Below are 71,541 nucleotides of genomic sequence, written 5' to 3' on the forward strand. Positions count from 1 at the left end.
CCGCAGAGAGCCTCATGGCGGGGAGGTTTCTCAGCCATTTGCTACCATCGGCCTATGGAACCTCCCTGTTCCAAGACAGGCTACCCGCATCAGTTGCTGGAAGGCGAACAGCAGAGGGGTGCGACCACTCCCTGGGGGTGTCTGGCTTGGGCCACTGTGGGAAGGAGGTTGCTGAGCTGGGGCTTCCTGGTCGCACAAGGGCTCTTCCACCCTGAGTGTCGACTCAGGATTTAAAGCGCTCTGTTGACGGACGGCCTTGATCATCCATGCATGAAGTAAAGTGACTGGTGTTATCATTATCTGCATAGCACAGATGTCAGGGAGGGAACTGTAACTAGGTGGGAGTGCAGCCAAGGCCTACCCAGACCCAATCTTAGTCCAGCTTTCCCCAGCCTGGTACCCTTCAGATAGATGTGTGTGTGGCGGGGGAGGGTGTCTCTAACATGGTGCCTCTATTAAGATTTTAAAAAAATAATTTCAAAAATTGGGAATCTGGCATGTTGCAAAGGGAAGTTGTGCCCTCCGGCACCATCTTTACTTGGGTTCCAAAGAATGGCATTGCATTGTGTTTTGGAGCGCAGACACCCCTCCCCTCCCCTAACCTCTGCCTCGTACTTCGGTTCTTGGGCAATTTCCTTTTGGTCTCACCCGTTCACCTTCTGGCAAATGAATGCTTTCTGACTGGCTGTGCCCACCCTGGCAGCCATTTTGTGAGAGTACCTACAAGTGAATTTTTCAAAGCTGCCCACTGTCCCCAAATGGTTAGGGATCCTTCTGTCAGACTGCAACCCCCAAGGATGGAAACTGCTGTCCAGCACATTAAGTTGGAGAAAGTCCTCTTATTTCTCTTAATTGCGGTCCTAGAGGGCCAGTGTGGTGTAGTGGTTAGAGCATTGGACTGGGACGAGCTGGGTTCTAGTCCCCACTTGGCCATGAAGCTCGCTGGGTGACTTTGGGCCAGTCTAACTCTCCACTTAACCTACCTTGCAGGGTTGTTGTGAGGAAGATCATGTACACCACTTCAGGCTTGATGCAAGAGGGAAAAAAAACAATGTAAATAATAAATATGTATTAGGGTCCTTTTACCAAGCAGCCACCAGTAACAGCCAGCTAGGGGGAGTGATTATTTTGGGCTCCAACTGCCAGTTTAGTAACTTCAACTCCATCCAGTTGACTAACCTCAATCTCTGTGCCTGGTTCCAGGTATTAATTTAACAAGACCACCCAGCTACCTGAAGCAAATTCTTGGCCTTCTTGACATGCATCACTGTTGTAGCCAGGTCACCTATGCTCTCTTTTTAAGCATCTGTCTAGAAACAGAATGTGTGAATGCAACCAACACGTGTTTGGAACACAGGTCACACTTGTAAGATCACCAGGAAGGGCGGCTGCTTGCTGATCCTGCCCTTCTGCTGCGTTCTGTATTGTGTGACAAGCATTTCAGAGTTTGCGGTTCTTAAAACAAATTTAATCCTGCTCTAATTCTTAATATTTCAGCCGCCTTCCAAAGGCGAGGGCAGGAAAGGAAGGCAGTGTTTTCCATGTAAAGCGAACAGGTGTTTGATGAGGAAGGCGCTGTCCCAGAATGTCCCCACTCCCCCATTTCCCCCCCTTTTGTTGAAATATATATATTTTTATTGCATTTCTGCGGGTTTTACAAAAATATGACAAAAATAACTTAAAGAAATCAATATCCCCCTTTTTTGTCTCCTTTGTTCGAGTCACAGAAATAAAACACAGCAAATTAATAAATAGAAACAATGATACTCCCTTTTTGTTTTCTCCACCCACCCCGAGAAAAAAATCCTCTTTTGTACAGTAATTTGCTCAGAAGAGTAACACATGAAATGGACAGGTGCTTATATACAGTCAGGTGTGGCCTGTTTCCTGGGTACCCCATGACCCATCAAGCAGATAAAAGGCCTGGAGGTGGTTCTGAGTGTTACATTTGCATTTGGTAGCGGTTCCCTGGAACCCCCAACATGAGGTCCAAAGAGGTGTCCATGCGACTGAAGGAGGCCATCATTAGGCCGAGGAAACAACATAAACCCATCGGAGAGAGAGCAAAAGCAGTGGGAGTGGCCAACACAGCAGTGTGGAGCATCCTGGAAAAGAAGGACTTAACTGGCAAGCTCAGCAACAGCAAAAGGCCTGGCAGACCACGGAAGACCACTAAAGGGGATGACCGCAGAACGCTGCTCATGGTGAAGAGGAGCCCTTCCACAACATCTAGCCAGGTCAAGAACACTCTCTCAGAGGCAGGCATGTCATGGTCAACACCTACAGTCAAGAGACGGCTTTATGAATGTAAATACAGAGGCTTCACAACAAGGCGCAAACCACTGGTAACACTCAAGAACAGACAGGCCAGATTAGCCTTTGCCAGCAAACACCTAAACAGGCCTGCCCAGTTCTGGAATAAGATTCTTCGGACTGCTGAGACCAAGATTAACTTGTACCAGAATGATGGGAAGAGAAAAGTATGGAGAAGGAAAGGAACAGCTCGTGATCCAAGCATGCCACATCATCTGTCAACCATGGTGGACTGGAGGCAGTGTCATGGCCTGGGCATGTATGGCTGCCAATGGAGCCGGGTCACTGGTGTTTGATGACCCGACTGCTGATAAAAGCAGCAGGATGAATTCTGAAGTGTATAGGGCTATACTTGCTGCTCAGATTCAGCCGAATGCTGCCAAACGGATAGGACGCCGCTTCATATTGCAGATGGATGGTGACCCAAAACACAGCAAAAGCTACCCAAGAGTTTCTCCAGGCAAAGAAGTGGGATGTTCTTCCATGGCCAAGTCAGTCACCTGATCTCCACCCAGTAGAGCATGCTTCTCACTTACTGAAGTCAAGACTGAAGGCAGAAAGACCCACAAACAAGCAGCAGCTGAAGGCAGCTGCAGTGAAGGCCTGGCAAAGCGTCTTGAGGGAGGAAACTCAGCATTTGGCCATGTCCATGGGTTCCAGACTTCAAGCAGTCATTGACTGCAAAGGATTTTCATCCCTGTATTAAAGGCGATCCTTAAGTTTGAAATGATGTTGGTTTGTTCCATTACTTATGAGCCCCCAACGACGGGGGTGTGTGCGTGCCACTGTCTGTCCTTCCTGAATGGTCAGTGCCCCACTTTTGCCAAACCCCTTGAATTACAGCTGAAAGTCCTGACTTTGCTCCCAGCTGGGTGTGCTTCCTTTCAACTTCAATGTGGTGGTGTACGGAGGCCAACTGCCGAAACAGTTATCCTTGTTCCAATATTTCTGGCCCTAACTGTAAATACTCAAGAGATTGAGTGATCTGTGTCTGAGTTTTGCCATGGGTGCTGCAGGGTTGGGGGTGGTGGTGGATGGAGAGCCGTCCCCCTCCAGCCGCTGAGGATTCCTGTTGCGTTCAAGCGCTGCATTTCTTGGATTCTGTCCACTGGACTTCATTAAGCTTTGGTAGGCTGTGACAACCGTTCACGGATACTGGGTCATAGCGGGAAACACCTTCCATGGTAAGGCAATGAAGAAGCAGCCCCAGCTGAATACGCATGTAATTCGCACCCATGCTCCAATCTGGTGGATTAAAAGAGGCCTGCTTTGGCGAGGGGACCGCAGGGACATGAGTCAACCAAGGCAAGCGTCCCTTCCTTGGCAATGGCTAAGGCTTGCACTTGGATTCTCTTCCACCACTTGGCAAGGGCGGAAAGGAACCCAAGAACAACTTCAACCGACCCTCTGGCCTTCCGCCCCAGCTGCCTACTGCCGAGGCGCAGGCTGCTAACATGGCGCTATTGCTGTCACAAAATAGCTCCGAGATTATGCAAGCACGGGAAGAAGCGTTGAAAGTGAAGAACAGCAGCAAGCAAAAACATGCACGCCAACTTGTTCACATCCGGGCTTGGCAGAGACGTCCCCTCGGACTGTTCCCGGACAGTGGAGCAGCACAGAGGACAGACCTCGGATGTGTCTTTCTTCTTTTCTTCTTCTCCTTCCTTGGCGGATTTAGTGGCTGAAAACAGCCCGCCAGCAATGTATGGTCAACATACATGATTATTTCAATGGCTTTGGGGAGAAAATACACTAGCAATGAACAGTGTATTGAATCTGGGGCGATCATGGCTTGGAGGACAGATGGGGCGTGAATCGAGCACAGAGGTATCCCTTCCTCTTTAGGGCAGCTGCTTTTCTTTTCTGTAGAAAAACCAACCCTTTCAGGCCATTAAAAAAGACGAAGCTATGTGGGGGTTTCCCCCCTCGGGGTCTGTTGAAACCTGAGATGCTCTCTTGGAATGGTGTCTCTAAGCTTGAGGTGTTCCATTTGCGGGGGAAAGATGGCGCTAATCCGGTCTCTTCACAAAACAAAGGGCAAGGATTTTGCAACTGGGAACCAAGTGTTAATCTTTTTTGGCAGGCTATAAAATAAAAATTGGTCCAAGCAAGCCTCACAATGGAGATGGGTGTCCTAAAACCTGCTGATGGTCCAAAGAAGGATTTTCTCCCCCCGATAGCCCAATTGTGAACAATTTCAGCAACAGTGCAAAAACAAAAATACACATATGGCTACAGCCTGCCAAATGACCCCCCGTCCCCCGTTTCCAAATTGTTAAAATTCTCGATACGACTATAGCTCTAGCTAGTGACCTATGTCCCCACTTGCAATGAATTGGATGAAAGAATCCCACCCACTTTGTAAGAACCCCGTTATTAATTCTGGATATTTTCTTTTTCAGCCCCTACTCCTCCCTTCCTCGTGAAGCAGGAGGTTCAAAAATCTCAGCCTGGGGGCAGTGGTCTCGTGTCATGATCCTTATTGCAAAGAAATAAATGATTTTTTTTTGTTTTTTTAAAATGTCCCGGTCCCTTTCAGAGGTCAGTCACTAAGATGAGGCTGTGCCTTTCCCTGCCCTTTACATGTTGTCTTCCAAGCCGCTGAAAATGTTAAAGATCACAAGAGGAGATCTTTGTTTCCAGAGCCTTCCGTTCCACCCACCCAAGTCCACATCGCAGGAGCGTTAATTGCAGTGGAGTTAGGCTCCTTGTCCCATCGGGACAGGAACGGTGAGAGACGTCTCTTTTTCATTTTTAGTGCAAGAAATGTCAACCATGCATGGAGGCTGGCTCAAGTTCCCACCCCCAACTTCCATTGCTGTGCTGCCCCGCAGGACTGTTATTCAAGCAGAAAAGGGGAGCTTTTTCAACATGATGAGTCAGATTTTACTGGAGGGGGAGGACTAGCGACGTTTTCACAGGGGAGGCTGGCTTTCTACATCCTGAACTAGAAATTCTTAAAGAAAATTGGAAAGTTGGACTTCTTTTGATTCAAAGGCTCAGCCATGACTGTCTGCACACCAACCCGCAAGTGAGAAACAGGGGCGGGGAGAAGAATCATATCAAATTTGAAAACTGGAGAAATTTCAGATGTGGCTTTTTAAAAACGCTGAACGCGTATTGTGGAGTGGGTTGTTGAGACAAAGAGACGTAGAATATCCTTCCCTTTTAAGGCAATGGTATTAAAGTATTACATTTCCCAAGTGAAATATTTTTGTTATTAAATACCACAACAGATACCTCCAATTTAACTGTGATCCCTAATTGGTATTCTTGGAAGCGGGTGTCAAAATGGAATATGTATTATAATTTTAGAAGCAAATCTGACCTAGAATTTCCCCCATCCCAAATCTGTTTTAGTCTAGGGTGGAAGTTTCGTGGCCAGAGAGGGTCAATGGCCCCTCAAAATGCAAGTTCTGGTCCTGGTAGAATTTCTCCCAGTAGAATTTCCTGCAAACACCTTTCTGGGCTTGGTTCCCCTAACTAGCCCAGAGAGAGGTTCTTGTTGCAGAGTGACCACAGGGGGGACGGGAAGAGTTCCTCCTCTGACAGACACACAGACACAGACACATGGATAGGTAAGAGCCCTTCAGATAGAGCCGGGACGTCCAGTTCTGATAAGAGACATATAATTTCAAATTATAGGCCAAGACTCAAGGCCAGACTGAGATATTTTGCTGCCTAAGGCCCAGAACAAAATGGTGTCCCCTCTGCTTCAACAAAAGCCAACTGTGTCTCCCCCACTCCTGAAGGCAACAGGAGAGTTTAGGGGGCTCAAGGCAGGCTGTGTGGCCCGCCGTTTACTCCTCCAGCACTTTGCCACCTCCCCCTCTCATCTGCCACCTAAGGCAATTGCCTCACTTTGCCTCACAGTAGGGCTGGCCCTGCCAAGACCGAGAGCCATCAGGACCTCAGCTGGGCCCTCAATCCAAGCTGTGACACACCCAGACCTCCCACCTCTCGGCAGCCATCTTGAACCTGCCCTTTCATATTAGAATGCCTGCAAGGAGCAGTCCCCAAATTGCCTCAAAGAAGGCGACAGGTTTTAGACCCCATACAAACCGCCATGAATGACAGAGCTTGAACATAGAAGCTGCCCCCATTTCTGCTTGAAGAACAAACCAGCAACTCACAGCTCCTTCATCATACTTCCCTGCTGCCCCCCCAACCTCGCCCCCAACCAAGGGGTTAGAGTTTGTGGCTTGGCCTGCCCTTGTCCTCCTCCATGGTTCGGAGCTCTGGCTCCTCAGATGCCTCCACGTCCTGCAACCTATTGAGGTGGGACCTGTTGGCCGGAGGCCTCTCGCCTGGGTCGGCCGAGGGGCTGGGCCGTGGCTGGGCCAAGGCTGCCCCGTTGCCCCCCTCCACCTTGCTGAAGTTGAACAGTTTGCTGGGGTTGAACGGCTTGGTGGGCGACTGCACCTTCTTGGTGGCAGCCTCCCATTTGGTCTCTGGGGACTTCAGGAAGTGGAAGCTGAGGAACCCTGGGAGTTTGTTGTCAGTGCTGCTGGGGGACTGCGGGGAGCAGGCTGTCCCTGCGCCCCCGGATAAAAACTTTCCCTGCAAGGGGATGATCTGCTTGAGCTTCATGACGTTGTTGGTGGCCAGCAGGGAGCTGTGCTGCTTGGGCTTCTCGGAGCCGTGGCCCGTCCTGCCCGAGCCCTTGCCTCTGGCCTGGCTCTTCTCAGGGCCAGCCTCCGCCCCCCTGGCATCCACCTTGCCTTCCTCTCGGCCGGCCTCGTGCTCCTTCCGGGCGTGGTACTCAGCGTGGCGCTGGCGGTCCTCCTCCTCCCGCTTGCGGCGCTGCTGTTGCTGGAAGTGGTGCTGAGCCTGCCGCTCGTGTTTCTGGGGAAGGGCCGAGAGAAAGGGATGACTCTTCTCCCGCCCCTGGCCTCGCTTTCTACATTGGAAGCCCCTTGGGGCAGAGACCTCTCCTCCTTTATAAGCACCATGCACATTAATGGCTCTACACTTATTATTCCATGATATACTATTATTATTAATTTTTATTAATTTGGACTGTAATCTCCTTGGGGCGGCAAATCTGTTCTCTCATTCTTTATAAGCACTATGTTTGCGGATGGCACCATATTTATTATTATGGCACAAGATTTATTGTATCGTCATCAAAGACCTTTCTTTTCTCCCAGTCATTTTAGAGACCTAGTTCTAGGTGATTATGGCTGTTTTATGGATTCCAGTGCAGTTTCGTGTTTTGCATTCCATTGTATTTTATTCTTTTAAATATTTGTATTGTATTTTATATTTTTAATTGTGTTTTGGAATGGCATTTTACTTTTTTAACTGGTTGTCAGCCACCTAGAGAACATTAGTTATGGGGCAGGTTAGAAATGCACTACATACATACATTACTAAATCTGGTTGATGAGGATGATTGTAAACTCCTTGGGGCAACAACTTATCCTTGCATTCTTTATAAACACCATGCACATTGATGGCATCATCATCATCATCATCATATAATTACTATTGCATTGTATTAATAATACTAATACTGCTAATAATAAAAACTCCTTGGGGCAGGGATCTTGTCACCTCATGCTCCGTAAAGCGCCAGATATATGGATGGCACAGAATTGATACCAGTGTTATAAAGCATGCTTCACAGTTTGCTCTCCTGAACATCTTTTTATTCTATAGCTGCTGCAAATGCTTATAACTTTTTATTATAACCGTTTTAAATATATATACATACACACACACACACACACATACACATATGTATACACACAAACACATCTATATAAAATGGAGTTGTTTTAATTGTTTATTTTTTTATGCTTTATTTTTTAAATTTCTTCCATTGATGGATGCTTTGATTTGCAACAAAGCTGCTGAAGCCGTTGGATAGAAAACACTCCTGGACAAGTGGAGTTTCCCCCCAAAGATGGAATAAATAGCAATCTTTAGCACTGACCTGGCGCTTCAGGCGCTTTCAGAGCTCTTCATATCTACGCCGACCCTGTACAGTAGGCCACCCTTGGAAACTACACTGAGATCCGATCCATGTTTACTTTGAAGTAAGTCCCACTACAGTCAGTGCGTTCAGCCTTCCCCAAATGGTGCCCTCTGGATGTTTTGTACTACAAGTCCCATCAGCCGCAGCTGGCATGGCCAATGGTTGGGGGGGACAATGCAACCTGTGGTCCAAAACATGGAGGGTGCCAGGTTGGCTTAGCCAAAAGGGAAGCGCATTGCACCCCACAAGGCTCACCTTAAAGGCCTCCCGCCGCTGGTATTCGAGTTTCACCATCTCTTCCACCACCCAGGCTGGGAGGTCTGGGATTGCCACTTGGATGACGTATTTGAGCAAAAGGGCAAAGTGCTGCAGGGAGAAGAGACGAGGGGAAAGGGAGGGATGAGCAGCAGCAGCAAAGCGAACCACAGCTCCCGCAACCCAAATCCCCAGCTAGTCGTCACACCCTCTTCTGCACGCTGAAAATAATGACAGCACTCTAGCCCAAGAGTCCAGGAAGGTCTGTACACTCCCCAGAAGACTCCATTGTGAAGTCATGACGTGCCAAAAACTGTCCTTCTGTTTCCTGACTGTTTTCTTCCCCTGTTCCTCTGCCTCATTCTCGGGGTGGTTTAGAATTTCTTTTGGTGGTGTTTTTGCACTTATCTTATCATTGCAAGGTGGCTGAGGGTAGGGAACTCAGAGAAATCCACAATGGAGTCAGATGCATTCAAATTTCAATGAACCTGACCTGGGGATTCCATAGTGGACTGGCTTTTCCTGAGTCATGTGGATTCTCCGGATTGTTTTTTACCTTTTGGGGGAGATTTGCATAAATTCGCACTCACACCGACAGTGCAAGTGGAACAGAATTCTTGTGCATTCCTAAAAAAAATCTCATTCCGCCAATGAGTGAAAGTATAAGAAACATAACATGCCCAAGAGCTATAATACAAGGCAGAGGTGGGGGAATCTAAGCTCCAAATCGGGATGTTGGAGAAATCCACAAGGGATTCAAATGAGTTTGGATTTCTATGAATCCGACCTGCAAATTCCACAGCGGATCGGCTTTTCCCAAGTTGCGTGGATTCTGCAAACTTGTGGACCTTTACTTTTGGGGAATTTGCACATATTTGCACTTTGCTAATAAGGCTTAGCGCTAATCTGCACTTGTGCTATGTGCAGTAGTGCTAACACGCACTTGTGCACATTTACATTAATGCAAACTACAGCAGCTGCGCATTTGCGCAAATGGAATAAAATTCTTGTAAGAAAAAAATCTGATTCTGTCAATGAGTGGGCGACGGAATGAAAGATGCCTGGCAATATGTGAAACAGAAATGAAATGGATTTAGCAAAATCTGTACATCCTTACCTGAGGGCCCTGTATAATAGAAAGAATAGGGAGAAAAATACATCTCTCCACTCTGCAGCCACCACAGCTGCCCACGCTTCCTGATCTGAAAAGGTCCTGTGTGGAAGCAGTTACCTCATTACATTTCCCCCCTAAGATTTAATTGACGTGTGGGAAGCTGGGGAGGCTGCAAGCTGCTGGAGAGGTGACTGTACAACAAAATACAGAACACTCACATGCACCCTTTGGCCACCTCATAACTACAGTAAATGCAAGAACCTCACACCCTACTGATGAGAATTTCACCAGGATGTTCTTCTCCTGCTTTCTTTCCCTAAGTTATATTATTTATCTAAAATAAAAATAAAAATCCCAGCTTATTTCAACTTCAAGTTCTTACTGCCAGTAACTAAATCTTAGGGGAAGCATTTCAACCTTTTAGAACGGGATTGTTGATGCAGCCATTACCTCCAGCACCACCACAGATATGATGGCCCCCTCAGGGCTCAACCACGGGAAGAGGCGCTGGAGTTGTCCACACCAGCCAATCAGGTAGCAATTCACCATGATGGCTAAGACGCCCATCGATAGGGGGGGGACAACCGTGGGACAGTCGGGGGAAGAAAGAACGCCTCTCTTGTGTCAAGATCTAGATTGGGCATGGGCCACTTGTAGGCCAAAACCTGACGTTTTGGCCTACAACTCCCATCAGCCCCAGCCAGCATAGTCAATAGTGAGGGATGAGCTCACTCATCTTCGGAGGCTCTTGTCTGGGTTCTGCTATGGTATGACAGGCAGCTACCGGAGGAAGAGCCTTCTCTGTAGTGGCCCCCCTAGTCTGTGGAAAGCTCTTCCCAAGGAGATCTGCCTGGCACCTTCATGGTGTACATTTAGCCACCAGGCTAAGACTTCCCTCTTCCGGCCAACATTTCATCATTCGTTGCCCTGATTGTTGATTTCACTGCTGGCGGTACAAGGTTTTTAAATACGCTGAAGTTTAATATTGACTTATTTTGATACTTCTATTGTCATATTTTTATTGTTGCTTATTGTTATTATTATTTATTACTAATTTTATTTTATTGGTTATTTTGTTGTTGTGCAGTTTTATGTTTGTGAACCACCCCGAGGGCATCTGCCAGTTGGGCGGTATACAAATTGAATTAAATACGTCCATCAATCAATCAACCTGTCATTCTGTCTGGCTCCTCCCTGCTGCAACTTGGCTTCTGCTGTCCAGGGTCATGCTCTCGGACATCTCTCTTCTTGACCAGTAATTCTGTGTTTGACCCTTCTGACACAGATATGCCCCATCTTCGGGCAGAAACTAGACATAAATATTAAACGAGACCAGACTTCCCCCACCTGGTGCCGTCCAGATGTTTCATCCTTCATCTCCCATCAGCCCCAGCTAACAGAGCCAATGGTCAGGAATGCTTGGAGTTGTAGTTCAAAATGTCCAGATGGCAGAGAAAACGGCATGAAGGGAATCCCTTTGTTATCTCCGACCACAGATAGGTCCCTTGGACTTAGCGGGGTCTTGCATGACTGGCTCTTGCAAGCCCTGGACAAGTCCCTTCCTCTGTGCAAAGAGAACAGCCTGGAGCTCTATGCCTCTTTCTCCACAGAGAAAAGAGAACAAAAAAGTGGGCGGGGTTGGATGATGTTACGGGTGGGGCCGGGGCTTCGAGGCAGGGGCTCATCCCCTTGATATCTTCCAGCCTGCTGGCGTGTGGTCTGCAGGGGCTACCTGGTTGCCCATGCCACACTCCCGTGCGCCATCCAAACTGGAGCGCTCACCTCGTACTTCTTCATGCAGCTCTCTACCTCAGCCTGGGTAAGGCGCGTGGTGTAGATCTCCTCTGGCAGATCGATCCAGGAGCTCTGCAAGGGCTTCTGGCCCTCCTCCTCTTCCACTTCGTCCTCCTCGCCTCCCGCAGGGTTCTTGGCAGCCCGCGTCCTCCTGGCCCGCAGGATGACCGGGGGGTCCTTGGCCTCCAGCAGGCCCCTGAGGGGGCTTCCAGCACCCCCGTCGCTCTCATCGTCGTCCTTGCACAGCTCAAAGACGGAGGCCGGGTCCACCCCTCGCTCCACCATGGTGGGACTGCCCTCTTCCAAGAAACTCACCTCCTCCAGGCTGAGCTCCCCGGCCTCGCGGTTGCCCTTCTCGATGAAGCTCATTTTCTTCAGCTTCAGCCCACAGTTGAGGACGCTCGCGTCTTCTGAGTCAGACTCCTTCTCCTCGTCCTCTTCCTCGGGCACCCCGCAGCCGCCGTTGAGGCATTTCTTCTCCTCTGCCAGAGCCTCCGGTGGATTCAGCCCGTGGCCCTCCGGTGGGCTGCCTGGCCTGCGGGGCCGAGGTTCGGGCCTGTGGCTTCTGGCCGATGTGTACTTCTGGGTCAGCAGCCGGAAGAGAGCGTGGGCCACTTCCCAGATGTTTTGCAGGCTGAGGTCGCCACGCTTGAACTTGCTGTACAGGTGGAGCTGAGAGACCTCCTTGACGTTCTGCAGGAACTGGCGAGTGATGAGGAGCATGGCCAGCATCTGGTAGAGGAAAGGTATGTGTCAGAAAAGAGTCCTGGGGGTACCCTCCTCCCTCAAGGGTCCTAGGGGTACCCTCCTCCCTTCTCCCTCCTCCTGCGTCATTTTATTCCTCTTCCCTCCTCTTCCTGTCTTCCTTTTGTGTCGTGTCTTTTTAGACTATAAACTTGTGGGCAGGAACGTTTTATTTATTTTATTATTGCATTTATACCCCGCCTTTTTTCCTCTTGCAAGGAACCCAAGGCGGCTTACATGATCCTCCTCCTCTCCATTTTATCCTCACAACAACAACCCTGTGAGGTAGGTTGGGCTGAGAGTCTGCGACTGGCCCAAAGTCACCCAGTGAGCTTCCATGGCCAATTGGGGACTAGAACCTAGATCTCCCAGCTCCCAGTCCGACACTCTCACCGCTACACCACACTGGCTCTCCAGAACATTCTTTCTTTCTTTTTTAAATGAGGATCGTGTGTAAACTGATCCAGAACCCTTTGGGGCTGAGGAGCGAGAAAAAAAATACTTTAAATAAATAAATAAAAGGAAACGATGGACTGCAGACATTGGACAAAATGTCCATTTTGGAACATGGGACTAAAGGCAGAGGTCTAGTGATCCTTTTTCTCAGAGGGCAAATCGGAGAGTAACACAGCCTTCCCCAACCTGGTGCCCTCCAGATGTTTTAGATCAGGGGTGGACAGAAGGTAGATCTCCAGATGTTTTGGACTTCAACTCCCAGAAACCCCTACTAGCCTGGCCAAATGGTCAGGAAATGCTGGGAGTTGAAGTCCCAAACATCTGGAGATCAACTTTCTGCTCACCCCTGTTTCAGACTCCAACTCTCAGCATCCCTGGCCATTGGCCAGACTGGCTGGAAGATGCTGAGAGTTGTAGTCCAACCCATCTGGAGGGCACCAGGTTGGGAAAGGCAGATACAGACTTTTAAAAATTAATTAGCAGCCCAGCTGCCGGAACTGCGAACAAGAAATAGGAACATTTCAGAGAAATAGGCAACGCTTTACAAAATCGTTAGAAAAACAGGTTTCGCCTCCCTGTTAATAATGACGGTACATTTGAACTATTAAGCCACCAGACTTCTGATGTCTTTTTTTGCTTTCTCTTTCTTTCCATTTCCCATATAACTGGATGTAAGTTTGTCCCTAACAATACATATTTGATTGTTGTGTCGAAGTTTTCATATTTGTTTTTGCTGCTCTGGGCATCATTTTGGGGAAAAGCAGGCTACAAATTTGGTTCTTCCGAAGCAAATAAATAAATCAGCAAACAAATACAATTGTTGCTTTACAAAAAAGCCGTAGGATACGGTTGTGAAAGGCTAAACTTTTTCCTAACCTCCCTCGGGCTGGTCTACTTGGGAGAAACAAAATCCTAAAGCAGGAACTCAAATTCAATTGGTTTCTTGCAAGTTTGAGATCAGTGTGCAAAAGGTTGGGGTTCTTCAAGGTGCTCACTTGGTTGAGAAGAAACTGCCCGGTCCTTTAGACGATCAGTGACCTTAAATGCTCAGGGTAAGAGAAGGCCATGAAAGTGTAAGCCTTATTTATTTATTATTTTTAATCTAAGTGGAACCTCTTTCAACTCACAACGGAAGATATGCTGTGATCAAAATCATGGCTGTAAAGCAGCGATGGGCAACTTTGGCCCATGAGCCTTAAATGGCCCGTGAGGCCTCTGCAGCTGGCCCACCAAGGAACTATCTGGCTGTATGTTTTCTGACCAGCACTCAGCCAGTGGGAGCATCCGTAGAAGATGTCATATTTTTGCTAATGCTGATGAAATGACGGAAGAGAAGCCATTACGACACTGCATCAGGTCACCTGATGTGAGATAAAAGCAGAGATTCCCATGGCCAACTTATCCCCGTCGCCCCCTGACCACCCCTTCTGTCACGGGTGCATGCTTTGGAGACGCACAGTTGCCAGCCAAAACTCAGCAAGCCCTTAAAGGAGATGAGGAGGAGGTAGAGGTGGAGAGAGATGGCGAGAAGGACCGTGTCTTTGAACTGACGCACAAGGCTTTGGAAGAGAGAAAATATCAACAGGAGCTGTGGAAGGTGTCACATACGGACAGAGGAAGACAGACAGACAGACAGACAGAGAGAGAGGAGAGAGAGAGACAGACGGGCAGAGAAAGAAAATTAAAAATTAAAATCAACCCAAATCAGACAAGGAAGAAATAAATGTGGGGACAAAATGGCGGATGCATCATTTGGGACATCCCAGCTGAATGGAGATGTGGGGTTGGACTTGGCCAGGGACGGGCCACATGCAGGCCATATGCAGCTCCCTGGCCTAGACGATGTTCCAGCTATATGATGCTGTGGGGTTTCAAGGTCAAAGCTGTCCTCTGCAGCTACGGCCACGTGTGGTGCAACCAATGATCCGTGTAAGTGAGTGTGGCTTTGCCACTAGGGCATCCCTCCCCCCGCCCACATCCCTTCCTCTGCCAGTAGCTCCAGCTGACGTTGCCCCATTAGGCCTGTCAACTCCATACCTCCTTGAGCTGTTCCATGTCCTTGAGGTAGAATCCGATGTAGAAAAGACTTAGGTATGAATTTACAAATTGAAACTGTTTGAAGGCAAGCAGAGGGAGAAAGGGGGTGAGTTGATGGAACAAGCAAGGAAAAGCCCTGTTGTTTGCCCCCAGTGTCTGGCGCTCACAGGTGGACTTCCTCTAAAGCTGGAGGTTTCATTTAAAACAAAACCACCAAGTAGGTCCCACAAGCCTGAAGGCTGCTCTCCCTCTTGAGGACCTGCCCTTCACTTCCGGGCACATTTCGAGGACAGAGGACCGGATGGCTAGCGTAGGCTCCCATTGCCTTCTCAAAAGCCCCCACAGAAGGTCTACCCACGTAGGTCACCCAAGTGTCATGGACCAGGTCTCTGAACTCTCATTCTCAGAGGATTCTGACCCTGTTTCCTCAGAGGAGGTGGCTCCGGAGTCAATGGTTCAGGGAGAAGACTTGGCTACAGAAAGGTGTTGTGAGGATTCCACCTCCCCAGGACCCGGATCTCCATAAAGACCTCAGGGGCCAGCTCCTCTGTATCCGAAGGAGGTCTCATTGCCATCCTCAGGCTCTGAGGACTCAGGCCATGAGGACACTAGCATGCCGCAGTCTCTCCCACATTGTCGCAGCCTGAGGTGGCTAAAACAGGCGAGGCCCCTTTAAGAGACCAAGTCTCAGTGAGCGCGGAGGCAGGGCCAACAGGCCTAAATCCAGCGACACTCCTATTTAAACCTCAGTCTTGCTCTGCTCATTATTGGAGCAACATGCAGGCAACCCTGTCTGGCCTCCAGCCCCAGCAGCACTCGGAGCTCTCTGTGGTGCTGATCTCTTTCTGTCTGGCTTCCTGTGAAACATGGTCTAACCTGAACCCCTGCTCCAGATCTGATCCATAGTGGAACCCTGCAACCTGCACAGCACAGAGCAGCATCAGAACCCATGGCCTGCAATGGTGCACCAAGACACATCCGCTGCGTTCACACACAACACAAAACATCCTGCTTTCACCTCCCTCATGGTATCCTGAGGGTAGCCTGCTACAGAAGTAGGCAATCTGAGCCTCTCCAGCTTCATTCCACTACAACTCCCATGATCCCTGATCACTGGCCATGTTGATGGGAATTGTAGTCCACAAGATCTGGAGAGCACCAGGTTACTTACCCCCAAGCCTGCTATGACAGCTAGATGAACCAATGGTCCAAACCAAAATAAGGAAAATTCATACTCTGGTACAGCGGTCCCAAACTGGGTGCCCTCCAAATGTGCTGGACTGCAACCCCCATCATCCCCAATGGCTATGCTGGCTGGGGATGATGGGAGTTGCAGTCTAACACGCCTGGAGGACACCAGTTTGGGGACAGCTGCTCCAAAATGTTCATTTCTGGTAAGAAGGGAAGGAAACAGACATTGACATCTAATGCGTATCTAAGTCCAAGCACCCAGCTCTGACCCCAAAGAGACCCTGCCAAAATTTTCACCGCTCAACCCACCACCACTGACCCAGAACTGCAGCCGGGGCTCTTCGATGGACTCTGGAGGGGTGTCCAAAGTCCCCCAGTTGTACGCGAATTCGGCTCCCCGACGCTTCCACTCTTCCAGGAACAGCGTGGACCAGAAGATGGCGAAGATGACGCAGCCGATGTCCTGACTGGTCTGAGGAAGGAGGAGAAGTGCCCTTAACGGACGGGGAGGAACAGAACCGAAGCACCATCCCAAGGCTGCTCCATAGGCCGCTACTTAGGGTTGCAATTTTTAAAAATAAAAATAGACGGTTTCTGGAACTCTCTGCCTTCTAGGTTTTGGAAGGCCCTTGGACAAGCCCCCCTCAAAAGGACCCCTCTCTCCATGAGTTGACCTTTTCACCACCAGTGTCACCAACTGCTCATCCTTTTTCTCATCCTTGGTCCCACTTGCTTGCCAGACAGGGAACAAGGCAGGGGGAACAAGGCGGCCTGGGCGTCTGCTGCTCCTCTTTCTCGCCACCACTGTTGTCTGGGCCGGAGTGCAAGGGAGGAGAACAAGCCGGTTTCAACAGTGAGAAGAAGGAGCAAGTCCAGGGGGTCCTGCTATAATGTGGGCCCTTGGCACGTGCCCAACCACACCGACCCTGGCTCACAACAATATATTGTTGCTGGAAGCAATCCATTGCCACCCCAGCTCCTGAGGGGATTGTAGTTAAGCTCAGAGGGACCAGGGAAGACACAGGAGGTGGCAGAAGGCATCAGCATCCCCGTTAATCAAAAAGGGGGAGCAAATCCAGGGGGCTCTGGTCAGTGGGCCGCTAGTTAGGGTTGCAATGTAGGGTTGCTGGGGGGTGGGCCATGGGCAGGTGCCCAACCATGCCAAACATTGCTCTGGAACTCCCTGCCAAGGGAAGCAAGGCCATCTTGCTTTGTGTTCTCCTTCCGCTGGCAGGCAAAGACATTTTGATTCCAGCAGGCCTGTGGCATTTATAGCTGGGTGGAAGGGTTTTTTGGTGCTGCCATTGCATTTCATTTAAGTGTATCTCATATTTATTGTGAAAATTCAAAGTGATCTTGATAGGCTGGAGCACTAGGCTGAAAACAACAGAATGAGATTTCATCAGGATCAGTGCCAAGTTCTGCACCCAGGAAAGAGAAACCAAATGCACAGTTACAATATGGGGGATACTTGGCTCAACAAGACTACAAGCGAGAAGGATCTCAGAATTGTGGTAGGTCAAAGGCTGAATATGAGCCTACGGTGTGATGTGTCTGCAAAAAAGGCAAATGCTATTTTGGGCTGCATTAATAGAAGCATACAGTCCGGGCCAGAAATATTGGAACAAGGATAACTGTTTTGGCAGTTGGCCTCTGTACACCACCACATTGAAGTTGAAAGGAAAAACACCCAGATGGGAGCGAAGTCAGGACTTTCAGCTGTAATTCAAGGGGTTTGACAAAAGTGGGGCACTAACCATTCAGGAAGGACAGCCAGTGGCATACACACACCCCCCATCATTGGTGGCTCATAAGTAATGGAACAAACCAACATCATTTCAAACTTAAGGGTTGCCTTTAATACCTGGATGAAAATCCTTTGCAGTCAATGACTGCCTGAAGCCTGGAACCCATGGACATGACCAAATGCTGAGTTTCCTCCCTCGAGATGTTCTGCCAAGCCTTGACTGCAGCTGCCTTCAGCTGCTGCTTGTTTGTGGGTCTTTCTGCCTTCAGTCTTGTCTTCAGTAAGTGAGAAGCATGCTCTTTGGGTGGAGATCAGGTGACTGACTTGGCCATGGAAGAACATCCCACTTCTTTGCCTGGAGAAACTCTTGGGTAGCTTTTGCTGTATGTTTTGGGTCATTATCCACCTGCAATATGAAGCGGCGTCCTATCAGTTTGGCAGCATTCGGCTGAATCTGAGCAGAAAGTATAGCCCTATGCACTTCGGAATTCATCCTGCTGCTTGTATCAGCAGTCAGGTCCTCAATAAACACCAGTGACCCGGCTCCATTGGCAGCCATACATGCCCAGGCCATAACGCTGCCTCCACCATGGTTGACAGATGATGTGCTATGCTTGGATCATGAGCTGTTCCTTTCCTTCTCCATACTTTTCTCTTCCCATCATTCTGGTACAAGTTAATCTTGGTCTCAGCAGTCCGAAGAATCTTATTCCAGAACTGGGCAGGCTTTTTTAGGTGTTTGCTGGCAAAGGCTAATCTGGCCTGTTTGTTCTTGAGCGTTACCAGTGGTTTGCACCTTGTTGTGAAGCCTCTGTATTTACATTCATAAAGCCGTCTCTTGACTGTAGAAGTTGACAATGACATGCCTACCTCCGCAAGAGCATTCTTGACCTGGCTAAGTGTTGTGAAAGGGCTCCTCTTCACCATGAGCAGCGTTCTGTGGTCATCCGCTTTAGTTGTCTTCCGTGGTCTGCAGACCTTTTGCTGTTGCTGAGCTTGCCAGTTAATTCCCTCTTTTCCAGGATGCTCCACACTGCTGTGTTGGCCACTCCCACTGCTTTTGCTCTCTCTCTGATGGGTTTATGTTGTTTCCTCGGCCTAATGATGGCCTCCTTCACTCGCATGGACACCTCTTTGGACTTCATATGGGGGTTCCAGTGAACAGCTACCAAATGCACATGTAACCCTCAGAACCACCTCTAGGCCTTTTATCCGCTTGCTTGGTCATGGGGCACCCAGGAGACAGGCCGCCCCTGGCCATGCAGCTGCTTGCCAGCCATTCGTTCCATTACTTATGAGCACCAAGGATGGGGGGGGGGGTGTATGCCACTGACTGTACTTCCTGAATGGTCAGTGCCCCACTTTTGTCAAACCCCTTGCATTACAGCTGAAAGTCCTGACTTCACTCCCATCTGGGTGTGTTTCCTTTCAACTTCAATGTGGTGGTGTACAGAGGCCAACTGCCCAAACAGTTATCCTTGCTCCAATATTTCTGGCCCTGATTGTAGCTTCCAAATCCTGGGAAGTACTAGTTCCCCTCTACTCAGCACTGGTTAGGCCTCATCTGGAGTACTGTGTCCAGTTCTGGGCACCACATTTTAAGAAGGATGAGGCAAACTGGAGAGGGTTCAGAGGAGGGCAACGAGGATGATCAGGGGACTGGAAACAAAGCCCTATGAGGAGAGACTGAAAGAACTGGGCATGTTTAGCCTTGAGAAGAAACGACTGAGGGGAGACAGGATAGCGCTCTTCAAGTACTTGAAAGGTTGTCACAGAGAGGAAGGCCAGGGTCTCTTCTTTGTCATCCCAAAGTGCAGGACACGGAATCATGGGCTCAAGTTACAGGAAGCCAGATTCCGGCTGAACATCAGGAGAAACGTCCTGACTGTTAGAGCAGTGCGACAATGGAACCAATTACCTAGGGAGGTGGTGGGCTCTCCCACACTGGAGGCATTCAAGATGAGGCTGGACAGCCATCTGTCAGGGATGCTCTGACTTGGATTCCTGCATTGAGCAGAGGGGTGGAGTGGATGGTCTTATAGGCCCCTTCCAACTGTACTATTCTATGATTCTATGAACCATGGAGGGATTTTATTCAATTTTATTCTATTCACCGGTAGGCAGGCGTCAGAAATAAATAATACTGCTTTTCAAGATTGTGTTTTCAATCTGGGTTTTGATGCTTTGATGGGTTTGACATTGTGAGAACTGTCCAGAGAGCTTCGGCGAAGGGGTGGTGCAGAAATGTAATAATCGTGGTGGCTGGGGATGCTAGGAGTTGTAGTCCAACACACCTGGAAGGGCTGTTAGATATAGACACAGGCACTCTATACATCTAGGCACACGCACAGACACACACAGCAGCAGTATATAGCACAATATCCAATTTATTAAGATGTGCCAAGAGTCAGAGAATAATGTGCTGGGATCTTGGACTATGGCCAGAGAAAGCTGAGATTGTGCAAGAGGAAGAGAAGGCCACACCATGACCCCAAACAACGTAAGAAAGCCTTCTTCTACCTGATGCCCTTTAGAAGGTTTGGACTACAACTCCCAACATCCCTGACCACTGGCCATACTGGCTGGGGGTGATGGACTTAGAAGTCCAAACACCCAGAAGGGCACCAGCTCAGAGAAGAATGCCATAAGATCACCATGCCAAGGTTTTCCCCGAGCTTCTTTCCCCATCACCAGGGAGGAACATTTCCTTCCGTAGTCAAAGAGTTCCAGCACTTTTCATTTCCATCAGGAGCAGGTCAAGAAACTGGGCCTTAATTCAAGACTAAGTTCAACACTAAGCCGCCCCCAATATACTTTGCATTACAGCAGGGACAGCTCACAACAATATATATTTGCTGGGAAGATCCATTTCCCCATCAGCTCCTGTGAGGACTGCAGGTAAACTCTGAAGGAATGGGGAATTCTGGGTTGGGCAGCAGGTGATGTTATCACCCCCGCTGCTCAAAAAGCCCCAGTGCCTCCACACCCCTGAATTTTTGCCTTTTTAATCAAACAGTTAACTGCCTTGGAAAGGGTACCTCTGAAAGGTAGCCTGGGAGCACAATAACATAAGCAAGCGTTAGCGGCACAGAGCCCCTGTCCATAAAAACATGGGGGAGTTGGATGTTCCCTGGGTAGAGGAATGAAAAACCTTGGCTTCCACCCATTCCCATGCTCTCCCTCTCCTGCAACAGGGGGCCGTCGCTTCTAGGGGCCAAAATGTCTCCTCCTTCCAGCTCCTCGCTGTTCCGTGACCTAATGGGATTACGAGCCCGCTGGTGAGAAGGTGACCGCCAGCGGGCTCCTTGAATCCTGGCAACATGGAAGCCCTGTGGGTGAGTGGTTCCCAAGTCCAGGAGAGAGGCTCATTGCCTGTTCCAGACGCAGTTGCACATCCTCGGAAAGATCAAGTCTGTAGTTTGGGGCTACTCCTAGATCCATAACTGTCACTGGAAGTTGAAGTGGCCATGACAGCTCCGAGTGCCTTTTACCAGTTTCAGCTGGCTCGCCAGCTACGGCCTCTCCTGGACAGGGAGAGCTTGGCCACAGTGGTCCAGGTGCTGGTAACCTCAAGGCTGGATTACTGCAATGCGCTTTCTGTGGGGCTGCCCTCGAGGCTGCTCCGGAAGCTGGAGTGAGTGCAGAATGCAACAGCTCGGCTGTTGCCGGGAGTTGCTCCTTCCCAGCATGCAACTCCTTTGCAGAGGGAACTGCACTGGCTGTCTATTCGCTACAGGGCCAGGTTTAAGGTATTAGTACTAGGGTAGGAAACCCTAAACAACTTGGGACCAGGATACTCAAGAGAGCGCCTTCTCCCTTACCAACCTGCCCGGTCACTGATGTCATTGGAGGGCTCGCTCCTGGTGGTTCCACATGGACCTATGGCCCAGTTGGAGTCCACCCGGAGAAGAGCCTTCTGCGTGGTGGCCCCCTTTCTTTGGAACTCCCTGCCTGCTCGTGGAGGTCAGGCAGGCACCAACACTGTGCTGTTTCCGGCGCGTCCTGAAAGCAAGCACTGTTCCAGGACACATTCCTTAATTGACTAGTCATGGTTTCCATTGGTATTCTGTTTTTTAAAATAGCATCATTTCAATCAGGTGTTTTAATCTTTTTATCCTGTTACTGTTTTATCTCTTGTGTTCGCCACTCCGAAATCTAGATATGGAGCGGTATGCAAATATTGTAAATAAACCAAAGCGTGAAATCTGGGGTCTGGTGGAGGAGGAAATGCCCACCATGCTGCCACGCCCTCACCTGGTCGTTCTCCATGAAGATGTAGAGGAGGGAGCCAAAGACAGCTGGGTACACCATCGCTGAGGCGTAGAAGCCCAGCCACGCAAAATACATGGCAATCTTCACGCCAAAATAGTCGCAGATTTCATCTGGGTGTGGGGGGAGAAAAGGGGGCAGCGTTAGCAGGACAGATGGACAGAGCTTGGAGGAACCAGGGCGCTGCTGAGCACGCAAGAGGCCACAAATCCGCCTCTGCTAATTTATAATGGCATATTCCAAGGTAGCAATAATCACGGGGATTTATGCACGAGAGGCAACGCCAGGACATTCACATCTCATCCAAGCAATTTCAAACATTCCCATTAATTTGCACCCTGCAAATCATCCCAAACAAATGGGAAAAGGATTTGTTCCCCTAAGGTTAATTGCCATGCAGGGGAAGTTTTTTTTTGGGGGGGGGATATTGTCGCATGTGGGGAGGGAGTTAACCCTTCTCTCCCCAGCTGCAATCTGCCTTGAAAACTGGTCCCCTGCATGGTAATTAAGGTGAGAAAAAAAATTCCATGGGCAGCAATGGACACTTGGGGCCCTGAGAAACAGATCCAGGGGCCCAGGATACAGATCTGGGGCCCCATGGCCCAAGCCTAGCAATGCTTCTGGCTGGGCCGCTGTTCTCGGAAAGGACACCACTGCAGGAAGTCATCACAGGCAGGTCAAATGGTCAGTGAATTAATTTTGTTACTGCATTTCCTCCCCCAGGGAAGGGGAGCAAGGCACCACCAGGGTCTTCTGCCTCATGGGTTGAAATATTTAGGGCCAGGCCCGCATGGATGCCGGCACTCCGGCTCCAACCACCCTCGGCCACACCAAGGTCTCCTGCTCCCTTCTGCATACATCTCTGCCCACTATTCCTCACTGCTCCTTATGACCTTGGATCTCTTTGCTGGAACACCCAGGAGCCTTTCCATTTGGGGCATGCATGTTGGGAGACAGATGTTGGGCGACAACCAGGCTCAGCCTCCTCCAATCTGCTGCCCTCCAGATGTTTCCAATTACAACCCCCAGAATTCCTGGCCACTGGCCATGCTGACTGGGGCTGAGGGCCCTCCAAAACAACTGGAGGGCGCCAGGTTGGGGGAGCCTACCATAGTGACATCCCATCTGGACTACTGTAACACATTCTTGGTGGGGCTGCCTTTGAAGACTGTTCGGAAACTTCAGCTGGCCCAGAGTGCTGCAGCCAGACCCTGGCTACAGGGATGATGTGACTCCTTTTTTTTGTTTTTGTTTTTGTTTATAATACTTTTTATTCTACTTGCATCTTTATAAATGAAATAAGGAACACCAACAACATAATCATCTTCTACAGTTTCCAACATTACAGTATTCTTAAGAGGACCCAACAATAATAAAATAGAGAAAAAAAAGAGAAGGAAAAGAAAAAATATAAAAAGGTGACAGAAGGACAAAGGGGAAAGAAACAGAAAACAAAAACAAAAGAAAACAAAGCAAAATATAAACAAAAGATTACATAACAAACTTAAATTTAAACTACATTACACATAAACTTCAAATATCACTCTACTTAGATATTATATCTATAATATTACCAATCTTACAAATCAATACAATGTAAGTATTCAATTTCAATATTGTATCTTTAGGCTTATAACAAGGAAGCAAGCTTACAATTCATTTTCATTGGCCATATAATGCCTTTTAGCTACCATATAATAATAAAGCTTAAAATCAACCCGCCAGAAATATTACTAATCCTAGTATCATAATATTGATATTAATAATAATTAAAAAGAAAAGAATTATAAAAGATAAAAAATACAACAATCACTAATGTATTTTGTACTATCTATATTTTAGATAGTATCATTTCCAAATATATAAATGAGTGTGCACATTTCTATACACCCTCATACAGTAGATTTAAGTACAGTATATCATACCCGTTAAAAAAAGAGAGAGAAAAAAGACAGATATATATATAAACGGTTATCTCTGGCCTAGCCTGGGTGTTACAGACTAAACATAGCCAATTGACAAAACATGTTTATAAATTCCAGTTCATGGGGCTGGAACAGAAGTCTCGCGTGTTTTTCCAATTAGCCACGCCTCCGCCATTTCGTGATTTAGAAATTTCTTCATCTGACCTTCAGAGGAAATGCAAAATGTTCTGATATTCTAAATGATATTGTAAGTTCATTTGTCTTGCCAGGTTTCTCGCCTTGGTAAATTTCCTTCTTTTATCAGCAACTTCTTTGATGTAATCCAGAAATAACATAACTCTATCTTGTTTTTGTCCCCCAAAGAGATTTCCCCCCTCTCTTGCCAAACGCAGGATATAATTTTTTGTGGAAATTCTTGCAAATTGAACTATAATCGTACAATCAGTCCCTTTGGCATTTGGCACACGAAATGTATGCTCAATGTCAAGTAAATAATCAGATGGCGCAGGGAGTATCTCATGCAGAAGCTTATCTACAAAAGTTAACAAATTTACATCAGTAGGTAGATCTTTGTTACCAATAATACGCACATTTGCCCTGTGTACAGAAGCCTCCAGTTGAGAAATTCTGATATAGAAATGGTTGAAAAAAGCTTGCGATGCAATCTCCTGTGCTGCAACCCGATCTTGCAGCTCGTTAACCTTCGCCTCATCTTTTGCCAAGAAGTGTTAATTAAGTCCATGGCCCCTTGCAGGGTGTATCCAGGGTGTATTTGAACTGTATCCAGCCTCTTAGCCTGTTCAGCAAATTGTGAAAACAAAGTTTTTATCAGAGCAAGCAACTCCTCTATATTTCCATCGCTTCTCGGAGCCTTTGCCACGGGAGGTGTGTGTGTGTGTGTGGGGGGGTCAGCGGAGATCCTGCTCCTTTTTTCCTCCTTGATGTTGCCATCGTTCTCTTCAAACAGATCTTGCAGGTCCTCAAATATTGTTGGTATTCCCTAGTCCATAAACACTAATAACTGCATCTGGAACTTGTCAGCCCTGTGTTCTCCTAATTAGACAGGAGTTTCAAAACAACTTTGAGCGGTGTCTTAGCTCTGGCAGACTAACCTTGGAGCCCAGCCCTTCTGCTGCTTTGCAAAATGAGCTGGTCTTCCAAGAGTTTATCCAGGTGCTGCTCTTGCTCCCCCTTTTAATTCCAGAGGGAGATGAAAAGGTTTTTCAACCTTTTAAAAGCTGTCTGAGATAGCGTCCCGCAGAGCCTCCACAGAACGCTGCCAGGGCGACATGGCTCCAGACCAGAAGTCCCGGATGACGTGACTCCTTTGTGATGACAGCTTCACTGGCTGCCAGTGTCTTTCTAGGCACCATTCAAAGCCCTGGTTATCACCTATAAAGCCCTAGCAGGGAGACCTTTCTCTTCGCCCCACATTTGGCGAGGACACAGGAGACGAGGCCTTCTCGGCGGCAGCTCCAAGGCTCTGGAACACCCTCCCTAGAAAGACCCATCTAACTCCTTCCCTCATGACCTTTCGCTGGTGGGCAAAGATGGCTTTATTCCGTCCTCATTAGCTGACTTCTCACATCCATGGAATACGTTGCATTTTGATCAACCAGCTGCCGTTTTTTAAAAAACGTTTTCGTTGATCTTCCTCCTGGTTTTTGAATCCTATCTGATTTTATGTCTTTGTCACTTCCATCTCTGCATTTTATTTTAATGCTTCGTTTTACTGTGTTTCATACACCGTCCTGGGATTTGGTAAAGAAGGGCGGTATACAAATATTTTAAATAAGAAAATATATCACAAACAAGAGGTAGAATCCAATGTTAGTCCTGCGTACAGTAGACCCATTGAAATGGATGGAACTTAAGTTAGCTGCGACTAACTCAAATCCCATTCATTCCAATGAGCCTACTCTATGTAGGACTAACATCAGATACTACCCTAAATGTTTTGAATTGTCCTTGATTTTGCTTATGTAGCGTAATAGCCTTCCCCAACCCGACACCTCCCAATTATGTTGGACCACAATGCCCATCATCTCCAGCCAGCATGATGGGAACAGTAGTCCAACAGAATTGCAGGGGCCCAGGTTGGGGAAGGCTGTATTATATATTTCAAGGCATATATTTCAAGGCATTCAATCGTTCTCTAGTTGGGTTATGGAAAACCCCAAAGAATAAAGCCATTTTACCACTTGTTGAAGTTCGTGGGGTGACATTTAAACCCCAAAATAAATCAATGCAGGTTACCCCCTTTTTATGTTGTAATTGGGGTAAGCCCCCCTCTCCACCCCCCCTTTATCAGGGTAGCAGAGAAACCAAATTGCCATTTCCGGAGACAGTCACCATCCAATCCTATTTCCCATTCACACCGATGCAAGCGGCAATTTTTGCCTCATCTCTCCAGTCAACGCCTCTCATTCCTTCCCTTCCAATCCTGCTCCAGTAATGAGTTGCTCATTGGAAAGTGCTTAATATTCGGGAATGCAACGATCCTGCTTACATAACTGTCTTGATGGAGCCATTAAGCAAAGCACCATCATCCAAGCCAAAAACGGTTCATTAAAATGTCCATAAGCCCTTGAAGCCATGTTGGAGGAAAAATGGAATGCTAAACCACTGGGGAGTGAACCAGCCCCACCCCACAAAGCCTGAGTCATTCCGATCCTGTCAGAGGAGATTCCAAAGGCATTGTGGGGGCGGGGTCCCCTGTACCGCATTTTTTCTTTGCCGCGCATGTGGAGAGGTGCTGCTGATACTAAATTATGTGCGGAGGAGACAAATACGAGGGAACACACAGGTTGTGGGAACCAGGAACCTGCTTTGTAAGTCCTGGAATGTGTAAAGTAATCCATGGGTGAGCGTGCCTCTAACCATGGGCAGAGTGCTTTTCTCTCACTTCTGGCGACCCATAGCCAAACAAGGGAAGGGCCATAGCTATTTCTATGTTCCTTTAATGCTGTCTTCCCCAACCTGGGTCCTTCCAGATGTTTGGAACTTCAACTCCTGTCAGTCCAGCCTGTATGGCCAATGCTCGGGAATGCTAGGACTTGTAGTCCAAAACATCTGGAGGGACCCAGGTTGGGAAAGGCTGAATGTTTCCCATAGTATCCCACTCCTCCTTTATTCCATTTTAACTAGGAACATTGCTAAAACTAATTCCAGAACAGGAGCATGTGCTGTTTGCTGCAGGGTTGGGGCCTCTTTCCCCACCTCTATGTTACCAATGAGCATGCGCCAAAAATGTGCATAATGCACACTGCCAAAAAAGAAGAAGCGATCTTGATGTATATGTGCAGGACTGCATCAAGATTTTTTTGGGTGCTGTGTTTTATCTGTGCACAGAGGTGTGCCCCTGGCCCTGGGTAAAACACCACACAAAAAGAATCTTGGAGTCATCACGTGAAGGCTTTTTGTTTTTTGCAGTGTTTTATTGATGCAGATATGTGCACTGGCAGGGTTGGATTTAGGATCTGCTTTCCGTGAGAGGAAAGGCTCCACTCGTGGAAGGTCCCACTTATTTGGGGGGTCCCCCCTTCCCCACCACGACAGATCACCCCATTGGGCATGGTCTCCCAACTCTCTGTGTAGCATTTTCACGGGACAGAGAAGTCCACTTCCACCAGCCCAGTTGATCTAGCCCTACTAATATAGAGGCATGGAGGATGAGGAAGGCACCGCGGAAATAAACACTGTGGCCAAGTACGCACACGCACGCATGCATGCCACAGCACTCTGTACAAAATTGGGATTTTTTTTAAATGGAAGATTCCTAATGGAAACAAGTTCATGGTGGAAACAAGAGCAGGGAATCCAAGGGCGTTTCCAGATGGGGGTTCCTAAAGACACCAAGAAGAAGACATTCTGCAGCTATTCTGTTTTTTCTGTCTGAAGGCCTTTTAAGATGACAGACAGAAAAAGTGGTGGGAAAACACGGGTGGCCTACGAAGGGAAGACCACATCTGGATCCCCCTGTCAAATTCCATGAACAAGTTAGGTAAGGGTGTATGAAGATTTCATTTTTGCTTGCAAAACATGCGCGCGTGCCCTATTCGAAGCCCCGACACCATCATGAGCATGTCTCTGCCGAAAACATTTGTAAATGGCCGGATACGTGCTCATGCTTGATTTGCGCAATCCTCCCAGTTTGATTTTGTGCAAATTTCCTAATTTGCACAAATTCCTCCCGTGTAGACTGAAAGTCCCGCTTTACTCTATGGTGGAAAGCTGAGCAAATTTGGGGGAACTGCGCAAATTTCCCATTCGATCACTGCTTGATTTGCACAAATTTCCTGTGCTGAGGAAGCTGCAATCGCAAACCTGAACAGGAATCGGGCACGGGATGACTGGTGAAATGGCATTTGGAGGATCCTAGCAATGTCAAGCATCGTTTGTTCATCCATCCCTAGATGGATAAAGCTCTGGGCAGAATTTTGGAAGCATCCCTAATCTCAGGTAGGAGGAACGGAGAAGGCTGTCATCTGCCCAAGAACTTGAAGAACTGTGAGGTTCACGCCCAACTGTCAGTAACTTCACTACCCTCCAGTTCATCTCCTCTAATTAGGGATCATAGATTAGTGGTTTAGGGGCCTGAGGCAGTCTGAGAGTTTCCTGGAATCTGCATTTGTAAAGAGGCTAGTCTCTAGCAAAATAAAGTAGTATTAGCCTGAAGCTTTGTCTCCTTGTGGTGTTGACTTTGACGGGGAAAGGACGATCCATTTCTGACAGCTTGCTGACAGTTTGGGCTTGAACCTCACGGCCAGGCTTGATTCACAGTGATTCCTCTCCCTTAGGGTGGCTCCCTCCTATGTTGGCTTCCAAGGGTGTCTATCGTGGCAGAGCGTCTAAGCCCTGCCCCTAACTTTTCCCGCTTTGCAATGCGCCCTAGCGTCTTTCAAGTCACGCCCCTCTTCCTCCTCCTCCTCAGAAACTTGAGTTCTAACAGTGGAGGGAAGGGGCAAGGACTCAGCCTGGGCCATCTGTTTGTCAAGGCCTTCGGAGGAATCTCTCCCAGCTTCTTGGCTCGCTAGGGAGGGTCCCTCACCTGGCCTCTGATCTAGCTGCTGGTCCAACTCTGATTCAGAATCGGAGCTGTCAGACATCTCAAGGCGCTTAGACTCATCCCTCACAACCGGACTCAATGCACCAGTGGTCTAATTCAGCAGAAGTCAACTTTGTGCCTCTCACCCCACTCCTCTGAGATACAGGGGGAGAAGTTTCAGTCAGAGAGCCATTAACCTTAGGGGAATACAAGGGGAGAAGGAACGACAGGAGACCATACCCAAAGGCTGAGGTTTGCAAATGGCTTGTACCCAAGATTTCATCAGCTGGTTGAGGATCCGTTGCTTGTGGTTGGGGAAGACCTGTTGCAGGATTCCACGGGCTGCTAACTGAGGGACTGAGGAAAGAGGAAGGAGAGAGTGAAGGGTAGAGCAGAGCGAGGACATGGAAACGTCATTCAATCTCCCCATGCTGACAATGGTCACCCAGGGGATGGTGAAAGTCATCCCTTGGCAATGCTGGGGCACAGTGAGTCCCCGATCCATCACCAGCTAAGGACAGATGACAAATTTACTCTGTCCAGGGTTTCATTTATGGATGTATTGTATTCGCACCTCCTGAGACTTCCAATGAGCCGAGACAGAGCTGCGTACCCAAATCCACATTTCAGGGGAGCTTTCCAATGCAGTTCGTCTCGTGGAAAAGGTGCACAAAACGCGTTCATCTGAAAGAAGCCTGAAGCTACATTTCAGCAATGCAAACATGGAAGTGCGTACATTAGGGGAAACGCACACGCAAAAAAGTACAAATTTCCATACAGGCTTAAAAAAAAAAAAATTGCAACCTTGCGTGGAAATGGGACAGAATGAGCTTGACCTCAAAAAAAATCAATCTCCACAAGAATGAGATTGACAGATCCATCTTCCCCTGTCAGCAATGTACCTTGAACACATTTAGTTTAAAATGCAGCCCAGAGCTGAGATTTAACCAAGCCTTTTCTGGACTGTACCATTTGAGATTCCAGCAGAGGGTTGGGGGGTTACTGGGGATGTCAGATAAATCCAGTTGTGGAGTGGAGCTCGATGAGCTCTCATCAGTTCACTCCCCAGACTCCATTCCGTCGTCCACTAGAAGCAAGTTGGGACTAGCAGATTTTCGGTGTTTTCTAATTTACGTACATTACGGCCATAATTTGCACAAACTGCAGCCATAATTTGTGCAAGTTATGCAAATCTGCGCAATTTGCACAACTCTCTATTTGCGCAAATTATGGCGAAGGCCCAAAAAGATTATGTGGAAAGTCCCTGGAATTTGGGGAAACCACGCAGCTCAACTTGCAAAGGAAGTCTGGCAAGTCCAAAAAGGGCTGGATTTCCCAGCGATGGACATCTTTAAGGGTTACGTAGTGAAATACTAGAACAACAAATTTCCCCTGCATAAAAAGACAGCTGTCTCCATGACATATCAAGTTTTTGTTCTGCAAGGAATTGGAGGGGGGCAGCAGCTGAGGGAGTTTTCAAGCCATGCACCTGCCCTGAAACCTGAGGTGGTACAGTCCAAGCAAACCTTTACCACTTGGTCCTTTTGAATGTAGAAATGGGGTCTTAGAACAGCTTTCTCCAAGCTGGTTCCCTCCAGATGGATCAGGACTACAACCTCCATAATCCCCAGCTAGCATGGCTGGGGAAGGCCATCTTAAAAGTTCGAGGATAGAGGCGGGTGAAGACAAGCCATCCTCAAGTAGTTTCCTTTGCTCAGCGGTGCCCACAACAATTCATATCTACATTGCCCTAATTAAACGTACATTTAATTAGAGCACTTTACACTTAATTAGAATACTTTTCAACATTCCCCATTACAAAGGTGGTTAGAATGTGCAGATGAGGGAGAAAGCCAGGAATAAAAGCATCTAAATTTGGCAAATGGATATAACTTTTTTAAAAATTGCTTTGCTAAAATTGCCTTTGAAAGGGAGATCTGATGGCACCATCCCAACCCCATCCACACCCCTCTTTTGCCTCTAGGTTGGCGATTTGGGACAGCAACCCTCCCCTCAAAGGGCTGAATATGTGGCACAGGAAATCTCACCCCTAACCCAGGGGTCCCCAACCTTTGGGGGTTGATTTTGAGAAGGTGTTGTGGGTGCTCTCTCAAAATGGCTGCTAAGGAATGGTTGGATCATTCACAAAATGGCTACCAGGGTGTCACAAAACACCCATTTCCTAGAAGGCAAACTGGGAAAGAAAAGTAACCTGCCCGAGAACTTAAGTACAAGGCAAAAGTCGGGACTGGAGCTCCAAAACACAACACTGCTCTTTGGGACCCAAGTAGCAATGGCACTGGAGGGCACAACTTCGCTTTGCGACATGCCGGCCTCCCAGTTAAAAAATAATGACTTAAAAAAGCAATCAAATCAAATAAAAATCAGCAGGGGCAGGGAACTGGGTGGGCGCCAAGAAAGGTGTTGGAGAGCCCCTTTCTGTTAAAACAGAACAACATGATAGCACAATGAGCTTCTTTTTAAAAAGAAAGTTTTTAAAAAGGACACAAGCACCTTAATATTCCAGGATTTATTGCTCTGCATGTGTCTCCTTTTTTTAAAATGCACCCCTCCAAGCTCTAATTTCAGAAGCAGGGTTTGAAAACATCCCCAAAATTCAAGAGACTCTCATCACGGGATTACGTCTTGACGTTTGTTTGCTTGCCAGATTTCCAAACTGGTGCAAAATAAAAAAAAATATATCAGTTCAGCTTCTAAGACCCCCAGACGTGCTGGCTGACACGCCCCACCTGCTGGCCCCAATCCCCACTCACTGATTGGCTGCCCTTCCAGGAAGTGGATGTTGTGTAGCACCTCGCCCTGCTTGGCTCGCAGGTTCTCCAGCCAATACCTGATGATGTTCTGGCGTTCCTGGAAGTGGGACAGAAAAGCCATGAATGGCCTGAGTCACCAGCCTCGTGCCCACAAGGTCACCGGCGTCCCGAGACTGGATCATGTGGAGCGGTGTGGTTGGGTCATTTTAGACTCTGGATTTGGGCATCTTATAGCAGGGGTGTTGAACCTCTGGCCTGCGAGCCAAATCCAGCCTGCCTGGAGTTGCAATCCAGCCCTCCGGGGTTCCCCACGCTCCTCTCCCAACTGCCAATATTTTTTCCAAGTTTCTCTTCGATTCTAAAAGATTGAGATGCTTCTCCGAAGGCTCAGTTACTGGCAGTTCTAAGCTAAAATAGACTGGTATTGTAGGTCACAAAGGGAGCCCCTGTTGCTCATTCACCTGAGGGACACCAGGACATCTGCCCAAAGTCCGGTTTTGTTGGCACCATCGATGGACCCCATAAAAACATTAATTCTCATCCTCCAGATTGTAACGTTCCAACTGGCCCATGAACCCTCGCTCCGAGATGGATGCAGAGTGGATCGCTCCAGGATAGAGGAAGTAAACCTAGTCACGCCAAGCAACACGTGGAAGAAACATTCCTCCATGCAACGCAAAACTGACCTCACCTATTTCCTGCAAGGCTATTTGCTTCTTGGAAGCAACCACACGGTCTGTGCGGGGTGATGGATTTGGGAACTCGGTCCCATTCACAAATGACGCGGATGCGTCCTGCCCGCAGTCCCTAACTTGAAGGCGAGCAGGAATGCTTTCCTCCCAGAAAATGTGTTCTCTAAAAAAATAAAAAAATAAAAATGCACACTTTGAAATGTGCATTTTCCCACAAATTCGCATTTTCACACTTTAGTTCATGGGGGGAAAGTGCATACTTTGGTCAATTACGTACAGAAACGTGCACTTTCCCTGTTCAAAATGTGCACTTGCCCCATTCCAATGTGCCAGAAAAGTGGTTGAAAATGGGAGCAAGTCAAAACGAGCTTCGAAGCAATTTTTGGAGCATTTAGTTGAGCTCGAAAATGGCTGGTTCTCCCATCTCTAATCTGTTCCAGCAGGGTCCTCATTGGAGGTATCAACTAGAAAATCAATTCTCTTGTGATGAGTTCTTTGCTGGGGTACTTCTCACAAGGGTACCCCCCACCCCCCACCAGGACTCACCTGAGAAGTGAAGAAATAGAGTTCATTTTCTATGTTCTCGTAAATGTAATCTTCCTCGCAGGAGAAACTGCGCATGCCACCCCCAAATTCCGCCTTCACTGGCTTCCGCAAGCTCAGCTCATCTGCCCCCCGGAGAAAACTGCCAAGGGAGGGGGTAAACAAAGAAGACTGAAGGGACGGCAGAGATAAAACACCCCTCTCTTCTCTCTCTGTCATAGCTTTGCTCATTTGGAGGCCTTCCCCAACCGGGTCCTCCGGAAGTCTGGGACTTCAACTCTCATTCGCCCCAGCGAATGGTCAAGAATGCTGGGAGGTGGGAGTCCAAAACATCCAGAAGGCTCCAGGTTGAGAATGGCTGGATTCAACAGTAAGAATATCTACACCACCTTTGTTCTGCTCTTTTCATAGAAATTTTGTTGGACCCCAACGCAGGGCCCAGGGGTAACCCATAGATTAGTGCCATAGGTGTGGGACCACTGGATGTCCCATGGAAAGACCTGTAGATGTGGGACCACTGGATCACAGATGTCCCATAGATGTATGTCCCATTGCCAAGTCGGGCCAGGTATGACCTGGGCGGCTACCAGGAGGAGGGCCTTTTCTGCTGTGGCACCCCAGCTGTGGAATGAGCTCCCTAGAGAGGTTCACCTGGTGCCTATGTTGTTCTCATTCCGGCACCAGGTGAAGCCCTTTTTATTCTCCCACTATTTTAGCATTCTAGCTTCTTAGTCTTTTAGCTTTGGTGTTTTAAATCTGTATTTTCAATCTCTGCATTGCTGCTAGGTTTTATTCTGGTTCTACTGCGGTTTTAAGCTTTCATATTTTATATTGTTTTCTGCTGCACTTTGTGGTTTTAATTTCTCTGAACCACTCAGAAAGCTTCAGCTATTGGGGGGTATAGAAATAAATAAATCTCCTGGAGGTAGGAGGGCCGTTGCCAGATCAGCCATTCACAACCTGGTGCCCTTCAGATGTTTTGGACTACAACTCCCAGCATCCCTGGTGATTCACCATGCTGTCTGGGGCTGCTGGGAGCTAGAGTTCAAAACATTTGCAGGGCACCAGGTCTGGGGAAGATACCATTCAACAGAGTGGGAGAATCCTCTCCGTAAACCAGCAGGTGCCAGCGGAAATTTAGGTTGGTTCAGATCCGGATCTGGAGGGCCAAACTGAGTGAGGGACCCCATGACCTCGAGGGACCCCATGACCTCTAGGGGCCTGGGGACATGGTAGAGGGCCCTGAAATGTCACAGAACGCTTCCCATGTTCCATTCAACCCTTTCTCTCTCACTCTCCCCTGCATTCATTGGTGAAATTCCCAGAACTGGATTTTCGTCCATCCGTGGTTCCATAGCATACGATCATTGGTGAGTTGCAGGTTTTGCATGCTGAACGTCCCAGATTCAATTTCCCACCCCTCCAGTTTAAAAGGATCGGGTAACGGGGGAAGAGACCCTCTTTTCCCGAGACCCTGTTTATCAGAGTAGATAGCCCTGGTCAAAACAGACCGGTGATTTCTGCTCTGTAGAAGCCAGTGTCCTAGAGCCTGCCCGGGGCCCTTAGACCTGTGGGGTGCTGTTTTCTTTGTCCCACCACTGAGGGCAGGACATGGAGTGAGGGCTCCATGAGCTTTGGATGGCTCCTAAGAAAAGGGCCTTTTCTGCTGTGACACCCCAGTTGTGGAATGAACTTCCTAGAGAGGTTTGCCTGCAACCTAAGGTGGGCTCATTTCACCACCGGGCAAAGACCTTTTTATGCCTTTTAATTTTCCAGTTTGTTTTTATCTGGTTGTTGTTGTTCAGTCGTGTCCGACTCTTTGCGACCTCATGGACCATAACACGCCAGGCCTCCCTGTCCTGCGCTCTCTCCCGGAGCGTGCTCAAGTTCATATTCATTGCATCGGTGATGCTATCTAGCCATCTCATCCTCTGCTGTCCCCTTCTCCTTTTGCCTTCAGTCTGTCCCAGCATCAGGGTCTTTTCCAGAGAGTTTTCTCTTCACATTAGGTGGCCAAAATATTGGAGCTTCAGCTTCAGTATCTGTCCTTCCAATGAGCAGTCAGGGTTGATTTCCTTTAGGATGGACTGATTGGACCTCCTTGCAGTCCAGGGGACTCGTAAGAGTCTTCTCCAGCACCACAGTTCGAAAGCATCAATTCTTCGGCGCACAGCCTTCCTTATAGTCCAGCTCTCACAGCCATACATTACTACTGGGAAAACCATAGCTTTGATTAGACGGACCTTTGTCAGCAAGGTGATGTCTCTGCTTCTTACTATGCTGTCTAGGTTGGCCATAGCTTTCCTCCCAAGGAGCAAGCGTCTTTTAATTTCATGGCTACAGTTACCATCTGTGGTGATCTTGGAGCCCAAGAAAATAAAATCTGGCACTGCTTCCATTTCTTCCCCTTCTATATGCCAAGAAGTGATGGGGCCAGATGCCATGATCTTAGTTTTTTTAATGTTGAGTTTCAAACCAGCTTTTGCACTCTCCTCTTTCACCCTCAACAAGAGGCTCTTGAGATCCTCTTCGCTTTCTGCCATTAGGGTGGTATTGTCTGCATATCGGAGGTTGTTGATAATTCTCCCGGCAATCTTAATTCCGACCTCTGATTCATCCAACCCGGCGTTTCTCATGATGTACTCTGCATATAAGTTAAATAAGCAGGGTGACAATATGCAGCCTTGTCGTACTCCTTTCCCAATTTTGAACCACTCGGTTGTTCCATGTCTGGTTCCTACTTTTGCTTCTTGACCCTGGTACAGGTTTCTCAGGAGACAGATAAGGTGGTCTGGTACTCCCATCACTTTCAGAATTTGCCACAGTTTGTTGTGATCCACACAATCAAAGGCTTTAGCGTAGTCAATGAAGCAGAAATAGACGATTTTCTGGAATTCTCTTGCTTTCTCCATGATCCAGCGAATGTTGGCGATTTGATCTCTAGTTCCTCTGCCTCTTCGAAACCCAGCTTGTACTTCCGGTAGTTCTCGGTTCACATCCTGCTGAAGCCTAGCTGTAGGATTTTGAGCATCACCTTGCTGGCATGTGAAATGAGCACAATTGTGCGGTAGTTTGAACACTCTCTGGCATTGCCCTTCTCTGGAATTGGAATGTAAACTGACCTTTCCCAGTCTTGTGGCCACTGTTGAGTGTTCCACATTTGTTGGCATATTGAGTGCAGCACTTCAACAGCATCATCTTTTAGGATTTTAAATAGCTCAGCTGGGATACTGTCATCTCTGCTAGCTTTGTTGTTAGTAATGCTTCCTAAGGCCCACTTGACTTCACTCTCTAGGATGTCCAGCTCAAGTTCAGTGACCGCACTATCATGGCTATCAGGGACATTCAGATCTTTCCTGTATAGTTCTTCTGTGTATTCTTTCCACCTCTTCTTAATCTCATCTGCTTCTGTTAGGTCCCTGCCTTCTTTGTCCTTTATCATGCCTGTCTTTGCACAAAACGTTCCCTTGAGATCTCCGATTTTCTTGAAGAGATCTCTAGTCTTTCCCATTCTGTTGTTTTCCTCGATTTCTTTGCATTGTTCATTTAAGAAGGCCTTCTTGTCTCTCCTTGCTATTCTCTGGAACTCTGCATTCAGTTGGGTATATCTTCCCCTTTCTCCCTTGCTTTTCGCTTCCCTTCTTTCGTCAGCTCATCAGACAGCCTCATCAGACAGCCACTTGGCTTTCCTGTATTTCTTTTTCTTTGGGATGGGTTGAGTTGCTGCCTCCTGAACAATGTTACGGACCTCCGTCCATCGTTCCTCAGGCACTCTGTCTATCAGGTCTAATCCCTAAAATCTATTCCTCACCTCCATTGTATATTCATAAGGGATATGATTTAGGTCATACCTGAATGGTTTACTGGTTTTCCCTACGTTCTTCAATTTAAGCCGAAATTTTGCAACAAGAAGCTCATGATCTGAGCCACAGTCAGCTCCAGGTCTTGTTTTGACTGACTGTATAGAGCTTCTCCATCTTTGGCTGCAAAGGACATAATCAATCTGATTTCGATATTGACCATCTGGTGATGTCCATGTGTAGAGTCGCCTCTTGTGCTGTTGGAAAAGAGTGTTTGCTATGATCAGCGTGTTCTCTTGGCAAAACTCTATTAGCTTTTGTCCTGCTTCATTTTGTACACCAAGGCCATGCCTGCCTGTTATTCCGGTGATTTCTTGACTTCCTACTTTAGCATTCCAATCCCCTTTGATGAAGAGGACATCTTTTTTTGGTGTTAGTTCTAGAAGGTGTTGTAGGTCTTCATAGAACCCATCAACCTCAGCTTCTTCGGCATCAGTGGTTGGGGCATAGACTTGAATTACTGTGATGTTGAATGGTTTGCCTTGGATTCGTACTGAGATCATTCTATCATTTTTGAGATTGTACCCCAGTACTGCTTTTCCCACCCTTTTGTTGACTATGAGTGCTACTCCATTTCTTCTAAGGGATTCTTGCCCACAGTAGTAGATATAATGGTCACTGAATTAAATTCGCCCATGCCTGTCCATTTGAGTTCGCTGATTCCCAAGATGTCGATGTTCAATCTTGCCATCTCATGCTTGACCACCTCCAGCTTACCTTGATTCATTGATCTGACATTCCAGGTTCCTAAACAATATTGTTCTTTACAGCATCGGACTTTCTGTTCACCACCAGACACATCCACAGCTGAGTGTCCTTTCGGCTTTGGCCCAGCCGCTTCACTCTTTCTGGCGCTACTTGGAAATACCCCCTGCTCTTCCCCAGTAGTATATTGGACACCTTCCGACCTGAGGGGCTCATCTTCCGGCGTCATCTCGTTTAGCCTTGTGATACGTTCCATGGGGTTTTCTTGGCAAGAATACTGGAGTGGGTTGCCATTTCCTTCTCCAGTGGACCACGTTTTGTCAGAACTCTCCGCCATGACCCGTCCGTCTTGGGTGGCCCTGCACGGCATAGCTTATGGCTTCACTGAGTTACGCAAGCCCCTTCTCCACAACAAGGCAGTGATCCATGAAGGGGTTTTATCTGGTATTGTATTTTAAATTTGTGCATCACCTCTAGCTTGATTTGGTTATTTTTATATTGTTGTTTTAAACTTTTTCACTGCATTTTATCATCTGTATTTTATTGTCAAGTATTTTATGGTTTTCATTGTTGTGATCTGCCCAGAGAGCTTTGACTATTGGGCGGTATAAAAATGTAATAAAGAAATAAACTTTGTAACAGCCTTTCCCAAGGGGTATGCCTGGCGCCAACTTCATTATCCTAGTTCCAGGTAAGACTTTTTTGTTTTCCCCAGCATTAATGCTACTGTTACTTTGTTTTACTAGAGGTTTATTTTATTTTTTGCTATTATTGTATCATTGGTTGTTTTCACCTGTCCTAGGAATTTTGTTTGTATGAAGGGCAAGATATTAAATAAATAAATAAATAAATAAATAAATAGGTTAGCGTAAAATAAATCTGTTTAACATCATATAATGTCAAAGGTTGCTCTGGAAAAGTTTCATTGTGTGTGTTTTTTAATTTTAGCCTTAGATGTTTTATCCTTGGTTGGGTTAACAGCCCCTTTTATAAAAATTGAAAGTAGGTACTGGCGACTGGGGAACCCGGGTTCAAGTCCCCACTTGGCCATGAAGCTCACTGGGTGATTCTGGGCCAGTCCCTGACTCTCAGCCTGACCTACCTCACAGGGTTGTTGTGAAGCTAAAATGGAGAAGAGGAGAAAGACCATGTAAGCCGCCCTGCGCTCCTTGGAGGAAAGGCGGGATATAAATGTAACAAATAAATAGATTAAATAATAAATTATGGAATTTAATTTTTAGGTTACGTTTGTTAGTTCTAGATCATTAGCCATTTTCTCCGATTTGTGTTTAATTTCTTCATTTTTAATTTTGTAATACATAGATTTTTTTTGTCTGGCTTGGTTCCTGCTTTAGTCATACTTAGAGTAGGCCCAACTGAAATCAAAGGGATGTACGTTAGTTGTGACGAACCCAAGTCCCAGGGGTTTCAATGGGTCTACTCTTAAATGGGACTACATCCAGAATCCAACCTCTCTGTTATATTGTGACGACCTAGGGTGATCAATAATAAAACCAAACTGAAGAATCTGATAAGACACCCATTTCCATTCTTTTCCTCTGTGGCTGAACTTTATCCCATCCCCCTATCCGTGCGCAACTGTACTCTGAGGTTCAATTCTCATGCTCCCTCCCTCTCTGCCACCCCTGCCACCCCCCAGTCCCCTTGGCCACCCTCCGGACATGACTTGCCTCTCGTACGTAGCCATGAAGAAAAAGGCATAGACCCGGGTGTGCTTGTGTTGCCGGATCTGGATGATAAGTTCAGGGATGCCCAGACGGATGTGGTTCAGCAGCCAGAGAAGCGTGTGGTCATCTGTGGTGTCTGGCCAAGTGAGAATTTGGGAAGACAGCAAGGAGGTGAGATACAAATACGCACACGTTAATGTGGCAACGGTGCGTCAATTTGAAATGGTTAGGTTCGTGGACTAGAAATCTCTGGATCAACTTAAAACAGGGATGTAGAACCTTTGGTCTGAGGGCCACATCTGGCCCGCCTGGGGTCCCCAGATGGCCACACTCCTTTTTCCTGGCCCCACACCCTTTCCCCCGACTGACAGTCGTTTGGTGGTTTCCTGGCTGTTGCATTGTTTTCTTTCCCATTCTAAAAGGTCGAAATGCCTCCCCAAAGGTGGAATTGCTGGAAGGAAGAGCCTGATGCTAAAATAGGCCAGTGTTTCTTGGAATTATGGCCTTGCCCGCCACTGAAATGTGTCCCCCCCCCCCCCGAGTGCTTCTCTAAACCTGAATTCAGCGCCCAGGCTGAAAGAGGTTTGACACCCCTGATTTAAAAGGCGTCCAGGAGACGCCTGGCTTTTCTTTGAAGTTGTTAAGACTGAGCATGATTTTATGAAGACATTTTTTCAGTGCTGTAAACTGCCATGGGAAGACTCTGGCCTTGAATGCTTGCTGATGAAGGTGGCTAAGAAATGGATTAAATTATTTTTCAACACATCCTCACAAAAATTGTGGCATGGCAGGCCTCGCCTTCAAAGAAGCATCCTGCTTGCATCTCCCTTGAGAGGGAATGCGTCTTCTAAGATGGCGCAGCTGAGAGATGCTCAAGAAACACCTGCAAACACAGGAGGCACGTTTTCCTTTGGGGAAAGTGTTTGTATCCATATACAAATCAATGAAGAGTTCATCAGCTAATGCACACATGGATTCATTGACTAGGGTGCAATCCTATGCATGTTTCGACAGGAAAAAAAAGTCCTACAACTCCCAGCGTTCCCCAAACAGCCATACTGGGCGTTGTAGGACTTGTTTTTCTGTCAAAAGGTGTGTAGGATTGTGACCCAAGAGTTCTTTTAATCATGACACATTCTTAAGTCTTACACACACACACACACACACACACACACACACACACACACTTCTTTGCAATCTCATGCATCCATGCACAGATATGCCCAGCTCCTTCGTATGTTACATTTTCCAGGACACATCACGGAATGTTTAAGCCTAAAGTTGTGCACTTTGTTTCCCGCCTCCCAGCTGAGCAGAGCAGAGCAGAGGAAGCTGCTGCAGCTGGTCCAGGGGCTGTACAAGCGAGCGAGCGGACAGGGGGAGCAAACAGGAGTTGGCCAGGGGAGTTGCAGTGGAAGAGGAACCAAAGTGGTGAGTGGGCTGGAGTAAGCCCAGGGGACCTTCCATTCCAAGTTGCCGTGTGCTCACCATGTGCTCCTGAGAGCTCCAATTGAATTGAGGGGGGCGTGGCCTGAATACTCCCAGCAGCCGTGTGGGCGGGGAGTTTCAGTCTGCTTCCTGCCTCCTAGCTGAGCAGAGCAGAGGAAGCTGCTCCAGCTGGTCCAGGGGCTATAAAGAAAGCAAGCTACCAGAGAGCGAGCGACCAGAGCGAGCAAACGGGGGTTGGCCAGGGGAGTTGCAGTAGAAGAGGAGGCAAAGGAGGCAAAGGAGACAACAGCAAAGAGTGAGTAGAGGACCAGGCACAGGCTACTCTAGAACAACCAAGAAGCTAGACACAAAAAGGGAAAAGAGGCTATGGAAGGACAAGACTCTCCAGTGGTGGTGACCTGCAAGGCGTGTGCCATGTCTGTTTTCTTGCCCGAGAACAACCTGGCCTACACCTGCAACAAGTACAAATTGATCACGCTGCTGGAAGAGAAAGTAAGAGGACTGGAGTGGCGAGTGGCGACCCCCCGGGGAATAAGAGAACAGGAAGAGTTCTTGGACAGAATGGGGGAACTACGGCAGCAAAGCGAAGACCAGAAGCTTGAAGAGCAACAGCAAGCTGGGACAGAAGAGGAAACTGCTGAGGTGAGGAAAAATGAAGCAGAGGATGCTCCTTGGAAAAGGGTGACAGTTAGGAGCAGAAGAACTAGAAGACACCCGGCACCAGTGGAGGCAGTGGAACTAGGAACTCCTAGTTTCCAGGTACTTGAGGATGAGACTGGAGAATTACAGGGGAACCTGCATGAGAGTGAGCAAAAGGCTGAAGGTCAGCCAAGCAGAGGCAATGAAACCCAGGCCTACAGCTACAAGAAGAGTAGTAGTAGTGGGAGATTCCTTGCTGCGTGGGATCGAGACCCAAGTATGTCGGGAAGACCCGTGGACTCGCCAGGTATGTTGTCTCCCGGGAGGACAGATTAGAGACGTGACTGAAAGGTTGCCTGCCCTCATAAAGCCCACTGACAGGTATGCCCTTCTTCTCATCCACGTGGGAACAAATGATACCGCCAAGCGGAGCTACAAATAAATCACGTCAGACTTTGAAGCTGTGGGCAGGAAACTCAAGAACTTTGGAGCCTGGATAGTTTTGTCATCCATCCTTCTAGTAGTTAGAAGAATGATAGAAAGGGAAAGGAAAATACTCTGGGTGAATGACTGGCTACAAAGGTGTATTGGCCCCAGGAGCATAGCCAAGTCATTTGCAGAGTTAGAGGGGCCTAGAGATCCACAATGCGTGCTGAAGTTCATTATTGGTGCAATTCCCATGCTAGTAAGCCTCTGAGCACATGCAGATGAGTCAAAGGGCCGATAACAGCCTTCTCAGCACATTCCTCGCTAATGAGGAGGAAGCCTTATCAGGCCACACCTGAGAAGCAGAGTTCGTTTACCTCAAAGCTGCAGGTGGCCGTGCTGAGAACCAAGCGCTGTCAGCCTACGCTGGGAATGAACGTCGGGGCGCGTGCTGCTGAAGCGCTGCTTATCGCTAACCTGTAGAGTCTAAGACCCATTGTGCCCAGTGGCTCGGGGTTCAGAGAAGCTGTCTGATCCAGCCATTGGGTACGCCCGTGTGCTGGAAGTTACCCAATGAAGTCTCCTTGTAAGCAAACCTTTGAGTCTGATGTATCACTGTCTTGGCACTTCTAACCTAAGAGTTCAACGCCCACGGCCGGTGCAACACAGAAGGAGGTGCCGGTGCGAGAGATCTGGATTCTGGGACCACGGGCTATACTTCCTGGAAGATGGGCTGTTGGCAAGGGACGGGTTGCACCTCACAAGGGCTGGGAAGGATGTGTTTGGCCACAGCATGAAGAACTTCATCAGTAGGGCTTTAAACTGAATCCTACGGGGAAGGGAGACGTAAAGTTGGGGGTAACAGTGGACGAAGGCTCATGCACCGCAACGGAGAGAACAGCTCTGAGAGCGCCCAATAATAGTCTTCGAAAACATGTAGGAAGACAGCCAGACTATGAAGCACCTGGTCTTCGATGTCTATATACTAATGCCCAGAGTATGGGAAACAAACAGAACGAACCTGAACTCTTAATACAGGAGGGAAATTATGACTTGATAGGCGTAACTGAGACTTGGAGGGATGACTTCCATGACTGGAAATACAGCAGTTGAAGGATATAACTTGTTCAAAAAGAACAGGAGGAACAGAAAGGGAGGTGGGGTTGCACTGTATGTGAAAAATACCTATCTCTGCACAGAAATACAGGAGGATGAGCTTGGGAGCCCCATCGAGAGCATCTGGATCAAAATAAATGGAGCAAAGAAGAAAAGGAACCTGGTGGTCGGAGTCTACTACTGGCCACCCTATCAAGGAGAAGATGAGGATGAAACTTTTGAAAAGCAAATAGTCAATGTTTGAAGGAAGCAGGATGTAGTAGTAATGGAGGACTTCAATTTCCCCGATATTTGTTGGGAGACAAATTCTGCAAAACATGGCCCCTCCAGGAAATTCCTGACTTGTGTGGCGGATAACTTCCTCCTACAGAAAGTAGAGGAAGGAACTAGAGGATTGCCTATCCTTGACTTGATCCTAACCAACAGAGATGACTTAGTGGATAAAGTAGCAGTTAGAATAGAGTTGTAAAGTAGAGTTCTTGGTTCTAAGGGAAGAAAAAGCCAAGCGTAGCTAGATATATACCCAGGATTTTAGGAAAGCTGATTTTAATAAACTCAGAACAATGATCAGTAAGGTCCCACGGCAAGCAGCTCTTAACGAGAAAAGGAGTCAGAGATGGGTGGGAGCTTTTAAGAAAGGAAATTCTCAAGGCACAATTACAAACAATTCCAACAAGAAGAAAAGGTGGGAGACAACAGAAGAAGCCAATGTGGCTTCACAAAAAGCTTAGAGATGTCCTGAAAACAAAAAAGCACACATATAGGAAGTGGAAGGAAGGCCAAGCAACAAAGGAAGAGTACAGGCAGGTAGCACAGAATTGCAGGGATGGCATCAGGAAGGCTAAAGCTGAGAATGAGCTGAGGTTAGCGAGGGATGCTAAGAGCAACAAAAAGGCTTTCTTCAGCTACTTGCATAGTAAAAGACAAAGGAAAGAAATGGTGGTTCAGCTATTAAATAAGGATGGCAAAATGATAACAGATGACAAAGAAAAGGCAGAAGGGCTCAATTCCTACTTTGGCTCAGTCTTCTCCCAAAAGAGGGTCTATGAGCCCCCTGGCAAAGGCAAAGTACAGGCTGAAGGGGCAGGATTGCAGCTTGAGATCGATAGGCATATGGTCAAGGAACACCTAATGTCTTTGAATGAGTTCAAATCTCCAGGGCCAGATGAACTGCACCCTCGAGTCATAAAGGAACTGGCAGAAGAACTCTCAGAACCGCTGTCTATTCTCTTGGAGAAATCATGGAGGACAGGGGAAGTGCCAGATGACTGGAGGAGGGCTAAGTTGTCCCTATCTTCAAAAAGGGTAAAAAGGAGGAACCTGGGAACTACAGACCAGTCAGTCTGACATCAATCCCTGGGAAAATTCTGGAGCAGATGATAAAGCAATCCATCTGGAAGCACCTTGAAAACAATGCAGGGATTACTCAAAGCCAGCATGGATTTGTCAAGAACAAATCCTGCCAGACGAATCTGATCTCATTTTTTGATCAGGTAACCTCCCTTGTGGACCGTGGGAATGCTTTGCCCATAACATACCTCAACTTCAGCAAAGCTTTCGACAAAGTGCCCCATGATATCCTGATGAGCAAACTAGCTCAAAGTGGGCTAGGTGAAACAACGATCCAGTGGATCCACAGTTGGCTACAGAATTGGACTCAAAGAGTGCTTATCAATGCGATCTTCTCCAACTGGGGAGAGGGAATGAGCGGGGTACCGCAGGGCTCAGTCCTGGGCCCAGTGCTCTTCAACATTTTTATGAATGACTTGGAGGAGGAGGTGCAGGGAATGCTGATCAAATTTGCAGATGACACAAAATTGGGCGGGATAGCTAATACTTTGGAAGACAGAAACAAAATTCAAAGTGATCTGGATAGACTGGAGCGCTAGGCAGAAAACAACAGAATTACATTTAATAGGGATAAATGCCAAGTTCTGCACCTAGGAAAAAGAAACCAAATGCACAGTTACAAGATGGGGGATACGTGGCTCAACAACACTACAAGCGAGAGGGATCTTGGAACTGTTGTCGATCACAAGCTGAATATGAGCCAACAATGTGATGTGGCTGCAAAAAAGGCAAATGCTATTTGGGGCTGCATTAATAAAGCATAGCTTCCAAATCCTGGGAAGTACTAGTTCTCCTCTACTCAGCACTGGTTAGGCCTCATCTGGAGTACTGTGTCCAGTTCTGGGCACCGCACTTTAAGAAGGATGCAGACAAGCTGGAGAGGGTTCAAGAGGAGGGCAACGAGGATGATCAGGGGACTAGAAACAAAGCCCTATGAGGAGAGATGGAAAGAACTGGGCATGTTTAGCCTTGAGAAGAGAAGACTGAGGGGAGATATGATAGCGCTCTTCAAGTCCTTGAAAGGTTGTCACAGGGAGGAAGGCCAGGATCTCTTCTTGATCATCCCAGACTGCAGGACATGGAATCATGGGCTCAAGTGACAGGAAGCCGGATTCCGGCTGAACATCAGGAAAAACATCCTGACTGTTAGAGCAATACGACAATGGAACCCATGAGCTAGGGAGGCGGTGGGCTCTCCCACACTGGAGGCATTCAAGGCGAGGCTGGACAGCCACCTGTCAGGGATGCTGTTGTTGCAGAAATCAGAGTCAGAGAGACCACGGAGTGAAGGAAAAAGAGTTTCTTTATTTAACGCATGGGCTTAAGGCTGGAATCATTTCCAAAGAGCCAGAAGCCCCGATTTACATCAGCACATTGGTTTTATAGACATTGTGACACATATGAAACGGCTCCTCCTCCCCCTCCCACGTGGGGTTGCAGTCATAGAATCATAGAATCATAGAATAGTAGGGTTGGAAGGGGCCTACAAGGCCATCGAGTCCAACCCCCTGCTCAATGCAGGAATCCAAGTCAGAGCATCCCTGACAAATGGCTGTCCAGCCTCGTCTTGAAGGCCTCCAGTGTGGGAGAGCCCACCACCTCCCCAGGTAATTGGTTCCATTGCCGTATTGCTCTGACACTCAGGAAGTTTTTCCTGATGTTCAGTCGGAATCTGGCTTCCTGTAACTTGAGCCCATTATTCCGTGTCCTGCACTCTGGGATGATCAAGAAGAGATCCTGGCCTTCTTCTCTGTGACAACCTTTCAAGTACTTGAAGAGCGCTATCATATCTCCCCTCAGTCTTCTCTTCTCAAGGCTAAACATGCCCAGTTCTTTCAGTCTCTCTTCATAGGGCTTTGTTTCCAGTCCCCTGATCATCTTTGTTGCCCTCCTTTGAACCCTCTCCAGCTTGTCTGCATCCTTCTTAAAGTGTGGTGCCCAGAACTGGACACAGTACTCCAGATGAGGCCTAACCAGTGCTGAGTAGAGGGGAACTAGTACTTCCCGGGATTTGGAAGCGATGCTTCTATGAATGCAGCCCAAAATAGCATTTGCCTTTTTTGCAGCCACATCACATTGTTGGCTCATATTCAGCTTGTGATCGACGACAATTCCAAGATCCTTCTCGCTCGTAGTGTGGTTGAGCCACGTATCCCCCATCTTGTAACTGTGCATTTGGTTTCTTTTTCCTTGGTGCAGAACTTGGCATTTATCCCTATAAAATGTCATTCTGTTGTTTTCTGCCCAGCGCTCCAGTCTATCCAGATCACTTTGAATTTTGTTTCTGTCTTCCAAAGTATTAGCTATCCCTCCCAATTTTGTGTCATCTGCAAATTTGATCAGCATTCCCTGCACCTCCTCCTCCAAGTCATTAATAAAAATATTGAAGAGCACTAGGCCCAGGACTGAGCCCTGCGGTACCCCACTCGTTACCTCTCCCCAGCTTGAGAAGGTCCCATTGATAAGCACTCTTTGAGTCCGATTCTGTAGCCAACTGTGGATCCACTGGATCGTTGTTTCATCTAGCCCACTTCGAGCTAGTTTGCTCATCAGGATATCATGGGGCACTTTGTCGAAAGCTTTGCTGAAGTCGAGGTATATGATGTCTACAGCATTCCCACGGTCTACAAGGGAGGTGACTTGATCAAAAAATGAGATCAGATTTGTCTGGCAGGACTTGTTCTTGACAAATCCATGTTGGCTTCGAGTAATCACTGCATTGTTGTCAAGGTGCTTCCAGATGGATTGCTTTATGATCTGCTCCAGAATTTTCCCAGGGATTGATGTCAGACTGACTGGTCTGTAGTTCCCAGGTTCCTCCTTTTTACCCTTTTTGAAGATAGGGACAACTTAGCCCTCCTCCAGTCATCTGGCACTTCCCCGGTCCTCCATGATTTCTCAAAGAGAATAGACAGCGGTTCTGAGAGCTCTTCTGCCAGTTCCTTTATGACTCTAGGATGCAGTTCATCTGGCCCTGGAGATTTGAACTCATTCAAAGTAATGAGGTGTTCCTTGACCATATGCCTGTCGATCTCAAGCTGCAATCCTGCCCCTTCAGCCTGTACTTCGCCTTTGCCAGGGGGGTCATAGACCCTCTTTTGGGAGAAGACTGAGCCAAAGTAGGAATTGAGCACCTCTGCCTTTTCTTTGTCCTCTGTTATCATTTTGCCATCCTTATTTAATAGCTGAACAACCATTTCTTTCCTCTGCCTTTTACTATGCACGTAGCTGAAGAAAGCCTTTTTGTTGTTTTTAGCATCCCTCGCTAACCTCACCTCGTTCTCCGCTTTAGCCTTCCTGACGCCATCCCTGCAATTCTGTGCTACCTGCCTGTACTCTTCCTTTGTTACTTGGCCTTCTTTCCACTTCCTATATGTGTCCTTTTTTGTTTTCAGGTCATCCCTAAGCTTTTTGTGAAGCCACACTGGCTTCTTCTGTTGTCTTCCACCTTTTCTTCTTGTTGGAATTGCTTGTGATTGTGCCTTGAGAATTTCCTTTTTTAAAAGCTCCCACCCATCTTGGACTCCTTTTCTCGCTAGCATCGCTTGCCATGGGACCTTACTGATCATTGCTCTGAGTTTATTAAAATCAGCTTTCCTAAAATCCAGGGTACGCGTTTGACTACACTCGGCTTTTGCTTCCCTTAGAACCAAGAACTCAAGTACAACATGGTCGCTTTCCCCCAGAGTTCCTGTAACTGCTACTTTATCCACTAAGTCATCTCTGTTGGTTAGGATCAAGTCAAGGATAGCCGATCCTCTAGTTCCTTCCTCTACTTTCTGTAGGAGGAAGTTATCCGCCACACAAGTCAGGAATTTCCTGGAGGGGCCATGTTTTGCAGAATTTGTCTCCCAACAAATATCGGGGAAATTGAAGTCCCCCATTACTACTACATCATGCTTCCTTAAAACATTGGCTATTTGCTTTTCAAAAGTTTCATCCTTGGCTTCTCCTTGATTGGGTGGCCGGTAGTAGACTCCGACCACCAGGTTCCTTTTATTCTTTGCTCCATTTATTTCAACCCAGATGCTCTCGATGGGGCTACCAAGCTCCTCCTCCTGTATTTCTGTTGTAGTCCTCAACATTTCTTCTCCTAGCACCATTGTTCATAATACAAGAACTGGGTTATAGGGTAGCCCTGATAAGGAGAGAACAGAAGAGAACAGCAGAGAACAAGATATACAATTGTATGACCTTTGACAAGACAAGGAATTCCTGTGTCTCGTCAGCTTACAACAATATATTCAAGGGAGAAAGAGCTCAGCAAGAACATGAAGCATGAGACTGCATGAGGCTACTTAGTCTGACCCCCGATATGGCTGCTACATTCCCCCCTTAAATGCATAATTTCATTACAATTATAGCATTTCATTACACAAATAGACATTCTGGTTTGCGAAGCATAACACAGGACTCTTATAGCAACCCTCTTACTTAATATCTTGTTGAGCTATTAGAGCGTAGAGGGCGGCAGTTTTACTAGCCGAGACATAAAACAGATTGGTTAAACAGCGCATAAGACAAGGAATGCAAAGGCATAACAGTATCTCTATGAACAACACTGGTAGAATTAGGATGAACAATGCCTTAAGCCAGCTAAGATCTGGAAGCCAACGGGTTAACCAATTTAGCCAATTGTTTTGTCCCATTGTTATGTCAGCCACTATATTATGCATGCAGATTATTGATTTGAACATCTACAGCATTACCATTATTAGTCAAATTAAATGATGGAGGAGAAAAAGATAAAAAACCTGTTTGCAGGTATATCTCTTGGCAAACAAAAATGCTTTACTCTAGTGATGTTAGCCAGGTGAAGCCAGTAATTATCAGCGAATCGCTGGGACAGACTTCCCCTTTCTAGGGGCAGGCCCCCCTTTTTCGCACCTTATTAAGGAAACACAATGCAACACTACTAACACCACAACATGTATATTTAATCTTCTTTGGGATCTGACCGTACGCTGGGCAGCTATTCACCTGGCAAGCTGCAGTAGGGTCTAGTCCCTCTCTTCAATTCTCCAGCTGCAGGTCTGACCGTACGCAGGGAGGACAGTTTCTTGGGGTGCCCACAGTAAGGTCTAGCCTGTGTCTTCTTACTGCTTTTTCAGAATACTTTTTAGAGGATTTTCAGGATTTCTGTTTACAGTCTACTCCCCCCCTCTCGCTTTCTTGACTCGTGTCTAACGTATTCAGGGTTTAACTCCAGCTACTTTCATAGCTGTGGGGGTGGAAAGTATGACAGTTTTCAGTCCTCTCCATCTGGGAGTTAAAGGGTTATTTTTCCTCTTTTTAACTCATACTTCATTTCATGGTTGGAAAGGATAAACTTCTGTGATGGGAATTGGGGCTTATTTTCTAAGACAAGGCAATGCTGGGCTTGAAGAACTTTGCTCAGTGTTTGGACTTCTTGTTTAAGGCTAACATTTGCTTGCACTTGATGCCACTTTAGTGTCAATTATGAAGTCAATGTCACGGCTCCTCACAGTCAATGTCACGGCCCCTTTCAAGCTGTCTTCTTTTTCACCCGTTCTGGCTCTTTTGGTTTTCTCCTTTGTGTATTTGATTCATTTTATTTGGGCATTCATGCCACCAATGTCTATCTTGTCCACACTGGGCACACTGTGCCTCTGCTTCTGCTGGGTCTTCTTTTCCTCGTCCACATCTCCTTGGGCCTCTGGGTCTTGGGGGGTGTACTGGCGATAGGCATCTAAAAGTCGCTCTAAGCACGCTCTGGGGCCTCGGTGGCACCTTGCAGCACTTTAGACACTTTGGTCGTATTAACTGACTTCTTCATACCTGCCTTTACGGCTTCTAACAGCAGGGTTTGATACTGGGTGAGGCGCTCTAGCCCCGCTTGTGTTTTGGGATTCCAGGGGGGGGGGGGGTACTTACAAGGAGACTTTATTGGGTAACTTACAGCACACAGGCATACTTAATGGTTGGATCAGACAGCTTCTCTGAACCACGAGCTATTGGGCTAAATGGGTTTTATACCATACATGTTACTCATGAGGCAGCACAACACTAGCAAGCATTTTCAGCATAGGCTAGAAGTGTTTGGTTCTCAGGCACAGCTTTCTGTAAACAACTTCGCTTCCCAGCAAAGTGCTTGATAACACTTTTATTTATTAGTATGGGAAGATAAATTTTTCTCTCTTTCTTTTGCTTTCTTTTTCTTGCTGATCTGCCTGTATTGCAGATCATGTTTCAAACTTTTTACTTAAAACTTTCTTTTCCATGCACCAGCCTTGTCTCTTTATTTGTCTTTTTCAAGTTAAACTCACTTAAACCTTTCTGCCTTACACTAGTCCCAATGACACACATTTGGGATAGGCTCTTCTTCTCTTTCTGGTTACAATTTTCTCCATCTTAAAGAACTATTACATTATTGTGGCTACTTTACCCCAGGTAATAAGCTCCAGGCACAATCAGCTGCTTCTTAATTCACCCTGGGGGCAACTATGGCCACGCTTCTTCTCTACAAATGTTTGTTTTTTCTTTGCCTCTTGCCTTTTCTTTCTTCTTTTTTTTCCCCTTCTCTATCTGTCTGCTACTTTCTCTATTCCCTCTTTTCTACTTGCCTCTGTCTTTCTCTACTTGACTTTGTCTTTTCTCCTTGTCATCCATTGGGAACCATACACTCAGTATCATTTGGAGTTGCAACTAACACTAATCTGCAAATATCACATATATTTTATGATATCTAAGAAATCATAAAATATACACAACAAACTTTTTCTGCAATTTAACACAATGAATGGAAAGCACTTTTTGCATGGTAAGGCATGATGGAGCAGATCCAGCAATCATACTGCTCTTCTGGCTGAAAGCTCAGGGCCCATCAAAATCAAGGGACGGGCATACCCACACACGCAAAGAGTTCTAGGTCACCATTTTTGCCTCGGCAACTCTATGCTGCATGAGTTCTGGCAGAAGGAAATCTAAAAGTCATAGATCAAACTCAGCCTGCTGTACACTGAGCTGACTACAAACACAGACACACGGTCCACAGCGATGAGAGTTCAAGTTTATCCAAAGCTTCACAGCACTGTCCATGGCAAGTCTTTGACAATTTAAAATTTTAGTCCATGTGCAGAGTGTCTTTAAAAAGCCCAGACAATGATGGAGGCAAACAGAGAAGGCTCTGGGCAATGAAGATGAGATGTTTCCAGCAAAGGCTCCCCACTTTTGCATCAGTTTAAAAAGGGGAAGTGTGGCCCTACACCCCTTCTGACAGACAAGGGCCTTTAACTTTTTAGCAAGGCCTCTGTCTAAACAGAGCGGCACAGCTCAGCTCTCTAGCCGTGACGCTTTAACCTGGGCAACTCCTCTGTAAATTTTATTCTACTTCTGTCAGGTTCTCACAGACATTTTAAAAACTTACTCTTTTTTTCCTTTTAACCTGGTACACGAAAGCACTGAAACACTGAGTGCCGAAACTCAGGACGCTGGGGAGTGATGGGCATCGCCTTATACTTGCATTTTTCAGGCAGCCATTAATCTTCGGGGAGGCGGTGGGGTGATTTGCAGGACTTCAAAGGCAAGCTTCTCAGTTTGTCTGTATTTGTAAATCCCAAGCTTAAAACAGGACACGATGAGGTACAGGGCAGCCAAATTCTTGCTTTGGCACGGGCAACAAATAACTCGGGTCAGCTTTCTTCGCTGGGGTCTCAAACAGGAAAACAGTCGTAATTTAAAGTTGTAACATCACTGACAGCGTCAGCCAGCCAGCTACACAGATCTCATTGTTTTTTAAGACAGTTGCTCCAATATCTTCTTCTCAATCAGGTTGGGTCTCCCAGCTTACACAGTTTATTGCAGCTTCCAGGAGCATGGTAGTAGCGTGATTTTGGCTTGGCCAGGAACATGCTGTCTGGTTTCTCGGTCTCTTCAGCACACACACTTAGGCAGTGTAACACTGGACACTCAAATCAGTGAGATTTCTTCATTGCAGGGCAAAAGCTTAACGGTTACGCTCTTCAGAAATCATATAGCCGATGGTCAGTAGCTACAGGCTCTATGAAATTCTAACACAGTTCAAAGCTAAACACGGCTACCTTGACAGAGATCTTCAACGTGGTCTCTCCGCTTCATTCTGCCTTGGGACAGTCTTATGGCACACTTTTCACTCGAAGAGGGGTCTAGCCTGTGCTCTGGGGGCTGATTCTTCACCTTTATTCTCCATTTTGCACCTTCATCTTCTGGGTCTTCATTTTCAGTTTCTATTTCTTAGGGATTTCATCTCAATTAGGCGAGGTGATGATGTTGCACAACTCAGAACGTTGTGGGCAATTCTCCTGCCCCACCTTTCGGCGCGCTAGGCTAACAGCTACTTCTTCAGCCTTACACTCTCACGCTCCCACGCTTTGTTAAAAGCCAGACTGTCCTGCAACATTTTTCTAATTAACAGCTTCAGATCTTGTTCTTTTTTTCCTCTCAGCTCGACCTTGAGCTTTTTGCTGTTTTCTCTCTCTATTCTGAATCTTTTTTTAAAAAAACAAAACACTTTTCCTTCTTTGTTTGACATGCATCTCAAGGGGGTGCAAGTCTTGAGCAGTAGATGAGCTTGCCTCCTGTTTTTTGTGAGAACACATCCTTTTAAGGGTCACTGCCGATTTTATTAAATCTTCCGCCCAACACTTCAATTCTTCAGTTTCTTTTATTAATGCTGATTGAGGTGTAAGAGGGGAACCTCCCGATCCCGTAGAGACGGAAGTCTCGGCAGACAATATCTGGGAGTTGAGGACCGTAGCTGAAATCGGCGAATTACTGCCGGTGGGGCTTGAAACTGATGGCGACAGTTCTAAGTCAAAGCGAGGGGCAATGCCTCTGCAGGGGGGATGGCAGGGGCTCAGGAGCCACCGGTTCTGGATCTCGACGGGGCGGTCTTACAGTAACTGTAAGACTTACAGTAGCTGTAGAACCCAGACCAGTTAATGTCACAGAAGCAAAATGGTAGCATATTTATTGACAATGATGGGGAATTAGATAGAAGCCAAAGCACAGAGCATCGAGCAAAGCCCTCGAAGGGATCAGGCAAACCTATCACAGAAAATACATAACAGGCCACAAGACTGTGTGGGACCAGTTCAATACTGGCTGAGCCCAGAAAGAGAAATAAGCAAACTCCGTATTATTTCTTGGGATATAGCAGGACAATAAATGTGTAGATAAAGAACTGACTACTTTTCTGCTGACTTTCGACATCATCCTGCTTCAGGAAACCTGGCATCAGGACTTGGCCAGGTTTTGCCACATATGACCAGCAAAAAAATATACAAACAGGGGAAGAGGAAAAAGTGGTTTACTGTTACTGGTTTCAGTCCAATTAGATGCTAAGATTGAGGAACTACAAATGGAATGTAAGTGGAATATTCAGATCTTATTAGTTCATAATAGTAGAGGTAATTGTCTGGTTATTAGAATGACAGAGCCAAAATGCAGGATGAACTCCTGAAATGCTTAGGGTTTAATCCTATGCATGTTTAGACTGAAAAACGTCCTACAATTCCCAGCATTCCCCAGCCAGGGGATGCTGGGACTTGTAGGACTTTCTACTGCCTAAACATGCATAGGATTTCACCCTTCAGAAGTAAAAATAGACAGCGGTGTATACTCCTGAATGTCATGGGGAAAGCATTCATGTTACATCTGCATAACCCTGTTCCCAGTCACAGTCATTCATTGCTTATTAGCAGTCATGTTGACGGTACCATAAGAAAAGAGCCTTGCTGGATCCATCCGAGCAAAAGACTCTCTAGTCCAGCATTCTGTTCACACAGCAGCCAACCGGGTACCCCAATTGGGAAGTGCATAAGCAGGACATGACCACAACAGCACCCTCCCGCCCATGCTCCCCAGCAGGTGGTCTACAGAGACCTCTGGCACTGGAGGTAATATATTAGAGCTGTGCAAAATGGCCTCTCAAAATCTCCCCCCCACACACACACCCTCCATTTCTGGGCAGAGAAATTGGGGGAACCATCTCACCAAAATTCTCCAGGAGGAGGAGAAATTCTCATGCAGTTTCTCACATGGAGGGCTCCCTTTGGACAGAGGATGTGGCACAATTTATTTCCCCTTTCCTAAGAGCTGGGGAGGGGGGGTTGCTCTGCTACAGCAAATGGCAACAGCAGCAACTGCGTTGGCAGCCTGGCCCCCATTTTACATCCCCCACAACGTCCCATATCTAGCAGCATTCTGGGGCACTGTGGGGGAAGAGGGGGAAGGCAGCCACCATAGAAAATGAATTGACATGTGGGAGGCCAAGGAGGCTGCCGGTGAGATGATTGTACAATGAAGGACAGGAGTCATACACACCCCTTGGCTACCTTGTAAGGAAGGTACGCACAAGAACCCCGAACCCAGCCCATGAGAACATCTCTGAAAATTTCCTTCTCCTTTGAATTTCTTTCTGAAAGCAACGACTTCACTCTCAAATGGAATGAGAATGGTCCAAAACCATGTGCGAAAAATGTTCAGCATGGCACGATAATATATAGCCTCTGTAATTTGGGATGTTGGAGGAGTCCGTTTGGGGGGTGGAGCTTGGCTAGCTTTCACCAGCTTGGTCCCTAACCATCTGTCGGCTGGCACCACTCAGCCCTCGCCGAATTCTGCCAGCTGGCAGATGTTCTAGTGGCCCCGGGAGGGAGAAGTAAAGATTTGCACATAGCAACCCTGCTGTGCACAAAACAGAGGAGAGGGGAGAGCTTCTCCCCTCCCCCTCCTTTTTGCGCACGGAGGCAGTTTTTTGCGCAAAATGGTGGTGGGGACTCCTGCCACCGACACCATTTTGCGCAAAGGAGCTCGGTAATGTTCCCGGGTTTGGGGAACTTGGCCGCCCTATGCAAGCCAAGCGGAGTCTGCAGTGGGGATCCGTCAGGCCCCAAAAGGGCCGGATTTCCCCGTGATGGACAGCCCTACCCATAACTAGCAGCCACTGATCGCGTCACCCTCCATGGCTCATCCAGCAGGCTCAGGGTGATGCAAACTCCTCCATGCTGCCAAAGAGTATGTTTCTGCAAAGGTCTGTCCATCAGCACCTCCATCCTTGGCAGCAATTAAAAATGGGGCATCCAAAGGCTTGTAATGGAGTACAGAGAAAGGAGCCTTTCTCTGTACTCCATCACAGTCTGGCTTCCGGCCCAGGCTGGTTTCTCCTTTCAGGCGCCCAACTTGCAGCCCACACTAAGCTCTCTTCCTTTCGCTGCCAGGAAAGGTTGGGGAGGCTATTCTCCCACACTCTCCGGCCATCTCTGAAGCACAAAATCCATCTGGACATTTTGCAACTAGACTGCTCCTGAACGCGGAGACCCCGTCCTTAGCAGACGGGGGCCCCCTTCCTGCTTAAACTGTATACAGTGCCTGGAGGCAAACCGGCACTCGTTTTTCAGTGCCGTTTGTAGCATTTTTCGTTCATCTGTGTTCCTATGGCGTTATTGAATTTAATTTGTTGTCAGCAGAACTGGGCACCTCTAGGGAAAAGGCTGGAAAGAAGCACTTGTAATAAACAAACAAATAGATACAGAGATAGTAGTTATAAATGATGATTAAATATTGGGTAACATCCAACATAAATCCTGCTTACAGTAGACCCACTGAAATGAAAGTCCCATTCATTTCCATGAGTCTGCTCTAAGTAGGACTTCTGTTGGCTTTTACCCATAGTAATAGATATTATTATGGGTATTATTATGGGTTACCAATAATAATGATAATTATACTTATTGCACTGATTACATTTGAGAAGTAAATTGATGTACATATTAAATTGCTGGCTATTAGAATGTCTAGAGAGACCATCTAGCTGTGAGCCCTGCAGGACCTGGACCCTGCTTCTCTGCCCAGCTCTTCCACCTGGCCTGGAAGGGCAGTGCCCCAGCCTGGCTCCAGCTGTAAAGGCTCTCCTGCTGCTGGAGGGGCCAGGAACTGCCTACTTGTGAGTGATTCAGGACCTGGACCCTGTTCCTTTGTCTGGGTTTTTGGTGGCCTGAGTATGTGCCTGGGAGGAAGGATATTGGGCCAACTGAGGGGACCTGAGCAGGGGTCAATCAGTGTAGTCTTGTTTTGTTGATTTTTGTTTAACTGGGGGGGGTGTTTTTAGGGGTGGGTAGCCCAACTGATAGGTGGGAGCGAGGGGGCATGTGTCCACCTGACGGAGGCAGTGGGGGGAGTGTTGGGGGCCAGAACATACCGAGGCTGGGCGGCAGGTGCTGGCGGAGCGCAAGGGGCAGGCCATGCCAGGTAAGGGGAACAGGGGAGAGATGCGTAATACCTGTCCCCTGTTCCGGGCCTGCCCAGAGCCAAAGGATGGCTGGGGGAGGCGTGACTCCATCCTCTGGCCTTCATCTGCTGCTCTGCAATGCCAGCTCTGTTACCCAGAAAACATCCCTCATCCATGATATGATCCGTGATGAGTGTGCGGACCTGGCATGTATTACGGAGACCCGGTTGGCTGAGGCCACTGCTCCAACTCCGGCGGCCGTGCGCCCAGCTGGATTTTTGTATGCACAGCAGCCGAGGGCTGGGGATCGGGGAGGGGTAGTGGTTGTTATCTACAGAGAATCCTTGGTCTTCACCAGACCCCCTCTCCGGGAGACCAAGGTTGCTGAGTGCATGTTGGGCCCAAAGGGCAGTCTGGGGATTCTGCTTGTGTACCGTCCACCCCGCTGCACGACTGACTCCCTGGCCGAGGTGCTTGAGGTGGTCTCTGATGTGTGTGCAGTCCCCTACCTTATTGGTGTTGGGGGACTTCAATGTACATTCAGAGGCCGTCCTCATGGGGGCACCTCGGGACTTCATGGAGACCATGGCTTCCCGGGAGCTGCGCCCTATTCCAACTGGGGCCCACCCATGTAGCCGGTCATGCGCTAGACCTTGTGTTTGTTTCTGGAGAAACGGGGAGTGATCTGGAAGTCGGGGGTATATCCACCACCCCCTTGTCATGGTCAGATCACTATCTGGTGACGTTGGACTTCTCAGATCCACAACCCCTCCGCAGGGGTAGTTGTTGTTGTTCAGTCATTCAGTCGTGTCCAACTCTTCGTGACCCCATGGACCATAGCACGCCAGGCCTTCCTGTCCTGCGCTCTCTCCCGGAGTGTGCTCAAGTCCATATTCATTGCATCGGTGATGCTATCCAGCCATCTCATCCTCTGCCGTCCCCTTCTCCTTTTGCCTTCAGTCTTTCCCAGCATCAGGGTCTTTTCCAGGGAGTTTTCTCTTTGCATTAGGTAGCCAAAATATTTGAGCTTCAGCTTCAGCTTCTGTCCTTCCAATGAGCACTCAGGGTTGATTTCCTTTAGGATGGACTGATTTGACCTCCTTGCAGTCCAGGGGACTCGTAAGAGTCTTCTCCAGCACCACAGTTCGAAAGCATCAATTCTTCGGCGCTCAGCCTTCCTTATAGTCCAGCTCTCACAGCCATACATTACTACTGGGAAAACCATAGCTTTGATTAGACGGACCTTTGTCGGCAAGGTGACGTCTCTGCTTCTTACTATGCTGTCTAGGTTTGCCATAGCTTTCCTCCCAAGGTGCACCCCACTCCGCAGGGGTGGAGGACCCATTAAAATGGTCCGCCCCAGGTGTCTTATGGATCGGAATGGATTCCTGAATGCGCTTGGGGATTCTCTGGAGCACGCAAACGGCCACTTAGTCGAGGCCCTGGTGGGTGGCTGGAATGCTGCAATCATTGGGGCATTAGATCGGGTGGCTCCAAAACGCCCTCTCCCCCTGAACAGGGCTCGGACTGCACCATGGTTCAATCCGCGGTTACAAGCTCTGAAGCAGGTGAGACAGCTGGAGCGCCGGTGGCGGAAGTCTCGCTCCAAAGACGATCAGACACGGGCTAGAGCTGTATCTTCAGCCTATCACGTGGCGGTGAAGGCAGCAAAAAAGGAATATTATGCTGCCTCTATCCCGTCCACAGAGTGCTGTCCCAGGAGGCTGTTCCAAGTGGTCCAGAGCCTGGTCAGTCCAGTTGCTCCGGAACCACTGGAGCATTCTAAGGCCTCCTGTGAGGCCTTGGCAAGGCACTTTGTGGATAAAACTGATCGGATCAGGGGTGTTATTCCGTGAGCCATGGATACAGTTAGCGAGCGAGAGGCGGCCTGTGGCAAACCGGTTTTGTGGGATCAGTTCCAGCTTCTTCCTCCTGATGAAGTGGACAAGCTGCTTTCATCTGTAAGGCCGACCACCTGTTTACTTGATCCTTGCCCATCTTGGCTCATTATGGGCTGCAGAGAGAGGCTGGGTGAGGGGATCAGGGTGGTGGTGAACGCCTCCCTTCTGGAGGGAGTGATGCCATCAGCCCTCAAGGAGGCAGTGATAAGACTGCTTTTAAAGAAGCCCTCCTTGGATCCCCAAGTTCTGAGCAACGTTCGCCCAGTCTTGAATCTGCCATTTTTGGGTCAGGTGATTGAGCGGGTGGTGGCGATGCAGTTGAGGGCACACTTGGAAGAAGCTGATGATCTGGATCCCTTTCAGTCGGGCTTCAGGCCTGGGCATGGGACAGAAACGGCCTTGGTCGCCTTGGTAGATGATATGAGGAGGGCTCTGGATAGGGGTGAATGCTCCTTCCTTGTTCTCCTCGACCTCTCAGCGGCTTTTGATACCATTGACCACGGTATCCTCCTGGACCGCCTGGAGGGGTTGGGCATTAGAGACACCGTATTGCGGTGGTCCCGGTCCTTCCTCTCCAGCAGGCACCAGAGGGTAGCACTGGGAGAGGAGGTGTTGGTCCCGTGGCCGCTCATGTGTGGGGTGCCACTAGGTTCCATCCTCTCCCCGATGCTATTTAACATCTATGTGAAGCCACTGGGGGCTATCATCAGGAGGTTTGGGGTGCGGTGTCATCAGTATGCAGATGACACGCAGCTCTACCTCTCGTTCAAATCTTCACCAGGGTTGGCTGTGGAATCCCTCTCCAAATGTCTGGAGACGGTGAGTGGCTGGATGAGGAGGAAGAAGCTGAAGCTGAACCCTGACAAGACTGAAGTACTTTTGGTGGGAGACAAGAGGAGGCTGGGGGGATGTTGACCTGGTGCCGAATGGGGTACAGCTACCCTTGAAAGACCAGGTCCGCAGCCTGGGGGTCATTTTAGACTCCCAGCTGTCCACAGGGGCTCAGGTGACAGCCGTGAGCCGGACAGCGCTGTACCAACTCCATCTGATACGGCAGCTGCACCCCTACCTTCCCGACCATCTGCTCCCATCGGTAGTACATGCTCTGGTCTCCTCTCGTCCAGACTACTGTAATGTGCTCTACATGGGGTTACCCTTGAAGACGGTTCGGAAGCTGTAGCTGGTACAGAACGCGGCGGCTCGCCTGATTAAAGGCAGCCGCTGGCGAGATCACATCACTCCAGTGCTGAAGGCGTTGCACTGGCTACCAGTTGTTTTCCGGGCCAAATTCAAGGTGTTGGTTCTGACCTTTAAAACCCTATGCGGTTCTGGCCCAGCCTATCTCAAGGAGCGCCTCCAGCAGCACCAGACAGGCCACTTAACAAGATCAGCCTCGGATGGCCTTCTCTCTGTCCCATCAGCCAGGACAGCTAGACTGGTGAGGACGAGGGAGAGGGCCTTCTCTGTGGTGGCCCTCACTCTGTGGAACTCCCTCCCTAGGGAACTCCGCCATGCCCCCTCTTTAATGAGCTTCCATCATGCATTAAAAACGTGGTTGTTCAGGCAGGCATTTGGGGTGCATTAGGGTATTTTTAAATAATGTTTAATGTGTAAATTTACTGTTTTAAATTGTACTGTTGTACATCGCCCAGAGTAGCCGGGTAATCGGCCAGATGGGCGATTAAGAAATTTAATAAATAAATAAAGACTAAGAGCCTAAATGTAGAATGAACTCTTGAAATGCTTAGGGTGCCATCCTATGCATGTTTAGGCAGAAAAAAAGTCCTACAACTCCCAGCATGCCCCAGCCAGCCATGCTGGGAGTTGTAGGACTTGTTTTCTGTCTACACATGCATAGGATTGCAACCTCAATGTTCAAAAGCATGCTGTTCTGCATGTCTATTCAGAAATAATTCCTACTGAGTTCAGTGACACTTACTCCCAGGTAAACCAGTATAGGATTGCAGCCTTATTCCCTTATAAGTGTTTGTAGGTTGCAGCAGGGAGTAGTTTCCCCCTTCCTATCCAGAAATCATATTTTTACACACACACACACACACACACACACACAGATCAAATCCTTTAATTCAGAGGCTACAACTGAGAACAAACAACACCTAATCCAGGTTATGTCCTCATGGTAAACTGGAACCAGTTTCAAACCAGATCACCATCATGGCTGCTATACAGGGGTGGAGAACTTGCAATTTTGCCCCCATTCTCAAAGGTCAAAACGTCTCTCCTAACACTTAGTTATTGGCAGGAAGAGTTTAAGCTAAAATATGGTGGTCTTGTTGTGGTTTTGACATCACTTGTTTTACCTTCAGCCCTCCCCACCGCTGGAGGGGAGGAGAGGGGAAATCCTGGACTGCTAAATTGGTTTCAAACTGGTTTAAACGTTTGGTGCGGACGCGCCTGGAGACACGTCAACCTCATCTCTTTTGTTCAAAGCGCAGGGAGTCTGACTGAAGGATATTCTTCTAGAATAGCCTTTGCCCAACCTGGTGCCCTTCAGGGGTGTTCCGTCACAACTCCCATCATCCTAGCAGGGATGTTGGGAGTTGTAGTCCAACATAACTGGAGGCCAGGAAAAGCTCCTGTTCTCAGCAATCCATGACTTTGGATAGCAGAAGTGAGTTTCTGCTCGTTGGCCCTTTAAAAAGCCCCCCTCGGGGGGGGGGGGAGGAATTAAAATTCAGTCGCTGTGATTGCATTTTGAAGGAGCCAACTGCCATGCCTCTCCGGCATGTGACACAAACCTGGCAGGGTCATCAGCACGTCGCAGTTTTCTGTGGGCACCGTTTTCATCCACGGTTTGTGGGACATGATGTAACGCCCGGGTTGGAGAAGCCGCTTCCCAAACAGCTTATCTGGGGAGAGAATAGGGCAGAGGGACAAACACGTTCATTTATGAATATATTTGATTTATACCTTGCCTTTCTACCTCAAAATGGCGCTGCGGGTGGCCAGAAGCCACATTAGTGGGCCCAGAAGCCCTGTCTCTCTGCAGGGACTGGGTGGATTATCTGATTCTTCATTTATTTTTTCATTTCTATCCTGCTTTCTTTCCCCTCACAAGGAACCGAAGGTGGCATACATGACCCTCCACCTCTCCATTTTATCTTCACAACAACCCTGTGAGGTAGGTTAGGCTGAGAGTCAGTGACCAGCACAAAGTTGCCCAGTTAGCTTCATGGCCGAGTGGGGACTTGAACCTGGACCTCAGATGCGCCCAATCCCGTCTGATCTCGTAAGCTAAGCAGGGTCAGCCCTGGTTAGTACTTGGATGGGAAACTGCCTGGGAATCAGGCTTCCTGCATTGAGCAGGGGGTTGGACTCGATGGTCTTTTAGGCCCCTTCCCGCCCTATGGTTCTATGATTCTCCAGAGTCCCAGCCCAACACTCTGACCACAACACCACACTGGATCCCCAACTGTCACCCTCCTGTGCCTTTAATATCTGGCCCAGTCTGCAGAACATGAAAGAGCCCTGCTGGATCAGACCAGGGGTCCATCTAGTACAGTATTCTGTTCACACAGTGGCCAACCAGCTGCCCCAATAGGAGACCCAGAAGCAGGACATGAGTGCAACAGCACCCTCCCGCCCATCTTCCCCAGCAACTGGTGTACACAGGCTCACTGCCTCTGATTACTGGAGGTAACATACAGCCATGAGGACTAGTAGCCATTGATCGCCTTCCCCTCCACGGATTTGTCAAAACGTAGCCAGCATCTATTTCCACACCAGGGGAGGAGAAAACAAAGAAATGCAACTCGATTTCTCGCCATCCGGCTGCTCTTAAGGGTGCAGGAGCTGAGCTGAGAAAAAGAAGTTGGCAATCCCATGGCAAGGGAAGGTCTCCAGATATGCTGGCAGAGAGGTCCTTTTGAGGCTGACCTCCAACAAGACTTCAACAGCTGCCTTCCCAGGCTGTGGCCAGTTAGTCTGGAGAATGAAAAACACTTTCTCTCCCTCTCTCGCACACACAAACACACAAGTGGATAATCAGCTGTCAAGGTAGATTTCACCCTCCACCCTTTATGCCTTCCTTGCGGGTTTCCTGAAGAGACATCCAACCGTTGTGAATGGATGCTGGCCCAGACGGGTCCGTTGCTCCTTCCGTTTTCTCCGCATGATAGGAAACACACAGATCCAGGTACGGCATCAAGTTTGGAATGCTACGTAATCTACCAACATGTCTGTCACAGGCCGACTCCTGGCAATCACCGAGAAAGACGGTTCTGCACATCTCAGTCCTCCATTTTCATTTCATTTTGAAATGTGGCTTTCGAGACTTGCTGGGATCAGCTGATGCCACACACACACACACACACACACACACACATATCCCAGGGGGGTTTTGACCCCACTGAAATCCGAGTGCTGGTCACCGTTTGAGAGGTCAGTGGCCGGAGAGGGACTTGGCTTAAAATACCCTTTCGGAGATCTCGGTTTTTCAGTTTGCTGGAAAGGATCCGTGGCTGTTTCGGTTATAGCAGGGTGCAGGCATGTCCCGACGCAAGAGTAAGGCCTATGTAAGGTCCTGACATGGGGTGGCCACTTCTTCAGTGTGAAAAATTAGGAAATGCATCACCCACCCACCCCGAGCCTACATTGCATTTCCATCTGCAAAATTATACATGTTGGTGCAAATGGAGAACAACAACTATCATTTAAACAGATATGTGAAACATCTCACCCCAGAGGGTTGACTGACTACACAACCTATGTGCCTAGTTAGTCTGCCGTCTGGGCACTGCAAACAGTGGACAGACAACTCCAAGCTTCTCTCTTCCTCTTTATGGTTCATTGACTTTAAGGCAGACTTGGACTGGGCAGACCATCAAAGGCAGGACACCTTCAAAGAGAGGACCCCCCTCTGTAAAGTAGGACACCAGGACACCCTATGATTTGTTATCTTTAAACCAGATTTGGACTGGACAGCCCATCGGACAGAGGACACCTTCAAACAGAGGCCTGGCCTCCATAAAGGAGGACACGTGGCCAGGTGTGCGTGACTAAATGTAGTAGTACATCTATTTCATCTTTGAGAAAATATTACAATCCACCCCTTACACACACTCGTGCTAATCCCACCCTGGTTCACTTTGGCTCTGTCTCCACAGCGCTGCAAAGCCTTCCGCCTTGAGCCCTGCGAGTGGCACTCCTACACTTTTAACAGCCACACGAGTGGCAGAAATTCAACCAGCGGAGCTTTCGCTATTATGGCAGCCCAAGCTGTCGGGTTCATTTGCATCAGGGGTGGGTGATGGCCGGCCGTCGAGATGTAGCTGGACTTCAACTCCCAGCATCCTTCACCATTGCCTATGCCGGCTAGGGTTGATGGGGTTTGAAAGCAACAACCCCCCTGATTTACACTGTGGGCACTCAAAATGGGTTCGCAAGAGTGATAAGCAAAACAACACTGCAGCAAATGACGTCTGTTACAATTGTTTTTATTTCGATACTGTATTTCTATCCCGCCTTTCTGAGGCCAACCATGGTGGCTCACACAAAATTTGAAATATTATTATTGTTGCTGTTTTATTATTATTATTATTATTAATTAATTAATTAATTAAATGTCTGAGTTGCTTCCCACTTTCTTTCCCGCCTTTCTGAGGCCAACTGTGGTGGCTTACAAAATTTCTGAAACATTTATTATTAAAACATGAGAGTGAGCCGCATCCCACCACAAAAAGCAGTCTCAAAGCGACATGCACACAGACGATCAAAATCCAGAATAGAACCCCCGCAAACACCTCCACCCCAAATCAAGATGAACCGTCCTCGTCGTCGTACAAAGAGAAGGAACTCATTCAGACCGAAGTCGCAGAACAAGCCCTGTTGATCCCCTCCACACGGTTTACCTGTTGAACTGCTGCCTGAATAAAGGTTGCAACGCTCACTGGGTTTCTGCTCAAGGTTGCAGTGGGCCTGTAACTCCAACGCAGCCTCCCCCCTGCCTCTCTTTCATCTTGCTGGGCATGGAGACCCCCCCCAAACAATCTACGGGGTCTCTCCAGCAGGCCTTACTTTGCGGTGGGTTTCTGCCCACTCCCCATAATGCCCAGAGCAATAATGTCCCTACCTGAAGACCTACCAGTAGGAAAGCTTCTCTAGCTGCTGAGAAGATGAGGGGAGGGGCGGATTTTAAAAGCGAGATGTCTCCATGGCAACCTCCTCTGGTGATGGATCTCCCCAGTAGCTTTCATTTTCTGCACACACACACCCCGGCTTTCTCAAGCTATGGAAAGCCCGAACTTGGCGGCACGGGGGAAGGAAGATTCGAACCAGGCTTCCGCATACCCCCTTGCGGGGTCACTGTGTCTCCAACAGCAGCACCGAGAGCCAAAAAAGAAGCAGAGAGTAGCCCTCCTCACCTTCCCCAAACCAGTACCCTCCAAATGTGTCAGAATTCAAGTCCCATCAACAACTACAACTCCCAGCATCCAAAAACCTCCACCCGCCCCCCCCTTCCGGCTGTTGGGCTGGCTTCCACATGGGCTGAAAAGTCCTCCGAGCAGCCTACCTCAAGCAGGTGTCGCCACTCGCCAGATGTTTCGCACTACAACGCCCGTCATCCACAACCACTGACCTGGGGATGATTGGAGTTGATGTCCGACACACCTGAAGGGTGCCAGGGATGGGAAAGGCGGCCATGGAGGAATGCATGACCCAGGCCAATGGGTCCTGGGGGAGGTCTGTGTGGCGGCTGGAATGGGGGCGTGCTCTCCGGGGTCTCAGAGACCCCATTCCCACTCCTGGAAACTGGGAAGTCTGGTGGCTCAACCCCGTTTCTGCATAGAAATGCCATTTACCATCACCAAACCTCATTTCTTTATGTCTGTATTTAATTATTACAATTACATCCTGCCCTTTTCTCCTCCTGCAAAGAGGCTTACGTGGCCTCCCTCCTTTCCATTTTATCCTCACCACATGCCTGCAAGGTAGGTGAGGCCCAAAAGTCAGGGACTGGCCTGACGTCGCCCGGTGTGCTTCACAGAACCCGGGTCTCCCCAGCCCAGGTCCAAGCATTCTAACCACTACACCCCACCGGCTCCCACACTGGTGGGGTGTAGTGCATAGCATGCAACGCGAGACTGGTGGAACTGGGTTCGAATCCCTGCAAAGTCTGGAGGGGGTGACCTCTTGCTTTCAGCCTAACCTACATCGCACAGTTGTTGTGAGGATAAGAGAGTGACACAGAGAGAGGAAAGAGCTTTGGAAGAACGGCTGGATATTGTAAAGGCAAAAACACCCTCTTCAAAACAGCTAGGCTACCAGACATCCTAGGGACGCCTCTGGAGGTTTCAGACAACAACTCCCATCAGCTCCAGCTAGCCTGGCTGATATTCAGGGATGATGGGAGGTGTAGTCACGCCTTACTTGTCTCTTCTTTTAACTGCTTCTCTGGTATCATTTCAAGACGAGGCTGGACATCCACCTGGCAGGGATGCCCTGACTTGGATTCCTGCACTGAGCAGGGGGTTGGATTCGATGGCCTTGTAGGCCCCTTCCAGCCCTACTATGCTATGATTCTATGATAGCCTTTTAACCCTCTGGAATGTCCGCCTGGAGAACAGCAGATTAAAAATTATAATGAAGTTATTGGGCAGATTAAAAATTATAACAAAGAAAATAAATAAACGAGTCCAAAACGTCTGGAGCCTAGAGCAGGATTCTCCAACCTGGGACCCTCTGGACGCGTCGGACCACATGACTTCAGCTAAGGGATGCTGGGAGTTGGGTTAGAGTCTAGCATGATGAAGGCGGCGATGAGGACCGGAAGCTTGCGTCACAAAAAATCCAGCCAGACAAGAAGGGGCAGGAAGGAAATGGGTGAGTCCTGGTGCAAAGCCAATGAGGTGCAAAGAGTGACACGCCTCCCAGATCCAGCTGCCAGAAGATAAGCAAGATTCCTCACCCTAAATAGGTTGCCAGTGTAGGAAAAGAAAATCCTTTGCAGCATGGAATGCACCCCTCGAGAGAACTCCCTGATAACCATACAACCTGGCTCTTTTGCCATCTTCCTCTCTTGGCCTTCCTTGGAGAACCCAGGCACTTCCCTGCTGGATCAGATCAAGACAGGTCCATCTAACCCAGTGCCCTGTTTCCAACAGGGGACAGCCAGAAATGCTTCCAGGAGGCCCTCAAGCAGAGGCAGTAAGCGACAGCCCCCCCTCCAATTCCCACGGGATCTGTAATCCAGAAATATACTGCCTGTGTACCTAGGAGGGTCCGTTAAGGTATCACAGCTGAGGGCCATTGCCAAAACGGCTCCTTTGAACCTGAGTTCCTTTTAATAGGAACATAGAATCCTAGATTGGAAGGGACCTTTGAGGTCATCCAGTCTGACCCCCTCTGCTCAGAGCAAGTTCTCCAACACAGAATGCAGGCCCAGATGGCTGCCCAGCCTCTGGTCAAGGAGAACAAAGCACCTCTGTTCCACTGCTGAACAGCCCTCCCTGTTTGGAAGGTTTTCCTAATGTCCAGCCAGAATGGCCTCCCTGAAATTTCCGCCCACTGGTTCTAGTCCTGCCCTCTACAGCAACGGAGAATACGTTTGCTCCAACTTCTGCATGACAGCCTTTTAGATATTTAGATATATTCAAAGATAGCTACTGCATCTCCCCTCGATCTTCTCTTCACAGCTACCACATCTCCCCTCAGTCTTCTCTCCTCCAGTCTAAGAGCCCCTGCTGGATCAGACCTGCATTTAGACCAGCATGATGCTACCAAGCTCAAATTATTCTCCGCATACTTCCAAAATACGGGGCAACAGGCCTCCTTTTATCATTTGCCCAAACAGGATCTGGTATCTAGAGGTAGACTGCCTCCAAACTTGAAGGTTCTACTTTGAGCTACCCCGGCTCGAGAGGTTACGAAGAATTTAATTCGTCTTTTTTCCAAGACACCCAAGCAACTGGACACCACCAAATCTGGGGGCCCCATAAGTTCCTGATGCACGCTGTAAAGACCAACAGATCTTCTCGAAGGAGTTCTAGGACAGGTTTCGCAGCTCACTCCTAACCAATCTAAAAAAATCTGTTTTGATTCGCACCTTCCTCCCCATTATTTCAGTGGCTGAAACTGAAAGGCGCTAACCAAAGAGAAAAGGACATTTAATTTGACGACCAGATGTGATCCCGTTTTGAGATGACCATTTTGCAGATCTGGAGTTAGAACCCGATTGAAGTTGGATCAACTGCAGGGGCGGAAGTGGACTTCCTCTCCCCCTCCTTCCCACGGCAGCCCGACCCAGCCCCCTGAAAATGCTCAACAGAGAGTCAAAGGGGCCTGTTGAGTGGGGTGAGCTGTGGTGGGGAGAGGCGATCCACCCAAATCGGGCCAAGGGACTTTCCACAAGTGGACCCTTTCTTCTCGAGGAAGCGACTCCTGAACCCAACCTTTTGGCTGGATTTCAAACAAGCACAGAATTTCATTCTGGCATGGGTCAGAACCGGGCCACGCTGCAGCGAGGAACCGTCTAGCAAATAAATGAACCTCCCTGTCTCACAGCAGTCAACCTCTGAAGAACACATGCCAGAGGAGAACAAGTCCGCTGCTCATGGGCTTCCCGTTGGGGCACAAGGCTGACCTCTGTTGGAAACAGGACGCTGGGCTAGACAGAACTTTGCTCTGACTCTGCAGGTGCTCCTCTCCCTTTAGCTAAATTCACATCAGCCCATCTACCAGCGGCATTTAAAACAACATCGTTCAGAGTGGAGCATGGTCTTTTGCTTCGGTATACCGGGTACTGGAAGTCGGCCTGACCCAGGAAGGAGTTTGGTCCAAGAGGTTTTGTTTCACCTTCCCCAACGCCTTGCCCTCCAGAAGGGTTGGACTACAACTCCCATCATCCTCAGCCAGCACGTGCTTTAATTGGCTTCGGGATCGCAGCCCCAGCTTGCTTGGGAAATTCTGAGAAAGGAGGAAACGGGGAGACATGAAGAACTACGTTGTCCCCCCCCACCATCCAACGGCTGCAGCGAGATTTCGACAAAGGTGCCTGTCTCTGCTATTCGCAGGCTGCCAGCCTGGAATAAAGGCAGCTTCCCTCTGAGTGACAGAGGAAAACAGGCCGGGCTTTGTGGGTGCCCCAAATCCCTTGGCACAGCTGCAGTGTGGGCAGAAGATAGCGTTGCAGTGGGAGTGTGCGCCTCCTGGCGGCTTAGCAGCTAATACCTCGGTGGAGGAGAGCAAAGACACGATCTGTCACCAAGGTTTCAGTTGTGAAAAGCTTATCCTACCGATGCCAATGGATTTCGCTTAATTAATGTAAGTATTTATAAGCTTCCTTTCTGGATCATGTCCGCCTGAGGCGGATTAAACTAATTGGCAGCATATGCACGCCAGCAGCTCAGCTCTTGCTAAGCTTATCTGGCAAGCGCGCTCTTGCAAAGCCCACCTTTCTACCAACTGCCAACAACAACAACTCCCTGTGAGCCCCTATATAATTTGCAACGCCGGTCCCGCTCTTCTTTATTCTCACACCGTCCAAGGTGCCACATGTTTCAAAAGCCAGGTTCCAAATTGGACTTGCTCCCACAGGAGCGCGCACAGGACTGAGGCATGAATTAACCCACTGAGTCAATAACCTGTGATTGGAAGGAGGTCTAGCAGCTCAGATCTTGCAAAGCTTTTTTTGGGCGGGGGGGATCTGGTGAGTGAGCTCTTGCAAACCTCATCTTTCTCCTCCAAACCGCTAAACGGAATTGCTTCAGAAAACCGGAAATGACGGAAGGAATACTCGGTTAACTTTCGGGATGAAAAGTAAAGATCGGACTGGATACAGGTGCGGCTGGGATTAGACCCCGCTGTCTCTCCTGCCTTGAGAATATATCTGGCTGACATCGCTGGGTTTTCACTAGTGTAAGAAAAATAAGATATGCTCTCTGCAAAACATACTAGGCCCAAAACCACCCCTCACCTGTGCAATTCATCGTGCCTGGGGCGGACTCAAGGAGCAACACATGGATCTCAGAAACACATCTTATCTCACTTCTGGCTGACCAGAGACCCTGATTGCATTGGCCACACTCGCTGGGGATGATGGGAGTTGGGGAAGGCAAGATGCAGACTGGTGAAGGGGGGATTTGGGGATGATGGATGGCAAGAAAAGCAAGACGTCCAGAGCTGATCTCTGGGGCACAACTGCACTGAGAAAGTCTCCCGTGCAAGCCACAAATTCCTGTGTAACTCCTGCACACCAAATATCGCCACGCGAGACGCAGAAGAGCATGGACCAAGACATATTTTGCCTCTTTGCTCAAGCAGGCCTGTCCCATCAGTGACCTCTTTTATCTAGGTTTGCACCGGACCGTCCCTGGCATTTTCGCACCTAACCTTGGGGAAGCTGAGCTAAGTTCACCCTTGCTGCAGAATTAAAAAGCTCCTGCTTGCCCAGACACCTCCATGTTTCAGCAGCCCTGGTGGCGGGGGCGGGGAGGCACTCCGCTGAACACTGCACCTTGGCAACACTGACTGAGGTGCCCACAGCTCTTCCAGCTGGGAAGGAGATGCTTTAAGCCAAATGACATCTCAGGCCTTAGAAAAACTCTCAATTCCCTAGGTCAGACTTTCCCAACCTGGTGCCTTCCAGAGGTGTGGGACTACAGTGCCCATAATCCCCCAGCCAGCTAGGCTTAGTGCACACACACACACGTCTCACAATGCCTCCTTTCTGACCCGAACGACCCACTTGGAACAATGAGCCGTGTGAAAGGGACGGAAGACAAAGAGCCACATGGATTTGAAAACGAACGATGATAAGGGAAGAGCCAGATCGGGGGAGGGAGATTTTGGGGAGGAGGTGGGGGACCCAAGAGGCCCTCTGCTCTGCCTGGGTCAGAGTCGTTGAACGGTGGGCTCCACCCTTTCAGCAGTCTCAGGGATCAAGGCACGCTCCTCGTCTGTCCGTCAGTACGGGCTTTCCGGGTTGCCGCGGACGCCACCCTGTCATCGTCCCAAGAGACAGAGCGGGTGTCATCCGCAGTGGACTGCAGGATGTGCCTTCGTGATGAGCGGCGGCTTGACACTCCTTGGCACGAATGTACACGGTGCAGAAAAAATTCTGACTGAGCCAAGCGTCCCCCTCCTCCGTGGTGTAGGAGAATGACATCAGGCTGAGAGAGAGAGAGAGGGAGAGGGACAGACAGACAAGGAGGAGCTCTCGGGTCGAGGGTGCGTAAAAATCCACAACACTGCAGAGCAGGGGGGGAGCACTGTTGGAAGATTCCCCCCCATGGTTTCGGGGTCCCCTTCCCCAAATTTTTCGCTGTTGACGTGAAAGCAAAGGCCAGGTGGGCGTCGAACAGGGGACCATGTCGAACAGGAGTCACGCCAGGACTCAAGACAATAGGACGGCCCAGCATCCAGAGAGGTGTGCCTCCCTCCCCAGCTGTCACGCTGTGGCGACATCTGTCCTTTCCAAACTGGTTGGTTCCCATTTGGCTACCCACCAAACCGAAAGAACATGCCTATCCGAACTTCGGCAAAGTCCTCGGTGACCAAAAATTCAGTTAAGAGTGCTGCGACGGCTGCTACACCCTCGCTGCCTCCCCGCATTCCCAGAGTCAGGAGACTGGGGCATCCCCCAACTTACTCAGGACTCCAGCTGCAGCTGGCGTGGCCATCTCCCCATCCGCCGTGCCCCGCTCGGGCTGTTCCCTCTCCTGGCAGCCTGGACCAGTGCCAGTCTCTGGCATCGTGGCTGCTTCGCTCAAGGTTGAGGGCTGGACCAAAAAGACAGCATTGCAGTGCGGCAGCGGCAGGATGCAGGCGGCTCATCTGAGCCAAGAAAGAAGCCAGGGTTGGTCTCACAACAGCCAGGACCGGCTCAGGCTGTGAGCAGGTCGGCAGCACTGCTGAGGTGCCCGGGGCACCATCTGAGCCGGGTGGGGCACATGCCCGCAATGCTAGGGCTCTTCCCAGCCCAGGTGAGCACCTGTCCTATATGGTCTTCCTAAAGCATCTAGCACCAAAAAGAACCTCCAAGCCAGCCAGCCAGCCCAGGGGCAGAAGGAGGGACAAAGGAGCGGGGGGGGGGGCAGGGGGAGGCAGCAAGTTAAAAGCAAGGAGCTTTTAATAGTCTGCTTGGTGTGCGCCTCCCCAGAGCCACCTGCCAGCAAAGTTCCATGGTTTTGTTCCTCCTTCCAAATGCAAAGACTTCCCCCCTCCCTCCACTCCTTGTGAACTAGATAATGAAATTAAAGCTGCAACACATCAAGAGCTTGGGGGTGGGGGTTGGATTCCTGAAAACGTTCTCCTAATTGGGTGGTCCCCCCCAAATCCA

At 48.4% G+C, this 71,541-nt stretch overlaps 1 protein-coding gene across 1 annotated transcript; it reads right to left on the reverse strand.

Annotated features, from left to right (window-relative positions):
- Positions 1 to 5,918: 5,918 nt before the first annotated feature.
- Positions 5,919 to 52,323, reverse strand: LOC146334086 (anoctamin-8-like). The gene is made up of 12 exons (XM_084824918.1): positions 49,035 to 52,323; positions 39,138 to 39,270; positions 32,885 to 33,023; positions 31,647 to 31,743; positions 29,113 to 29,229; positions 21,886 to 22,013; positions 16,204 to 16,356; positions 14,694 to 14,768; positions 11,414 to 12,188; positions 10,113 to 10,216; positions 8,549 to 8,659; positions 5,919 to 7,158 (listed from the first exon to the last, which is right to left on the reverse strand). Exons 1-12 carry the CDS (start codon positions 49,042 to 49,044, stop codon positions 6,502 to 6,504), a joined length of 2,499 nt encoding a protein of 832 aa, XP_084681044.1. The 5' UTR covers positions 49,045 to 52,323; the 3' UTR covers positions 5,919 to 6,501.
- Between the last annotated feature and the right edge of the window lie 19,218 nt (positions 52,324 to 71,541).

This window comes from Heloderma suspectum, chromosome W (genome assembly GCF_057233095.1).
Source record: "Heloderma suspectum isolate Gila_16-S chromosome W, 16-S_ref, whole genome shotgun sequence".
Classification (NCBI taxonomy): Eukaryota; Metazoa; Chordata; class Lepidosauria; order Squamata; family Helodermatidae; genus Heloderma; species Heloderma suspectum.

What these genes read in the sequence shown, in the direction of transcription:
- LOC146334086 (XM_084824918.1), bottom strand. An exon ending in ACATGGAACAGCTCAAGGAG is followed by an intron (nt 12,189 to 14,693) that starts GTATGGAGTTGA and finishes TTCCTCTACCAG; the next exon opens with ATGCTGGCCATGCTCCTCAT. An exon ending in AGTTTGGATGGCGCACGGGA is followed by an intron (nt 10,217 to 11,413) that starts GTGTGGCATGGG and finishes TGGGCGTCTTAG; the next exon opens with CCATCATGGTGAATTGCTAC.